We start from the raw sequence: 60,948 nt of genomic DNA on the forward strand, positions 1-60,948 counted from the left end.
AACCTTAAATCTTAGTTTTACTATATATTATTTGGTACTCCTGGATTCAGTAGTTGGAGTAAAAAATGTTTCTGTATTCAAACATATCTACAGAATGTCAATATAAAATGTGTGGATATATACATTCAATATACACACACATACACGCACACACACAAACACATACTCACATGTCTAGGAAACAGCACCTAACCACATCCCTGTTTCTCACTAATGACCCAATGAATCATTTATGGCTTTAAGACCAGCTTAGATTCTATAAGGCTGTACAATATATGGCTAAAGAGGTCAAACACAGGCACCCACTTTCAGGCTGGATTCAACTGTTCCTCCTCGTGATTTTTGACAAACAGTAATACCACTTACATAACAACTATATCTCAATAACTTAGAATTCAGAGTATAAAACCATAAACACTGAGCTCCCTCATGGTTTAAACAGCACTCTTTCCATTCTATTTCCACTGACTGATAAGAGGACACACCAAACTAGATCTCTGAACTGTACAAATGATCTTTACTCTTAATCTAAACAAACATGTGTTAAAACATTCTGAAATGCTGCATCCTTTGATTTCTTCATCTTTTCAATTGCCCGATGCAGGTCCTGCTGTTGAACAGGCCGAATTTCATCTTCATCATGGCTTTCTTCTGATGTAGAATTAACATATTCTCTAACACAGAGGAGGGCAGCATCTCGACACATCTCTTTTAGGTCACTTCCTGAAAAGCCATCAGTTTCCTGGGCCACTTCTAGCAGGTCTACATGCCTATCCACATTTTCATTTTTCAAGATGAGTTTCAGGTTGCTTCTCTCTGTTTTAAAGCAGGCTTGTTGATGTGAAATCTTGTAGGCGTTCTTCTCATTATAGCAGAGTCAAGGTCCTGAGGACGATTGGTAGCTCCCATTACTATGACCTGGCAGCTGTGATCAGTATCCAATCCATCCCAGAGACTCATAAACTGAGCTTTCATCATGGCTGTAGCTTCATGGTCAGAACTTGAACAGTTTCGTAGAAAGGAGTCTATTTCATCTGTAAAGATGATGGATGGTTGTAGTTTTATGGCAAGGGAGAAGACAGCAGCAGCCAATTTTTGAGATTCTCCATACCACTTGTCGGTCAGTGTCGAAGGCTGAAGGTTAATAAATCGACAGCCTGCTTCTTTGGCAGTGGCCTTGGCAATCAACAGCCAACAACCAGTTTTACCACAGCCTGGAGGCCCATAGAGAAGAACACCTTTTGGAGGCTGCAGAAGCCTGGAATTCTCAAGCAAATGTTTCTTTTTGATAGGTAAGATGACTGTGTCTTTCAGATCCGTAATGACATCATCTAAACCTGCTATATCACTCCAAGTGACCTGTTTCTGAGCTTCTAATTTTTGCTTCCTGTTTGGATCAATTGCATCTACCATCCATTTGATAGTAAAGTATGTCACTGCACCAAATACTGTCAAACGGAAAATTAAACCAACAACTTCATTCCGACTCAAAGGACGAGAAAAGGCTTCAGCATGTACCATCTTGATTGTTAACCCAGGAGCAGAAACAGCGGGAGCAAATGCCTGCTGCATTTCTTAAGCACTTACCCTCTGGGTGCTGAGATAAAGACCTTGTATGTATCATCTGCACAAATCTTCATGATAACACAAGGAGGTAGATGTAGATCATCACGATTGCCATAATTAACATCATCCCATTTTGTAGAAGAAGCTCACAAGAATCCTTCAAGTGCATTATTTTGTGCTTTATAGCCAAAGTGGGAGCAGTTCACGGAGGCCCTCTGAGGCCTTGACCAATCTCTATCAGCTGTAGTTTTCTCCCCTCTTCCACATCTTCCTGCCTTCCTGGTTGCTGCTGTCTCATTGCTTCTCTCTTCTCAGTCTTTCTCTCTCTCACTTCCCTGTCCTGCTCTCTCCTTTGTCCACATCATGGACCACTCAGCAGCTTCCCAGACATTGTTTGCCCTAACGGTGATATCTAAGATCTCATTTCCAAGGGAACAGTTCCTACTAGGAGTACCCCAAACATTCCTCAACACTAGTGACAGGTACAAGAAATGTTTCCTTTTGGGAAATGTCCATCCTGAACATTTGATAAATTCAGACATAGGGACATGGAGAAGGTATAATACTTACTTCAAACCATTGACAGAATCAGGAATCACATTTAAGTTATCTTTAATTATCTAAGCTGACAGAGGCAACAATCAGCATGTACAATCCAAATACATAGGCAAAAGGAGAGAGATTGTGGCTGGGCATGATATTCAAATGTTGTGTTGTGGCCATTCTGACAAGCACATTTTTTCATATTTCACCAACCTGAAATTGGCTATTATAAATGGCATCTTCATAATTGCTGTTGGATGGGCAGCAACAATGCTACAGTTGTCTTTGCCATGATCTCAGTCATGGTTCATTATGTCATCACTTCAGTTGTACGTTGCAGGTTCTGTGGTTGTTGGGTTTAATTTCCATTTAAAATACAAACCAAGGCATATAAAAGGGCAATTTAGCCTTGTCTCTTTACTCCGTCAGGGTCTTTCCAGACTAATCTGATTTAGAGGGTAAGGCCTGTGGTGCATGGTTCATGAATGTTCTTAATCATGGAACACCTACTGGAAACTTCCTTGGACTGTGGCAATGATTGTTTCCAAAGACAAGGCCAAACTTTGACTTTGTGTGTGCTTTCACAAATTTGTTAAAGGGAAGTCAGAAAGAGGAATATAAGAAAGGGCTACTCCACAGTTGTGTAACACCAGGAGGCTCCCAGTCTACAAATTGTTGCTGTTGAAGTTCACATTCTTTGCAAGCCTACTTGGCCCTGGAGTTACAGAGTGAATAAATCCAAGTGCTGGCCTAGTATCTTTTCTAGAGATGACTAGGGCACCTCTGATCCGACCTCCCTCCCTCACAGGATCAAACCTCAGAGCACCACTCCATAAACAAGCCTATGACATGGCTTTTAACATTTTGTTCAAAAAAGAATATTAGAAAACTTTTTGGCAGTAACTACTGAAGTGGACCACAGATGGACTCTAAGGCACAGCAATTCCAATTCTAGGTACATGCCCAATAGAAACATGTACTGACATTTACCAGAAGACATGTACTAGAATCTTTGGCCTTTATTAATAGCCCCAACTAGAAACATATGATGTCTGTCAGTAGCACAATGAACATATAAGCTGTATTTTATTCATATAATCACATACTATAAAGCAAAAAGAATAAACAGTCTATGACTACATGCAACAACATGGAGACTCTCACAGACATAATGTGGAATGTCAGGAAAGTACACCTACTGGATGACACCATTTGTATAAAGTACATTCTAGCTATCTCTTGCTGTGCAACAAATGACCTGAAAAGTTAGTGGCTTTAAACCACAGCAACTTTTTTTTATAAGTCTGCATTTGAGCAAGGCTTGGTAGAGGACAACTCATCTCTGTTCCATTCTGAGGTACGTGGGAAGACGGGAATTCAGGGGGCTGGAATCATCTAAAAGCTTCTCCTCCTATGGGTGGTAGCCAATGCTGGCTGTCAGCTGAGACCTCAACTGGAGCTGTGGTTGGAACACATCAACTTGGCCTTGCATGTGGCTGGATTCCAAGGGTGATCACCCCAAAAGGATCAGGGAGTCACTGTCTTTTATAACTAAGCCCCAGAAGTCGCATGCTATTACTTCTGCTACAGTCCCAGGTCCACACACACTCAAAGGGAGGAAACAGAGATGGAGGAATATCAGCAGCACATTCTCAGGAAAGGAAGGATGGGATATATTAGTGCAGCAGTCTTTGGAAAATACACCTGCCATAAGGTACACAGCAGCCAACACTAATCTGTGGTTTTAAAAGGAAAAGTAATGGTTACCCTTAGGAAGAAGGTAGTGACTAGAAGGGAATGTGAGAGGGGCTTGGGGTTGTTCATAATATTCTGGTTTTTGACCCAGTGCTAGTTCACTTTGTGAAAATTCATCAAGATGCACATTATGACTTGTGCACTCTGCTTATGTATGCTATAACCCAATAAAGACTTTTTAAAGAATAGTAGCAATGATATTTGACAAAGCTTGGTGGATTCAGTAGGCCCAATAGAAAATTTTCTCAACAATAGCCACAAGTCACATCCTTTGGGATGTGATTTGAGTTGGATGCTAGCTCTCTCCTTGGTAACTTAAAACTTGCTAATATGGAGAAAATGGGTTTCTTTTTGTAGAGCTAGAGAAAGATTAAAGCCAACTGTGATGGTTAATTTCATGTGTCAAATTGGCTGGGCCACATTGCCCAGATATGTGCTCAAACATTATTTTGATGTTTCTGTGAGGGTGGTTTGGAATGAGATAAACATTTAAATTGGTGAAGTAAAGCATCATCCTGCATAATGTGAGCCTCGTCCAGTCAGTTGAAGACTTGAAATAGAACAAAATACTTACCTCCCTTGAGCAAGAAGCAATCAACCATGAGAAGGCCTTCAGACTTGTTCTATGGCATTGGCTCTTCCTGGCTCCATGGCAGACTACCTTCAGGCTCAAATTACCACAGTGACTCTTCCCTGGGTCTCCAGCTTGCCAGCCCACCCTGCAGAATTTGGACTTGTCAGCCTCTATAATCATTTGAGCCAATTCTTGTAAAACATAAATTTTTTTTTCCAAAAAAAAAAAAAAAAAAAAAAATATATATATATATATATATGCATAAATACACACACACACACAAGTCCTATTGGTTTTGTTTCTCTGGAAAACTTTGACTAATGGACCTGTATTCTTGGTGTCTGTCTTGTATCCTTTCTTATTTAAGCAACTATCCACTGAGTGATCTATGTCTCTCAGAGAGCCAGTAAAACTTAGCCCAGCCCCAATTTCCATGGCCTTATGAGGCTCTAAAGCTGTCCCTACAGACTCTCTCCATCTGGAACTTTCTTCCAAATGCTTCCTTCTCCTTCAAAACGGCCTTACAATTCACACACAATCCCTCATTGGTTCCCATTTTTAAAACATCATTTATCCCAAGCATTTCATGAATTTATTGACTTTATTAATGATTTGAGAGAGTAAAGAAAGAGTTCTGTATTAGTCAGCTATTGCCACAATGTGCTGCATAGCAAATAATCCCAAAGCACAGTAGTACACAACAATGAGAATTTATTCTCTGATCACATATCTGTGGGTTGGCTGGGGTTTGGCTAATAGTCTGGACTTGGGTGGCCTTGGCACAAGCTGTGGGTTGGGCCTAGGTCTGTTCCATGTGTTTCTTCTTGTTCCTGGTCCTACAAATACCCAAGGCATGTTCTTGCTATGATAAAAGTCAGGAGTGCAACAGAGCAAAATCCCCACCCAAGAGCCTTTCAAGCCTCTACCCATGTGATATCTGCTGACATCCACTGACCAAAACAAGTCACACAGCCAAAGGTAAAGTCAGAGGAAAACACCTCCTCCCCTTCCCCCACGTCTGGGGCCATGGCAGGGGTGTGGGAGAATTAACATTAATGATCTGAGCTCCCACAGTGAGGCCTCCTGCCAGTCCCCAGCCCCCCTCTCCTTTCTCTCTTCCACTTTGCCTCTCTCTAGAACGTCAAGAAAAGGCTTCCCTGGCCTCTGCAGAACGGTGTCTCTTTCATCCGGCCTGAAGCATTGTTTTATTCTACAAAACTCAGGACATCTTCTCAATGAAAGTGAGTCTCTCCCCAGGAAGCTGGCTGAGAAAAGTAATCTGTTCAAAACCTCATGTAGAACAGACAGAGTCCCCTCACAGAGTCTGTGGCCGTTATCATGCTGAACCAAAAGAAAAGTAAGCCATCCGCTTTCAAGCCCCCAAACCCTTTCTCAGCAAGCTCTGAAGTGGAAAAAGATTAATATCTCCAGGCTCCTGAGCCACTAAAATAAAGAATAAAGTTCCTCTGGGAAGTTGCCTGGGCCTTTTTCTGAATGCACCTCTGGCCAAAAAACAAATAAAACAAACTCTTTCTAGGGATCTCAGGGACAGCACTTTAACGGAGGAGCAATGAAGAACAAAGCCTCCCATCTGCCATCGCTAAAGATGATCCCCGGGCAAACTGGGGAAAACAGAGCAGAAAATTAAGCCTTTGCTTGGTCTCCTCTCCTAGGCTCAGTTCTCACCAGTCCAGACCCGCAGCACACCCTGCAAAGAGGTAGGTGTGATGGAGATCAGGAGCAGAAGCAGAAGACGGCCTGGATATTGACCTTCCCCAGGGATGCTTTGATGCCGAGCTGTTTTATGCCTAGATAATGAACATACCCACAGCACTCCTGGGTCTGAACGCTGATATCACTCTCTGTCCTCTTGCTCCAGAAAAGCCACTGAATAGTGTTACTTGGTTTAGTTTGGAGGGAAGTGGGGAGTAGAGCAATGTGATCAGTTTTCATACAGTCTTTCAAGAAAGATGAAGATAAATCGAGTGTTCAGACACAGGTTATAACTCACTATGAGGCTGCAGGCTTCTGGGAGGCCGTGATTCTGGGGGATGGCAGAGCTGAGCAGCAGGCAGGGATGGGACTGCGATTTTTGCAGATTCTAACTTATACTTTTTTCTGTATCTTAGCAGTTCTGAAGTTGGGATGCATCTCAGTATATATCAAAGCTTCCTTACAACCACTTCCTCTAAGAAGTAGTCATGCCACATAGTTGCCCTTGACTATTACATGCATGAATATCAGAAGCACCAGCATCAAACCCTGGAGAGTGGTATCCGCCATGTGCATGGAAATCCTGGAGCCTCTCCTAATTGGTCTGGGAGTGAGAAGGGAAAATATCCCTTCAGGAGCCCTCCCCAAAGCAGGAATCAGAAGCAGGCTGCAAAACCAGCTTCAGAACCCAGAGCCAACACTTTCAGTTCATGCTTGGATGATAAAAGGCAAACTCATAGAAGGAGAGAGTAGGATGGTGTTTATCAAAGGCTCAGGGATGGGGGTGGATGGAGAAAAGAGAGATGTTGATTAAAACGTACAACGTTCAGCCAGGCAGAGGGTCAAAGCTTTAGTGATCTATTGTACAGCATGATGAGTATAATTAATCATAGCATTGTGTATTTCAAAATTGCTTAAAGATTGGGTTTTAAATATTCTTATCACAAAAATTCGTAAGTACATAAGGTGATAGATATGTTAATTTACTTGATTTTATCATTCTACTATGTAAACACATACCAAAACATCACATTATACCTCATTAATATATGCAATCATTATTTGTTAGTTAAAGATAAAATTAAAGAACAGAATTACTGTATTACCAAGACTCTTCATGGCACTCAGGATGGCATTGCCAGAGGAGTGAGGAGACCACAGGCAACAACAATTTGGGAGTCAAAAGTGAATCAGAAAAACCAGGTCAATGTTAAGAAATTTAGACTATATTAACCAATTTTATTTTGCTCATATTTTTCTTTTTATATTCACCCAAGTACTATATTATAAAAATTTTTACCTAATTAAATGTAAAGCCCCTTCAAATAAGTTAAAAATAAAATTCTAAAGAAAGCAGGATGCCGTAGTTTTCCATTGCAATGTTAGTTCTTCCTTAGTGAGACATAAAATAAAGGTGCATTTGGGATTAGGTTGAGTTAAAGGCCCCCAGTCTAATCTCCTGCTTCAGTCGCAGTGCCCAGGAAAATGAGCCAGAGACAGGCAGAATGCTGAGCCCCACTGAGTTTGTAGTCAAAGTCCCCACCTTGCTTTGGGGCACGTTCCTCTTCCTTCCCTCTTGAATGAAAAACCGCTTCCCTCAGACATCAAGCGCTGCTGCATTCCTGGCCCAGATCAGTTCTCAGGAAGTCTTGTTCTTTTCTTCTTTTTGGGGACAAGTGACCTAGAAGGCTCACTTTGGAGATCATGCCTTCCGGGTGGAGGGGGTGTTGTATTTTAACAGTGGGAAAGGAAGGGCCCTCCCAAAGTGGGATTTCGGGCACTGGTCATTGGAACAGACAAGGGAGAGGGTTCTCACCCTCCACTCCTTGAAGTCTAGCCATGTGGGTGGGAGGCTGGAGCAGCCAGTGAGGACACTCAGCACAATGTGGGCAACCGGACAAGATGGATTTGATTTTATAAAGAATCTGCCTTCCTTCCTTCATGTTCCAAGCAAATGTTCCAGGTATTTAAGCCACATGCTGGGGAGGTAAGAGATAAGCCTCATGCTGGGGAGATAGGAAGATGGGACACAAATCTGGAAACTAACCATCAACAGAAGAACAGATAAATAAATTATGGCATAGTCATAAAATAAAATATGATACAACTAAGAAGATGAATGAGCCAAAATATGTGCAACAAATGCATGAGTGTTACAGAGACAGTGTGGAGCCGAAGAATCCCGACACAAAATCAGAGTGCATGATTTTGTTTACAGGAAGAGCAAAAACTGGGGAAACTAAAGGATGTTATTTTTAAGTTGAATTGTGGTTTCTCTGGGTTCGGGGACTAAGTATTGATGAGAAAGGGGAGAAGGGACATCTGGGGTGCTGGAAGGGATTCTGTTTCTGGATCTGGAAGTTGGTTTATGAAAATACGGGTGCCTGTAGTTTACGAAACTTCATCAAAATGAACACAGGATGCATGCACCTTCTGCAGTATGGGTGCTGTCAAGAAGTTTGTTAAAAGGAAGATCTTTCCTGTGGATCATATGAGGCAAAAAAAGGAAGATCCTTCCGTTTGGGTTGCAGAGATGGGGAAGAAACCCGAACAGGCTGGCTACAGGATCTGAAGTAGGAGACTACATTAATTTTTTAGCTTCCACTTTTATCAGCCTGCTCAAAGCAATGCCCCAAACAAATTATATATTCTATGTCCCTGCAACTTCATGAAATAGGGATCCGCACATAAAAACGTGTTCCCCTGAGAGCTCCAGGAAATGGGTTTCACACACATCCATCAAGACTGCAAAAGGGGCTAGGCGTGGTGGCTCATACCTATAATTCCAGCACTTTGGGAGGCCAAGGCAGGTGGATCACCTGAGGCCAGGAGCTAGAGACCAGCCTGGCCATCTCCACTCAAAATACAAAAATTACCCAGGCTTGTAATTTTTGCCTATAATCCCAACTCGGGAGGCTGAGGCAGGAGAAATGCTTGAACCTGGGAGGCGGAAGTGGCAGTGAGCCAAGATGGCGCCACTGCACTCCAGCCTGGGCAACAGAGAGAGACTCCATCTCAAAAAAAAAAAAAAGCAAAAGGTCTCCACTTCCTTATTAAAGGAAGATTTGAAAGCGTGCACACACACATACTCACACACACTCAATAGCCTCTAACGGTCATAATTTGTAGCCTGGGCTGAACCACAGCACTATTTCAGTCATTCCATCTGCCCATTTTGTGGCCTGCAAGCTCTACCCAGCCAGAATTCACCCTATGAGCCCCACTGAGCAGTAAGCAGTTATTTACTCCATCAATACTGACTGAACACCTGCCTCCATCCAGGGCCTGTGCTAGGTGTTTAATCTGGCAGTAATCATAGGAGGCAGGGAACACGATCCCCATTTTTACAGATGAAAAAGCTGAGATTCAGGGACATCAGAGCACTTATCCAAGGTTACAACCGGGTGGCAAACAGGGGAGCTGGAGTTCACCCCTATGCACAATTCCTTGCTAGAAATTGTAGCCTTGATTTTCCAGTTATCTAATATTGCATAATGAGGCACCCCAAAACAGTGGCATAAAACCGGAGCAATGATTTGCTCATGGATCTGGGGGTTAACTGGGTTCCACTGGGCAGTTCTTGCTCAGGGACTCACATGTGTTTCCAGAGACATGCAGTGTCTGTGGCCCTCTCCAGAGATTCCTCGCTGGGAGTCCAGGCATCCCCGAGCATCTCTGTCTGGTCTCCCCACATGGGGACCTCGGGGTGTCAGAACTTCTCACAAGGGGCAGAAGTCTGCAAGAAACCAGCAGAAGCCTAGAAAGTCATGCAGTGTCACTTCTGCCACATTGTGTTCATCGAGGCGGCCAAAATGGCCCACCCCAGCTCAGAAGGAGGGGACCTGGATCCCACCTCTTGATGGGAGGAGTAACAAAGAATTTGCAAATGTTTAAAACCACCACAACTGATAAGTTTGTCACAGAGGATATTGACCACGATGACTTTCTTCACATTTCCACTGTCTTCCTTCACTTCTGACGTGCACTTTAATGCCATATTTCCTACTTCTGAGTTTGGCCATGTCACTTGCTCTGGCCTGTGGGATGTTAGCCCAATGATGTGTTTCCCCTCTGCCATCACCATGGGGAAAATGTGCCTGGACCATGCCACTGGTCTGAAGGGGAGTGTCTCAGTTCATTTTCTGTTGCTTATAACAGAATATCTGAAACAGGGTAATTTATAAGAAGTGAAATTTATGTCTTACAGTTCTGGAGGCTGGGAAGTCAGGGGTCACGTCTGGTGAAATCCTTCTTGCCAGTGGGGACTCTCTGAAGAGTCTCGAGACCGTACAGGACATTACGTGGTGAGGGAGCTGAGCATGCTGGCTCAGGCCTCTCTTCCTCTGCTTTTAAAGCCACCAGTTCCACTTCTACAATAACCCATCAATTCATTAATTCATCAACCCATGAATGAGCTCATCTATTTGTAAAGAGAAGAGCCCCAATCACCTCTTAAAGGCCCCACCTCTCAATACTGCCACATTGGGGATTGAGTATCCAACACATGAAATTTGGGGGATACATTCAAACCATAGCAGGGAGGGAAAGGAGATAGGAGACTGGAGGGGCAGGGCCCAGACAGCCTGAATTAGCAGATTCTCAGTCACACCGCAGGTCCATGAGCATAAATCAGTTAAGTTGCCGAGTTTTGAGATAGCTTGTGACTCAGTGTTTTTGTGGCTGTAAGTAATTTGGACACTGCCACTCAAAAAAGACATTGGAATCCAACTTCAGAGAAAATATTGGGAGATATGAGAAACCTTATAACTAATCATATGTCACAGAGTTATTCAAGATGAAGAAAATATAAACAGGAGACAATTTTAGATACCGGCCAAACTGGTCAGTGACATCTCAGAAAGTTTTTCAAGGTTCTGTGCCTATGCACCCCACCAAATGGACTTCTCCAAAGAGACTCCCACCAAAGCTATAACCAAGTCCTGCCCAGGGCTGTCTGCCTTGAACAACTCATTCATTCAGCTCATTGTGATGCTTCATTCCCAGGGCATGTTTGATGTGCATGTGTGTGCAAGTGTGTATTGAGCTTTATGTGTTGTGTGGGTATGAAAATGGGAGAGCATCTCTGAATGATTCTTTGTAATAAAGAAAAATGGAAATTCATCGTACACTGGTCAGTCATCTTGAACTCTGATACCGGCTCTTTAAAATAAAAAGGAAATAAATTTTATTTTCTTTTTACTAAATTTTCTTTGGAAAAATTATTGCCTCTACATTCTTGGTTCATTTATTCCACCCCATTTCTTATGGGGCCTCCCCTTACCACCACCCCAATTTTATCCCCAAGAGACAATGGGAAGTAATCAATGAGAAGAGGCTGGAATCAGACATAGAGAGCTTTCAAGCTTGAAGGAATGTGAGAGGACACCTCATCCAACCCACCTGCTTCCCTGAGAGGCAGGGCTTGAACCAAGAGAGGGCAAGTCGTCTCCTGGTGACCACACAGTGAGGCTAAGAACCAGCTTGAAGTAGAGCTCAGGCCTCTTTCAAGAGCTTCCCTGGAAAACTGGTGAAGCCAAACAAAGCACAGCAACCATGGCTTTGCGTCATTCAGTTTTTCTTCTCTGGATTTCAGTTCATTCATCTCTAAAATGCATGCCCTGGATTAAATGAGTTTCAAAGCCCTGTCTAGCTCTTTGATTTTTTTTTTCTTTTTTTTTTTTTTTAAAGTAATTTAAAGAGGAGGGCAGGAACACTAAATCTCTCTCAACAAGACACCTGGAACCAAGCAGACCCATTTCCAAACCTCAGCTCCACCATGACCTTGTGCTGTTATGCAAGTCACTTAACTTTTCTTCCCCTAAGTGACCCAGGAGGCAGAGAAAGTACCTACTGTGTCCACACATAATTCAAAGGCACCAAGGGATTTTTTTCCAACATAATTTGCTATATGGCAGTTATATTTATTAGAGACATACCTTCCTGAATACCTCATGTAAATCCCAGCTCAATTAAGTCCAGGCCAAACTTTCCATAGTAACAACACAAAGCATGGTGGGTTTCCCTTTTACCAGCTGAGAACAGCCCCATCTTGGACAAGTTTCAGCAAAGCTCACAGACCAGTCTATCTTAATGCCTTTGAAATTATGAGATTCCCAACTCTCTTTAATCTCTTGGTATTCTATTTCATATTTGGGTTGTAAAGTGAGACTTTATTTTTATTTTATATTAAACTATTTCAGAATCACATAATTCGAATTTACATAAAAATAACCACAGTTGTGTATAATAATGTTGAAAAATACACATCAAACTAGTCATTGTGGAGAAACACCCAGAACTTGATTCATCTATCTTGCACTTGATTTATGGTTTAGCATAGTTTTACTTTTTAAGTTTTTAATTACATGGGTTGGAAGTAGGGGGAAGCACCACCACCTTTCTAAGGCCAAAACCTCAGCAGGTTTTCACCCTCCCCATGGAAATAGAGCTAATTTCAGAAGTAGTAGTGACAAGAAATAAGATAATACATGTTAAGCCCTGAACGCCTTTTATTGTTTTCACTGAGCTAACTTTCCTTTTCTTCGTTAACTTTTAAATACTGATCTGTTTTTAGGATTATAAATATCCAAGGGAAACAGAGACCATCTGGACTCATCCCTACATTGTGGAGGGGTACCCCAAGAACCTTTGGAGAGGCAAGGATGGCATTGCGGATCTGGGCACCACATTCTCTTATCCTCCAAACCACTTCCCATGGCACAACACCACAAGCCCACCCAAGCACACCATCCCCTATCCACATATGTGTGGCCTTGGGATAACTTTAGACTTGGAATACAAAGTGGCACCACTGGGAAATGCAAATGGTGGCTTTCCTTCTTCCCTGGGCCGTTTCTCCCTTTGAGTCTGTTTAAGGACCTATTAGGCTGTGGCTTGGACAGACACTGAGATGAAGCCCTCAATTCCATGGAACAGGGTTTGTTTCTAGGTCCTTGTTCACTGTCCCTTCATTGATGTCATAGAGCCACCTCCATCTTGATGTTCACCATCAGGGTTTGGAGGAGTCTGGGGTTACACATTTCAAGATGGGGAGAAACCCTAAATCTTTCTGGCAACTCCAGCCATTTTCCACCCAACCTTCTTTTCCAGAATAAAATAGGGCCAGCATGGAGTCCACCCCATAGCAGGTGGTTCCAGGTCTCAGAACATGTAAGGATGACCACCAGAGTTCTGGCTTCAGTCTACAAAGCCTGGCCCCAGTCTCCAGCCTTCTGCCACTGACCCCCTTTCTCCATCTTCACTGGTCTTGTTCTGTTCCTGGAATTCATCATGCTCTGTGAGCCACAGGGCATTTGCACATGCTGTTTCCTCTGCCTGGAATGGTCTCATCTCTGCCCTATCTCAGGGACCTCTCACTCATTCCTCTGATCTTGTTCCTCAGGAAGTCTGTCCTAAGCCCCTACAAGTCTATGAAGAGTCCCTCAGCTTTCCCTCCTGAGCCCTCACTGTGTGTGTAGCTAGGCACTACACTGGGAGTTCCCTGAGGATGGGAGGTGTATTAATCCATTCTCACGCTGCTAGAAAGAACTACCTGGGACTCAGTAGTTTAAAAAGGAAAGAGGTTGAATTGACTCACAGTTCCGCAGGGCTAGCAAGCCCTCAGGAAACAAAACAATGGCAGAAGGGACAGCAAACATGTCTTTCTTCACATGGCAGCATGAAGGAGAAGAATGAGAGCCAAGTGAAGGGGGAAGTCCCTTATAAAACCATCAGATCTCACGAGAACTTACTCACTATCATGAAGATAGCATGGGGAACCCATCCCCATGATTCGGTTACCTCTCACAAGGTCCCTCCCACCACATGTGGGGATTATGGGAACTACAATTCAAGATGATATTTGGGTGGGGACACAGCCAAACCATGTCAGGAGGTGTCCATTTTGCTCAGTCTTTCATCCCTTACTCTCAGCACAGGGCCAAGAAGGTACATTAGGTAGTAGTTGCTTGGTAATTACCACAGAATGAACGAATAAAGGAATGCTTATGGGCTCAAAACATCAATGTGTTTTCCCTTTTCCTCATGCAAAGAGCAGAATTCCAAAAAAAGGGGATGGCCAAAGCAGGAGGTACTGTCCCTGGACTGCCTTCCCAACTCCAGACTTCTCAAGCTCCCCGAAGACCCTTCTGAATCCCACCCATAACTGCACTCTGGAGGCACCCCTGTAAAGGCCTGATGTTTTTCTGTCATCTCAAGACTTCAGAGGAGACCCCACACCAGGTCCTGCCCACAGTAGGCTCCAGTCCTGCTTTGCAGGCCTCGGGGGCTCCAGTGAGAAACTTGCCCAGCTGAAAAGCTATGGAGTCCCTTTGCCTAAAAACTATGCTTAGTACCTGGGGACGGGATCAGTCATCCACAGCCTCAGCATCACGCAATATGCCCAGGTAACAAACCTGCACATCTGAATCTAAAATAAAAGTTGAATTTTTTTTTTCCAAAAAAGAAAAAACTTGCTTCAGCTTTGCTCCTTTCTTTATTGATGAGGAGAAAAAGAAAGCACGGGCTCTACTCCCTGCCAGCTGAGATCCCCACCAATACGAGCAGTTCTCCAGGAACAAGCATGAAATCCTGCAGAAAAACTCACCTTTGTCCCACTTCATCTCCTCAGGCTACAAAACAACAGCAAAGGCGCTTTGAGACAGGGCACTTTCTGATTAGTCCTTTAAGGGAAAACCTTTCCTCAGCAGGAAATGATGTTCCAGAGGCTGCTGGACAGAAACATAGAAACAACTATAATCCAACTGCCCCTGAGTAAGCCACGCAGTCCCTCAACACAGCATGTTCCTCAGTTTCTCATGCCCCCCCATCTCTGTGGCCACTCCAGGATACCCCACCAAGAGCCTGCGGAAACACCTCCCAGGGCCCCTTTCCAGCCCGTTCCAGATCTCATCCTGGGCTTTGGGAGCCTTCAGCTGTTTCCAAGAGTTAACTAAACATCAGTTTAATTACACTGCTGGGCTGTATAAATATTATGCTCTACAAAATGGTACCAAGCAGATATTTTTAGGAGGTCACAGATGTTTCTTGTGATTAGCCTAGCTACAGGTCTGGAAGAATTTTTTTTTTTTTTCCTTCAAAGAAAAATCAGTGAGGATTCTCAGCTGTCATTTGGGGATAGTTCCCGACATGGTTAAGCGCTGTGCTTGTTAACGGCACACCTGGGAGACTTCGTTTTTGTCTCCTCTGCCCTGTGGCTGTCAGCTTCCCTCTGAAACCCAGCAAGTGGGGCCCAAAGTCCAGGATCATGGAGCAGGTGAACCAGTGACCCAGACGCCAAATCCCAGCAAGGGTTGTTTATCTACCTCTGGACTTGCCCTGTCTCTTGATTCAGCCACAAACATTTATAAAGCACCAGCTGTGTGCAAGACACCACACTGTAGCTGCCACTGTAAACTTGGATAAGACACTAACTAATATTAAGTGACAAAATGAGACTTCCGTTCCCACAGGTATACAAGAGGGCTCACAGCAACACTATTTAAAATCACCCTAAACTGGAAACAATCAAATACAATGGAACACTGCTCAGCAATAAAACAAATGAACAGTAACTGTGCACAACAGTGTGGATGAATCTCAGACACTGAATTCTGAGTGGAAGGCTCCAGACACAGCGGAGTGTGCACTGCACGGTCCCATTTATATAAAGCACAAAAGTAGGCAAAACTAAAGTCTATGGCGTTAGAGTCAAAATAGTGGTTATCCTGGAGGCAATAGTAACTAGAACGGCGTGTGAGTGAGGATTCCTGGGGCGGCAGTCACACCCTATTTCAAGAACCAGATGTTGTGTTGGTTACACGGGTGTGTTCCATCTGGGAAAGTTTGTGAGCTGCACACTTAGAATGTGTAGACTTATTCCTATGTATGTTATTCTTCAATTTAAAAAATGCATTTAAAAATAAGTAAATTGGCCAGGTGCGGTGTCTCACACCTGTAATCCCAGCACTTTGGGAGGCGAGGTGGGTGGCTCACCTGAGGTCAGGAGTTCGGGACCACCCTGGCCAACATGGCAAAACCCAGTGTCTACTAAAAATACAAAAATTAGCTGGGTGTGGTGGTGCACACCTGTAGTTCTTTAGAAGGCTGAGGCAAGAGAATCGCTTGAACCCGGGAGGTGGAGGTGGCAGTGAGTCAAGATCGTGCCACTGCATTCCAGCCTGGGTGACAGAACAAGACTCCATCTCAAAATAAAATGAAAATTAATAAAATAATAAAGTAAATAAAAGCAACTTGCCCAATGGGGCAAGATCCAGCCCCAAGCAGTCTACTTCCAGAGTTCGAGTTCTAACTGCCATGTCCTGGTGCCCCTTCAAATGCAAGCGCTGCTGGAGATCGCCAGTACTCAGCACGTGCTCTGATCCTTCTCTGGACCTCATCAACAGAGTCTGCGGCACCTGACTTCCAACTGCTGGAGAGCTTTCTCTCAAATGCCCAGACCCCACTCTGCTTGCATGAGAGGCAGACCAAAGAAGCCAGGGAACCAAAAACCCCTGTCCCAGGAGCAGCCCTGTATTTGTGAGAGTTCTCTTAGAGGGACAAAACTATATATATTTTTAGGAGTTTACTAAGTATTAACTTACATGATTACAAGGTCCCACAAGCTGCAAAGCAAGGAGAGCCAGTCCGAGTCCCAAAACTGAAGAACTTGGAGTAAGATGTTTGAGGGCAGGAAGCATCCAACACGGGAGAAAGATGTAGGCTGGGAGGCTAGGCCCATCTTGCCTTTTCATGTTTTTCTGTCTCCTTTATATTTGCTGGAAGCTGATTAGATTTTGCTCACCAGATTAAGAGTGGATCTGCCTTCCCCAGCCCACTGACTCAAATGTTAATCTCTTTTAGCAACACCCTCACAGATACACCCAGGATTAATTTTTTTGTATATATACTTTAAGTTCTAGGGTGCATGTGCACAACGTGCAGGTTTGTTACATATGTATACATGTGCCATGTTGGTGTGCTGCACCCATTAACTTGTCATTTACATTAGGTATATCTCCTCATGCTATCCCTCCCCTCTCCCCCCACCCTACAACAGGCCCCGGTGTGTGATGTTCCCCTTCCTGTGTCCAAGTGTTCTCATTGTTCAGTTCCCACCTATGAGTGAGAACATTCGGTGTTTGGTTTTCTGTTCTTACGATAGTTTGCTGAGAATGATGGTTTCCAGCTGCATCCATGTCCCTACAAATGACATGAACTCATCCTTTTACATGGTTGCATAGTATTCCATGGTGTATATGTGCCACATTTTCTTAATCCATTCTGTCATTGATGGACATTTGGGTTGGTTCCAAGTCTTTGCTATTGTGAATAGTGTCACAATAAACATACATGTGCATGTGTCTTTATAGCAGCATGATTTATAATCCTTTGGGTATATACCCAGTAATGGGATGGCTGGGTCAAGTGGTATTTCTAGTTCTAGGTCCTCAAGGAATTGCCACACTGTCTTCCATGATGGTTGAACTAGCTTACAGTCTCACCATCAGTGTAAAAGTGTTCCTATTTCCCCACATCCTCTCCAGCACCTGTTGTTTCCTGACTTTTTAATGATCGCCATTCTAACTGGTGTTAGATGGTATCTCATTGTGGTTTTGATTTGCATTACTCTGATGGCCAGTGATGCTGAGCATTTTTTCACGTGTCTGTTGGCTGCATAAATGTCTTCTTTTGAGAAGTGTCTGTTCATATCCTTCGACCACTTTTGGATGGGGTTGTTTTTTTCTTGTAAATTTGTTTGAGTTCTTTGTAGGTTCTGAATATTAGCCCTTTGTCAGATGAGTAGATTGCAAAAATTTTCTCCCATTCTGTAGGTTGCCTGTTCACTCTGATGGTAGTTTCTTTTGGTGTGCAGAAGCTCTTTAGTTTAATTAGATCCCATTTGTCAATTTTGGCTTTTGGTGCCATTGCTTTTGTGTTTTAGACATGAAGTCTTTGCCCATGCCTATGTCCTGAGTGGTATTGCTTAGGTTTCCTTCTACGGTTTTTATGGTTTTAGATCTAACATTTGAGTCTCTAATCCACCTTGAATTAATTTTTGTATAAGGTATAAGGAAGGGATCCAGTTTCAGCTTTCTACTTGTGGCTAGCCAGTTTCCCCAGCACCATTTATTAAATAGGGAATCCTTTCCCCATTTCTTGTTTTTGTCAGGTTTGTCAAAGATCAGATGGTTGTAGATCTGTGATATTATTTCTGAGGGCTCTGTTCTGTTCCATTGGTCTATATCTCTGTTTTGGTACCAGTATCATGCTGTTTTGGCTACTGTAGCCTTGTAGTATAGTTTGAAGTCAGGTAGTGTGATGCCTCCAGCTTTGTTCTTTTTGCTTAGGATTGTCTTGGCAATGCAGGTTCTTTTTTGGTTCCATATGAACTTTAAAGTAGTTTTTTCCAGTTCTGTGAAGAAAGTCATTGGTAGTTTAATGGGGATAGTGTTGAATCTATAAATTACCTTGGGCAGTATGGCCATTTTCACGTTATTGATTCTTCCTATCCATGAGCATGGAATGTTCTTCCATTTGTTTGTGTCCTCTTTTATTTCATTGAGCAGTGGTTTGTAGTTCTCACAAAGGTCCTTTGAAGAGGTCCTTCACATCTCTTGTAAATTGGATTCCTAGGTATTTTATTCTCTTTGAAGCAATTATGAATGGGAGTTCACTCATTGTTTGTCTCTCTGTCTGTTATTGGTGTATAGGAATGCTTGTGATTTTTGCACATTGATTTTATATCCTGAGACTTTGCTGAAGCTGCTTATCAGCTTCAGGAGATTTTGGGCTGAGATGATGGGGTTTTCTGAATATACAATCATGTCATCTGCAAACAGGGACAATTTGACTTCCTCTTTTCCTAACTGAATACCTTTTATTTCTTTCTTCTGCCTGATTGCCCTAGCCAGAACTTCCAACACTATGTTAAATAGGAGTGGTGAGAGAGGGCATCCCTGTCTTGTGCCTTTTCATGTGTCTGTTGGCTGCATAAGTTTTCAAAGGGAATGCTTCCAGTTTCTGCCCATTCAGTATGATATTGGCTGTGGGTTTGTCATAAATAGCTCTTATTATTTTGAGATATGTTCCATCAATACCAAATTTATTGAGAGTTTTTAGCATGAAGGGCTGTTGAATTTTGTCAAAGGCCTTTTCTGCATCTATTGAGATAATCATGTGCATTTTGTCTTTGGTTCTGTTTATATGCTGGATTATGTTTATTGATTTGCGTATGTTGAACCAGCCTTGCATCCCAGGGATGAAGCCAACTTTATCATGGTGGATAAGCTTTTTGATTTGCTGCTGGATTCAGTTTGCCAGTATTTTATTGAGGATTTTTGCATTGATGTTCATCAGGAATATTGATCTAAAATTCTCTTTTTTGTTGTTGTGTCTCTGCCAGGTTTTGGTATCAGGATGATGTTGGCCTCATAAAATGAGTTAGGGAGGATTCCCTCTTTTTCTATTGATTGGAATAGTTTCAGAAGGAATGGTACCAGCTCCTTCTTGTACCTCTGGTAGAATTCAGCTGTGAATCCGTCTGGTCCTGGACTTTTTTTGCGGTAGGCTATTAATGATTGCCTCAATTTCAGAGCCTATTATTAGTCTATTCAGGGATTCAACTTCTTCCTGGTTTAGTCTTGGGAGAGTGTATGTGTCCAGGAATTTACAGGATTAATACTTTGTATCCCTCAATCCAATCAAGTTGACACTCAGTATTTACCATCACAAGCACTCAACCAAACACTGATGGGATTTAGTTTAAAAACTCTGCAACTCCCTCTTTCCTTGGGCTGGATAACACTGAGTGGTGTTCTGCCCTGTCTCCCTGAACTGCTCTGTGGGGTTGAGCCCCTCAAAAATGACGTGCTCAATAATATGCCCTGTATCACCTTCCTTTCCCTCCCTGTCCCACTGCCCCACTCTCCAAGGGGTATTTCCTGGAATCACCTCACAAATCCACAGCTGGCAGTTGCATATTTGCCCCAGGGCCTGCCACTGGAGCGTGAGGTTCAGGAAGCCCCTTCTCAGAGAGGCCTTCCCTGGCCACCCAGGTCCCTTTAGCCACATTCTTTTCCTTTCTCAAGTGTCTTCTCTGGTTATTTGTTTGCTGTCTATGGCTTGTTTCCCCACAACCCACCCACAACCCTCATCTGGAAAGACAAGCTGCAGGAGAAGAGAAACCTCAGCTTGCTTGCCACCAGCTCCTCAAACCAGGAGTGATTTCCAAAATGTTTCATAACCATATGGCAAAGGAAAAAAATCCATCAGAATGGGTCACTGAAAAACTGGAATGGTGTTTGACCAATCAGAACCAATCCTGGCTTCATATATCCCAGCTTACTATCAGCCCTGCCAAAAGTAATTCACTCCTAAAACATCATCAGTGCTCAAAAAATATTTTTTAGACAAATAGGTTAATTGCTCAGTCAGTCAGTGAACAGATGAAACTAGCAATTCATGACTAAAAATCCAAGATCTTCCCTAACTTAAAACCTAAATAAAAACCTTGCCATCTTTGGTGGTGCTGTCCTGGTTCTTGTGCCAAAACACACGTGAACAGATCCACCCATGGGAGCTGAGACAGTCCTACTTCCCTGTTTCTTGTTTGGAGAATGGAAAAAATCACCTGCAAAATCGTGAGGTCCCTAAGAGTTGCCCTAGGATCCAGAATCTCAGTCTGGTCTCCATGCAGCCAGGCTCACCTCACTGAGACTCCCACAGGGGCCGTGAGCCATTTGCTCCATCCTTCCTAGGGCACAGTGTGCATCAAACCCTGTTCAGAGACAAAAGAGGTGGGATCTCTGGGAGAGCTCTTTTAGCCCAACCTCTGCCAGTAACCCCTTCTAGTAGCCTTGCCTAGACGTGCCTTTAATCTCTGAACCTCAGATTCCCGCTGTCAGGATTATCTTCCAGTGGTCATCTTCTTGGGTGGAGGGAAAGGGCTCCATTCACCATTGCATCCCAATGCTTAGCACAGAGCCTGGCACATAGAAGATGCACAATCAACAGCTAAATGAATGAACTGTTCAACCAATGAAATGATAACATTTCAATTCTAGATGGCATTAGGTTCTTACAGTGCCTAGGTCTTGTGCTCAGTGAGAGCTTCCCATGTACCACCCACTGACTGAGCGATGCAGGTCCCTTGGAAGGTGTGAAGCAGGTTGCAAACAGAGAATGAAGGGCTACTTTCCAGGGATGTCCAGCATATAAGCTGACACACTCTCACCTCCGAGCTGTCCCTGGAAGGAGCCCTTCACTTCAGCACCAGGTGTCCATGGTCATCACCTGGGCCTGATTTCCCTCCTCCCACCCTTTGGCAGAGAAACAGAAAGACAGGTAAGTATCGGTTTTATGGGTTTTATTAACACCTACATAAAACCGGCGGGGGGTCGGGGGGTGACAGTTTCCCAGAAAAGAGTTTCCTTAACCTCTAACAGAAAAGTGATACAAATCCTTCATCAGAGTAGGTTTTCTGTCTCCTTCAAGCAATGAATGGAATATTCCTGGTTGTAGATAAACTCAAGATTCTTGTTAGGAGACCTAGGACCCCACTGTGAGCCTTCCACTCTCCTATCCCAATTTCTGATGGTGGCAGAAAGAACTAATTTTGTAGTTCTCTCTGTTGAGTCCCAATTTAGAGCTAGGACTCTGTCCCAGATCAGGCAACTCTTAGTGTCCCAGAGGGAAAGAACCTCATGCCTGTCACGGTCTGGGGCCCCTCACATCATAACACTCTCTGCCGGGCCATGGGCAGATAGAAGCCTGCAAGGACAGGAGAGTCAGAAGAAGCGATGGGCTCAGGCACTCCAACCCGCACCTTCTCCTGTCCCGTCAGTATCCCAGCTTAGCTCCTGGCTCCTGGAATACTGAAGACTGGCAGGACTGCTTGCTCACACAATGAGGAAGAATAAATCCTGCCTCCAAGGAAGAGGGGTTCATGTTGCATCCTTCAATTGTAAAGTTGCCCCTTGTGAGATTTTTCCTACAGAGCATGGCCAAATGTGAGAAAAGTTTCAGTTGGGCAAGTCAAGTCAACCTCTTACTCTTCAGGAGGGCATTACTTGAAGGAGAGATCTATGTTCAAATCACAAGGTGGAGAATCACATCTGGGGTTGGCTTCCATCCCTGTGAAAAGATAAAAAACCACAAAGGGAGGTAGGGCATGTACAACATGTACAGTGATGCTTGTGTGCACATATCTGCAAGAAAACACAAGAAGCTGGTAGCTGTATGTGTCTTTGGGGAAGAAAATTGGGGAAAGCAGTCAGGAGAAGTATAAAGAACTGATTTTTCTCTGTATACCCTTTTCTATTATTTTGATTTTTTTTCCACGTGCATTTTTTCTAATTTCAGGCTTTTGTCTATTCATTCAACAAATATTTTGAGAATCTAGTGTAGGTGCCAGGGATTGAGAGAACGAAGCAAAGTGAAAGCAGGCAACAGGCAAGGGTCCTGACTGATCTCTGCCCTCAAGACTCACAGGTCTTGAGAGGTCAGAGGGAGCCATGTCACCTGTCATCCAAACTGCGCCTCTTCTGAAGAAGGAGATTCCACTAACTGAGCATCAAGACTGCAGGGCAAACTGGGAATGTCTTAGACAAGCCAGGGCATTTGTGTGGCCCAAATAGAACCACACCCATACAAAGGCGGAACACAGAGCTGGGAAAAAACCACACCCATACAAAGGCAGAACACAAATTGTGGGAGAGAAAGACAACAGCTCAATCAAGGCAGTTTCCTGGAGGATGACCTTGAGGACACGCATGGAATGTAGATGGTGGAGGCGGGGGAGTTGGTAGGATTGTGGCCTCCAAGAAAATCCTACACCTCAGTCTTCAGGACTGTGGCTAGGATGAGATGTCACACCCATGAATACATTATTTGTCTTAGTGTGGGCTCTATCACAAAGTATCATAGACAGGCGGCTTAAACAACAGACTTATTTCTCATCATAGGAAGCTGGCAAGTCCAAGATCAGGGTGCCAGTCTGGTGAAGGCCCTCTTCCTGGCGTACAGATGGCCACCTACTTGCTACATCCTCATATGGCAGAGAGAGTAAGAAAGCGGACAGGGGATGGAGAGAGAGAGGAGAGAGAGAGAACGAGCGCTCTGGTCTCTTCCTCTTATAAAAACACTGATATGGTTTGGTTCTGTGTCCTCACCAAATCTCATGTCAAACTGGAATCCCCAGTGTTGGAGGTGGGGACAGGTGGGAGGTGATTGGGTCATGGGAGTGGCTCCTTCATGAATGGCTTAGCGCCATCCCCTTGGTGCTGTTCTTTTGATGGGGATCTCACAAGATCTGGTTGTTTTAAGTGTGTAAAACCTCCCCTGCCCAAGTCTTGCTCCTTCTTTGGCCATGTGAAGTGCTACTCCCCCTTTACCTTCTGCCATGATTGTAAGTTTCCTGAGACCTCCTCAGAAGCGGAGCAGATGCCAGCATCATGCTTCCTAGACAGCCTGCAGAACCATGAGCCAATTAAACCTCTTTCTTTATAAATTACCCAGTCTCAGGTGTTTCATATAGCAATGTGACAACAGACTAATACAGACGCTAATCTTGTCATGGGGGAATCACTTTTGTGACTTCATCTAACCCAAATTACTTCCCAAAGGCGCCACCTCCAAATACCATCACATTGGGGTTCAAGGCTTTGGCATATGAATCTGGGGTGACACATTCACTCCACAGCATTACCTTACATGGCAGAAGGAATTTTGCAGACATAATTAAGGTTATTAATTCATTCACATTAAAATAGGGAGCTTACCATGAATTATCTGAGTGGCCCAGTATAATCACATGAGTCCTTTCATGAAGAGGCAGAAGATGAAGACAGAAGAATTCAAAGAGATTCAAAGCCTGAGAAAGGCTCAACACACCGTTGCTGGCTTTGCGGATGGAGGAGCCATGTGGCCAGTCTCAAGTTGCTGAGAGCATTCTGGGCTGATAGCAAACAGTCCTATCACCACAGGAAGGTGAATTCTGCTACAACCTGAATGAGCTTGGAGAAGATTCTCCCCTCAAGCCCCCAGAGAAGAGCCCAGAGTGGCCAACACCTTGAGGTCAGCCATGGGAGCTGAGACTACAGCCCAGACTACCTGGAATTCTGGCTTCCAGAAGCTGCGAGTTAATGAATGGGTGTTGTTTCAAGCCGCTTAATGTGTGGTAATCTGTTACACAGCCATAGAACACTGACAGGCGAAGAGTAAGACCATGTATGGTAGGAAGCCATGGTCATGAGCCCAAATACCCACAGGGGCCCTGCAAGACTGGCCCAGCCCAAGGAAATTGCAGCCACCAACTCTCAGCCTCAGAGCCAGGGAGGCCAAGCGGGAAGGAGTGGGGCCTGGGTCTATCTGGAGAACCCACTCGCTCCACACCCGCAGCTGTTGCCTGGCAGGAATACAGTTTCAGTGTATCCAGATGACCCAATTTTTAAAGAGAATACAGAAATCCAGTTTTTTATATACATTGTCCTAATTCAAACTTTACTAACACTGTGTTGGTCCACCTTGTATAGACCAAACAAAACACAGATGTGTGTTTTGAGACACATGTGACCTTCCAGGGCACCGGTCGAGTAGAGGAGAAAAAGCAGGAAAGTCCCCAGAGGCGGTGGGGAGCCAGTCTAAGTGCCTGCCCCTTCCTCTCAGCCAGTGGAGAAGAGACTCACATGCATGGGAAGCCGACTTCCAGCCAGGAGCTCTGTCGGGCTGCCCGAGTGAGGGCTCCCCAGCAATCCACTGTCAAGAGGGCTCCTGGTCCCATTTAAAGATGAAGAAGCTTGGGCAAGAGGCGGTTCAGTACCCACCTGTGGTTAGACAGGTGTAAAATGGTGATGCTGGGCTCAAACTTCCGCTTCTGATTCCAGAATCAGAGTCCTTCCAGCAGCTTCCCGTGGCATCCAGCATCGAGCGTTTTCTTGAGATTGAAAGGGGTTTGCGGTCACGTTTCTGAGGCCTGGGCTTCCCACTCCTTACTTGTTGACCACCTTTCTCTCCCTACTCCAGGCTCCTGCACCCCCATCTCTCCAGCCCCTGCCCCATGGCTGCCCTTCCCCACAGCCCTTCCTCACCCCCTGCATCCCAGCCTCTCCGATTCCATTCTCACTGCTTGCTTGTAGCTCAGGCTCTCACTTTCCCAGTTCCAAATTCTTGAGGAAGGAATTGAGTTAGTTCAGGTCACTTTTTTTGTCCCAAGTCAGAATAGGTCCTAGGTCAGATGCCAGCCCAGGCATGAGCCTGCATGACCCCTCTGCCCACTCTCCTGCCTCTAAGCGACCTCTATCTCAGGACCAAACAGCAGAGGCTACGATTAACACATGGTATGAGCAAGTATCCCAGGTAGTAGGGGCTTAGGTGAGCCATTTCTCTTAAAAAGTAATGTGGCACGGCCGGGCATGACGGCTCAAGCCTGTAATCCCAGTACCTTGGGAAGCTGAGGCGGGCGGATCACCTGAGGTCAGGAGTTCAAGACCAGCTTGGCCAACATGGTGAAATCGCGTCTCTACTAAAAATACAAAAATGAGCTGGGTTTGGTGGCAGGCGCCTGTAATCCCAGTTACTAGGGAGGCTGAGGCAGGAGAATTGCTTGAACCTGGGAGGTGGAGGTTGCAGTTAGCAGAGGTCACGCCATTGCACTCCAGCCTGGGGCACAACAGCGAGACTTTGTCACAAAAAAACTAAAGAAGAAGAGAAAAGGAATGTGGCACAATGGCACCCCAAACACCTGCCGGCCCCATGTCTGACACTCAAACATGGTTGAATGGGAGTGGCCTGGGCCAGTGGAGCTGAGTGCTCACAACAGAGCTCAGAATCCACTGGAAGCCTCTGAGACATTCACAGGCTGGGGGCACTGACAGGAACAAGATGCAGATCACCCCTTTAATGACGCACGTGAGAGAAGAAGCCAGGATGTGCACTAGGTCCATGCCCATCCCCTTAGCAATGTCTAACCCTGGAGTAAAGCACTCTCAGGACAAATGGTCTCTTCCTTTCCCACAGAGAGGATGATATTTGGTAAGCAACAAGTTCTCACTCTGCCTTTGTCTAATATGAAATGGAGGAAGGCCTCTGCAGAACTATCCAAATCAGTCAGGAGCTGAACACTAAACCAAGACGAGGTGAGAGGGCTCATCTTGCTGAGAGAAGGGGAGAGTTGAGGATCCTTCCTCTTCAGGAACACAGCCACACAAAAGCCTTATTTCTAAGGGAGGGTGGCAGGTTCTTAAAAACAACGCAATTAGCTTATATGACACATAATAAACTGCATGTGTTTATATGCAGTGCACAAGATGATGCTTTGACCTGGGAAAACATCACCACAATTAAGATAATGAATATACCCACCACCCCCAAGTTTCCTCATGACATTTGTCATAATCCTTCCCCATTTCCCCATGCTCTTGTTTCTTGGCAACCACTAATCTTTTTTTGTGTGTGTGTGTGTCACTACAGTTTACATTTTCCAGTATTTAATATAAATCGAATCGTATGGTATGTGTTCAGTCTTCTCTGGCTTCTTTCACTCAGCATAATTATTTTGTCATTTATCGACATTGTTGTTTGTGTGTACGCCAATCATTTCTTCCTTTTCGTGGTTAAGTAATATTCCATGGTATGACACCGCACCATTTGTCCACCCATTCACCTGTTGATGAACATGTGGCTTGTTTCCAGTTTAGGACTACTCCCAACACAGCTGCCATGAACAGTCACATGCATGCGAGTGTTTATTTTATACATTTACATATGCTTTCTTATCTCTTGACAAGATACCCAAGAACAGAATGGCGGGATCATTTGGTAGGCATGTATTTGAGCACGGCAGTTGTGATGAAACTGCCACCCAGGTTTCAGAGCGTCCACACTGTGCAGGTGTTTGAGCATGGCAGTTGTGATGAAACATTCCTCTAGGTTTCGGCGTGTCCGCGCTGTGTATATTTAGCCCACAAGCTAAAAGTACACACAAACCACATGTGAGCCAAGAACACACACACGCTCACCCACAAGGAGTTGCATCAGCTGCATCGGACTTCATTCTGTTCTCCCAGACAACATGTGAAGGGAGCTTCCGGAGGGGAAATCTCCCAGGCTGCCCTCTGATTTTGTAAAATGTTCAACACACAAGCTCCTGACAGCATGGATACTTTAGAGATGGCTCACACAGGGCTGTGGAATCTGGCTCTGGGAGATCCTTTAACTAATGGCACCATCTCATTGGCCTAGAATAGAATAGTTAGAGTCAATACTGAGGGCTTTGGCATGAAGTGAAGCAGAGCTGGAATTCTCTAAGGGTGGTGCCATCAGCGTCACCTGGGAACTTGTTAGAAATGTGCATTCTTTCCAGCCCAGATCTCCTGAGTAGAAGCTCTGAGATGGAGCCCATCAATCCAGACTTTAACCAACCTTCCAGGCGATTCTGATGCATGCTCCAGTTAAGAACCACTGGCCTAGAACACCTCCCAAGCCCTTCAAGTATCCTGGAACTGAAACCATCAGAAGTTATAATACACCAAGAGCACCATCCCCTCTGTTGCCTGGGTTCCACCCACAGACCTGGGGTGCCCAATTTGCTTAGCTCCCCGCAATCTCATAGTAAACTTTCCTCATGGAATCAAGTTACCATGCGGAATGCACACCTGCGCAATGATGGTTATCACTTCTTTCTCCAAAACATTAAACTTTTTTTAAAAAAGGGGAAAATGTCTCAAGAACACCATCATTGGAGTATTTAATTCCAATGATCATAATCACCCATCTCTCTACATGTGGCTCTCACCCTGGCATAAATGGAGCATAAAGAGCATAAATGAAGCTAAAAAAAAAAAAAAAGAAAGAAAGAAAGAAAAAGACAAAGATTCTAATTGATGCACTGCAACACTTTTTACTGCTTCAGAACCCTCCCTGAAAATTTACCCATCTGCAGGAAAATCAATTAAACTTGAATAGGAAGAATTTGAGTAAAAATATTGGATACTTTTTACTTTAATCTTCAGATTAAGCATGATTTCCACTCGACATTATCATCGAAGAGAAGTTCTTCCTTGGTATTTTTGCATGCTTAAAATTTAGCCCAGTCTTTGAAAACCCTTTCCAGCTTCTGGCTAAGCAGAACCTTGCCACTCACTTTGAACTTGCCAGCAAGGAAAGCCTTCTGTGGGTTCATTTTGCCCAAAACCAGCTCCATAAAGACGGGCTCCGGGATTGTAAAGACAGTGTCTGCTGGGAGCCTGGCAGGTCCCGGATACATGTCCCCAGAACCATTCTTCAGATCAATGGTCCACTGCAGAATGATCTTCCCATCTTTGGTGATGTCCAGCTGAAAGATGGCATTGACTTTCTTGACCAATTGAGCTCCTACTTCCCTGATGTGAAGCCTAATGTCCTCAAACACCGAGAAGCTCTCGAGTTCTGACAGCTCTAGAGGATGTGGCATGGCAGGTTCTGGAACTGAACCCAGAACCTCGAATTGGCCAGCCAGAGGTCCATCCTCTGCTTTGATCTTGGGTTGATGGCCACTTCTCTTCCACATCTTCCTGTGCTAGTCCCCGGACCTTGCCATCTGGTCCATGAGCAGCTGTGACCAGATTAATACCCACAGGTCAGATTGTGACGTCAAAGGTAAGGCCAAGTGGAGACTGAAGCTGGTGTGTGTGCTAGCATCTTATTGGCCAAACAAATGCTAACGTGTGACATCAGATAAGGGCTCAGACAGGCCATTGTGAGGCAGATCCACACACACACCCCCCTCCCAAACCAATCAGGGATGTTGGTCCTGCAAGCCCAAAAGGTCTGCCCGCTGCAATGGGGATAAGGGAAACTGGCCCCAGAAGCTTCTTTGGTGACATGAACTCTGTCTTTCCAATGCAGACATCTCCTCGGTGAAACCCTAAGTGAGACAGAAGTTATTCTTATTCCTCTAAAAGTGGGTAATACTTAAGTCCCATTAAGTGGGTAATACTTAAGTTAAGGTAATACTACAGATCCTGACACTGAATTTGGCTTTATCTGGCTGCTGGTAGAAAGGGAAATGCTTTTAGGCCAGAGTAATCAATTGGAGAAGGAATCAGCCCAGGGACCTGCATCAGAAACTTTCCAGAAGCACAGTGAGACACACACAGAGAGAGTAAATGTCCCTAAGATCAGAAGATGCTGCCAGTCTCCTCTGATAATTACACATAATAGTATAGCCCTTACGCTGGGCCAAGGTGCAGAGTTCTAAGTACTGCACATTTAACTCTCATTACAACCCCCTATGATAGGTAACTTTTTTTTTTTTTTTGAGACAAGGTCTCGCTCGGTCACCCAGGCTGCATGACAGTGGTGCGATCTCTGCTCACTGCAGCCTCCGCCTCCTGGGTTCATTTGATCCTCCCACCTCAGTCTCCCAAGTAGCTGGGAATACAGGCAAGCGCCACCACACCTTGCTAATTTTTGTACTTTTTGTAGAAATGGGGTTTCACCATGTTGCCCAGGTTGGTCTCAAACTCCTGGGCTGAAGTGATCCACCTGCCTCGGCCTCCCAGATAGGTATTCTTTTTATCCCCATTTTACAAATAAGGAAACTGAGGAGAGAAATGAAGTAACTTGCCCAATGTCATACAGTTAGCAAGTAGTGTAGCCAGATTTGAAGAGAGGCAGAATGACTCCAAAGTCCACCTGTTTATTTCTTTACCTTTTATTCTGAAATAATTTCAGCCTTATAAAAAGTTTGCAAAAATAGTACCTGTTTAACCTGCTCCCAGCTTTCCCAAAAACTAACATCTTCTATAACCACAATACAGTGATCTAATCTGAGAAATTCACATTGGTTCATGACTACTAAGTAATCTACAGACCATATGAGGCCATATCCATCTGGTTTCAGGTCTCCCTAGTGCCTCGCAGTCTGGGACGGCTCTTCGGTCTTTGTCCATCGTTACCTTGACACTTGAATACTGGCCAGTTATTCTCCAAAATGTCCCTTCTTTGAAGACTGCCTGATGCTTTCTCCTGGTTAGGTGGAGGTTATGCCTTTGGGACAAGAATACCACAAAGGTGACCTGTGCTTTTCCCACCGTGCCATAGCAGAGGTTCATGATGTTACGTCCCATTTCTGCCGATGTCGTCCTTGATCACTTGGCTAAAGCGACTCCTTCAGGCTTCTGTACTGCGGAGTTGCTGTTTTTCCCTTTGTGATTAACATCTTTGGGGGAGGAGCCTCGAGACCTTGCAAATGGCCTGTTTTGCATCATCCTCTGGCCCACTTCTGTCGCATCCATCCATGGCCCACCCCTGCAGCAATCAGTGTGATGTAGGCCTAGCAGTCGTTTTCTATGTTTCTTACTCCCTTGAGGTTTAATAACTGGAATTCTGCTCTAAGGGAAAGCACCCTCTTCTCTCCCGTTTCTTTATTTGTTCAATCATTTATTTATCTCAGCATGAATTTGTGGGTATTTGTTTATTCTGCGGGTCATCATCTATTATTATCATTGTTTATTTTCTTGCTAAATTGTCTCAGATTTGGCCATAGGGAGCTTCATCAAGTTGGAGCCTGTATCTTTCCTACACCAAACTGCTCTTACGTGTAAGCAAAGTTCCATTATATGGAGTTGCTGGAAACTTTGTCCTTTCTGGGAATGATGCAGAAGAATGAAAAAGGCTTCAAAGTACATTTGCAAAGATGGATGAGCTGGTGTTATCAATGTCGAGCAGTTAAACAAAGCCCTGTCTTCCAAAACCATGTTCTTGCCATGAGGTCACCAGGTATGGACAACATCAGCACAGCGATTTTAAAATGAGGAGGGCAAGAGTTCCCTAGCAAGTTCACTATAAGCAGCCAACAGAGAACTGAGCCCCACCACTGCCCATATCTCATTTTCCTCAAGGACAGCGTTGTCCCCTCTAAATTACTCAGGCAGGTCCCCAATGGGGCTTTCATTCTCCTGCCACAGTGTGTCAGAGGGGAACGCAGTTCCACAGCTCATACATAAGAATCCAAAACACACCAGGACTCGAGGGAGCACTTCCCCAATGACATTGTTTAGAATTGTCTGCCAATAGAAATCATAAAAGTAGACACAATGTCTAGTCAGTTTTATTATTTAAATTCTCAACCGGTACCGCTGCCTTGTTATCTGCACCGTGGCAGGCTGCTTCTCCTACCTTGACTGCCACGCCATGGGTATCTTGAAAACACGCCGCCTCTAAGTGGACACAATCTTCCTCTGCCTTGTTGAGATTCTTTCCCCTTTGGTTGCCATTCAGACCCAAGAATCTGGTCCTGGCAGATTTGTAGCTTTTCGTTTCTGAATTCTTCAAATGCTTTAAAGGAATGTGAGAGGCATAGAGATCTGTTCCCTAAAAAATACAAATAAATTAAAATTTAAAAATAAAAAATTGCAAAGCCATTTTATTAAGTAGGCTGCTTTTAGCTTCAAGTAACAACCACTACCATAAAAATTAATGATGGTTCAATTCAGTGGTCCCAGAGTGGGGTCCCCAAGCCTGTGGCATCAACTCCACCTAGGGATTCTTTGGAAATGCACATTCTCAGGCCCCACACCAGATGTGCTGAATCAAAAACTCTGGGGATGGGACCCTGCTGTATTCATCAGGATTCTCCAAAGAAAAAAGAACCAATATGACATAGAGAGAGAGAGAGATAAAAGGAGTTATTATAGGAACTGGGTCACATGGTTCTGGAGGTCAAGAAGTCCCACATGCAAACGAGGGACACAGCCAGGGGGTGTAATTCATTCCAGGTCCGAAGGCCTGGACTGGAGGATGATGGGGGTTGGCATAAGTCCTGAAGACCAGGAGCCCAGATGTCCAAAGGCAGGAGAAAATCCACATATCAGGCCTGTAGAGAGGGTGAGTTCCACCTTCCCTGACTTTTTATCCTATGAAGACCCTCAGTAGATGGGATGATGCCTCCCACATTGGGGAGGGCCATCTGCCTTACTCGTTCACCAATTCAAATGTGGTCCCCTCTTTCTAGAAATACTTCCATGGACACTCTCTGAAATAATGTTTTACCCCTGGTCTGGGGATCCCATGGCCCAGTCAAGTTGACACATAAAGTGAACCATCATGCCAGCAATCAGAGTTATAACAAGCCCTCCAAGGTCTGAATATTGGGTTTTTCAGTGTCTTGGAGAGGTCAGCCAAGATCTCTGTGCTGTGTCCACTCTTGCATTCTACCGTCCTCAGTGTGTTGCCTTTGGTCCCCAGCTTGTCACTTCACATCTGCTGGGCTGCCATGGCTCCTTCCATCACATCCTCACAAGACAGCATCCTAAGCCAAAGGGACAAAAAAAGGCCTCTCCTTGGACCTATCGCTTACCAGAAAGAAAAGGTACCAAGGCCTCCACTGGTCTCATTGGCAAGGACTGAATCACATGCCCATCAAGATTCACACCCCTGGGCAGGGCTCCCCATCCCTTGGACAGAATTGGAGTTGGGGTAACAGGAAAGAAAAGGGTGTTACACAGCGACAAATGCCCACCACAGGTACCCACAGCCTCTTCCCTTGCTCCTTGGAAGGCCACAAGGAGAAACCCCATCATTTTAGAGAGCTTTGGTGTCATTACATTTCAATAATCAAAGGTCATTTCCCCTTTTGCCAACCTCCTCATTGGCAACAAAATGTGCCTGGGGGCTTTCTTTCTGAAAGTTTACAGATCCATCTCCCACCTGCCAACCCAGCACCTGGGCAGTTGTATTCACTCACAGGTGTCGGGCTGGCAGATGGGTCTAACAGAATGGGGGAAGGGGATTAAGAAGTGTCACCCAGCCCCATCCCCTGAATGGGAACAAATCTATGTTACCAAGTTTACCCTTGCCCTGGGGCCTCAGACAAGGTGCCTGCACCTGGCTGTCAGATTCAGTGAGGGGAGAAGGAAAGGACTTTCACCTTTTACTTTATGTATTCTGCTTTTGTTTGTAATGAGCATGCACTCACTCTGTGGTTTTTTAATTGAATACAATTTTTCCAAAAGTTTTAGGCACATTTTGCAAAGTTGAAAGATTTCTACAGTGAACACTCAAATATTCACCAATATCTTATCGTTGCATTATATTGCACTTGTTTGAAGCTCTCCATCTTATTTTTATCTTATTTTTCTGTTTCAAAGTAAATTAAAGGTATCAGTAGACCCCAAACACTTGAGCATGCAAAGCATTTACTACAGTTCAATATTTGTTTAGTTTTTAATATAAAATTTACACACAAAGCAATGCACAAATCTTAAGTGTACATTTGCTGAGAGTGGACCAATGCACACACCTGAATATAGCACATTTTAGTACTAAGTATCTGAACGCCATGTGGCCCACAGCCCCCAGTTGCCTTGAGCATGGAGTCATCTGCAGTGTGTGGAGAAGCATGAACAAGCAGGAGGTGGGGTTTCTTCTTCACTCATCAGGTGGAAGGCTGCTTCCTGGCAGCATGGGGCTGTCACCATGAGTCCCTGGAGAAAGGCTTGAAAGTGTCTCTGTCAAAGACCCAAAGACCAGAGGCATAAACCAGGATCTCCACATGGAGAAGACATCACACCTTCTGCGCATCGACAAAGATGGGAAATCAACTTTTATGAACACTTCTGAAGGCTAAAATCTTTGTTCTGTGGGCCATCTGGTTTCCAGTAGGACCATCACCCACTTCCCTGGCCCCTGCTGAGTCCAGCCACATTTTTAACAATGCTGGGGTCTGGCCTGGGTCCCAGAAATACTCACAGGATTGATGGTTCAATTGTGGGTTGGTAAGTACCAATCATGCCCAACATAATGAGCTGGAGCCTGCATGGGATACAGAGAAGGGCAGACACATGATCCCTGCTCCCAGAAACTCAGAACATGGGCAAGAGAAGATGCACACAAGTTTAAAAATCCAACTATGAGAAGAGATGATAATAACTGCTTAGGGAAGAAGACAGTGAGGTAGCATGTCAGGATCCCCATTCTGCACACTCAACAGCCAGCAGCCTCCTGTCTGAAACTTACATCATTTCCTGGAATCTTTTTTGTACGCCCCAGACAGAGAACCTGAGATATGAATTCAAAGTAGTTTATTTGTGAGATGAAGTTGGGGGAATGCAGAAATGAGATGGAGAAGGGAAACCAGCCAATAGAGGGTGTGTACTCAAGAAGTTACCCTGGGCCACTGGAGTTTAATCTTGCAGGAAAACTCTAGGAAACTCATGTAAGACAAGTTAACCCCACTCCCATGAGGGACAGAGGAGCTGGGACTTATCCACCCACTCCATCAGCCACTGCTCCCAGGACATTAATTCCAGCATACAGAGATGGGAACAAGGCAGGTGTCAATGGCCAGAGAAAGCCCTGGGGCAAGTGCAGCCAGCTGGGAGCCAGGCTGTGGGCACCACTGTGTTGGGGGCAGGGTATGGGTGGTGTATCAGTAATGCCTGCCATACCCAAGGATCACCAAAATCTGCTTTAGGATGGCATGTCTCTGGCCCCATTACATCAGAAAATAAATGGACTCAAATAGCATATAGCAGGAAGACACAAAAGACTACATACCATTTGCTTCCGTTTCTATGAAGTTCTAGAAGCAGCAAACTAATCTATAATGATAGAAGGCAGAAGGCAGATTCAAGGTTGCCTGGGACGGAGGGTTGGGGGATTTTCAGGGACTTTCTAGTATAATGGGAATGTCCTATAGCTTGACTGCGGTGACAGCAGCAACAGGAAACCTGTTCAGAGGCAGTGGTGAACAATTTTTTTGTATTTCATATGGCTTCAGGGAATGGCATGTATTACTGTGGGTGAGGCTCTTATCGAAGTAGAATTTCACCTCTTACTCTGTTGATGCAAAGACTGTGATAGGTCAAATTACAGGTCTTAATCCATTACACCTGTAGTAGGATTATTCATCCATAACCTTTCCATGGCTTCACTGTAAGTGGAGCAAAATTCGCCACCCTTATGAAGGTGGCTGTGTCCATGGGGTTTGCTTTGGCCGGCGGGATGTTATCGGACGTGATGTAAGCAGAGGCTTGAAATGTCCTTGTGCAGTGGGGCTTTCATGTTTGTGCTTCTGCCATGGCCATGACAAGATCATGCCCTAGGGAGCTGCTGGTCCAGGGAGGATGAGACACGCATGGAGCTGACCTAAATCAGCCAAGCAGGAAATTACCATGTAGACCCATGAGAATAAATTCTGCTCATTTTAATCCTCTGAGTTTTTAAGTGGTTTGTTACTCAGCATTACTGTGGCCCTAACTGACTGTGGTAAGGTCCAAAAAAAGTAATAGCTGGGCTTGCAAACCAGTTCTTATGGGCAAAGTCTTCGGTACTTAGACAAATCTTACTGAAGTTACAGCCTGCAGTCTTTCCACACAGCAGACAAACAGACACATTCAGTGCTAGGGCTTGGCTGAGATGATGACATAACGTTCCCTACCTGAGTCAGGCTCCACACACTCAGTTGCTTTTGTCTACACACTTGCTACTTAAAATGTTTGTGGACCAGCATCAGTGGCATCCCTGAGAGCTTGTTAGAAATGTGGAATCTCAGATCCCACCCAGACCTGCTTAATTGGTGTCCACATTTTAACAGGATGCCCAATGACTCCTCTGCTCATTAAAATGTGGGCTATACTGAACTACAACACAAAGATAGAGAGATTAGATAGAGATAGATGATAGATATAGATATAGATAGTTATAGATGATATAGATATAAATATGATCACCCACATACCTGTTGCATTCTCGCTGGTTTGAAAATAAAAACTATCTCATAATTTGTCTTTAGGTTAAAGTTTACGACACACACGCACACACACACACACACACACGGGAAAAACGTGATTCAAACTAAGAAGAAACATTTAATTTAAACATTTTCAAGTAAAAATGTTTTTTTTTTCTTCACTTGCTTTTTTATTAATAGACTATTCTTTAGAGCAGTTTTAGGTTTATAGAACATTTGAGAAGTACAGAAAGCTCTGAAACACTTCATCTCCTTGCTCCCCTGCTTAGTTTCCCCTATTTTTAATATCTTGCCTCAGTGTGGTACATTTGTTACAACTGATGAGCCCATATTGATACATTATTTTTAATTAAGGTCCACAGTTCACATTAAGGTTCACATTTAGTGAGGTGCATTACATGGGCTTTGCCAAATGCATAATGTCATGTATCCACCACTCCAGTATCATACAGAGCTGCTTTACTGCCCTAAAAATCCTCCGAGTTCTGTCTATTCATCCTTCCCTCCTCCCTAACCTCTGGCAATCACTTATCTTTTCACCGTCTAAAGATTTGTCCTTTCCAGAATGTCATATAGTGGAATCATACAGGATGTGACCTTTTCAGATTGGCTTCTTTCACTTAGCAATATGCATTTAAGGTTTCTCCATGTCTTCTCATATCTTGATAGCTCATTTCTTTTCATTGCTAAATAATATCATATGGCTACAACACAGTTTATCTATTCACCTACCGAAGAACATCTTGGTAATTTCCAGCTTTTGTCAGCTATTTAAAAAGCTGCTATAAACACTTGTGTGCAAAATTTTGTGTGGACAGAAGCTTATGCTATTTTATAGGTTTTTTTAAATATTGAAGTACGTAACAACTGAGCCAATTATTGATATTATTATTATTGTTGTTAACATTTACTGAGCAATAACAATCCTCCAAGCACTGTAGTAAAGTCCTTTAAATCTCATAACATTCTGGGGTAGTTACTAACGTTGTTCTCACCTTAGAAATGAGGAAATTGAGAGGCTGGGTAGCTTGTCCAAAGACACATAGCTAATTACTTTGAACCCAAGAGTTTATGGGTTTTGACATTTCAAAACCATAATTTTTGTTTCACCTGATCCTTCTGGAATAATGTTTGTTGTTGAATTGTTATTACGTATTATGAAATAAAATGTATCTTTAAAGAAAGAGGTTTCCACCCCCTTCGTGAGTATCTCTCTTACAGGTAGGTATTTCTACAATTAGAGGAATCCAATGCAACTGGCCAAGAAGCACATGCAAAGGTGCTCAACATCATTAGTCATTAGGGAAATTTGAATTAAAACTATAATAAAATTCCTCTTCACACCCACTAAAACGGCTAAAATTGGAAAAACTGGCAATGTCAGATGTTGGTGAGGAGATGGAGCAACTGGAACTCTGTGCTCTTTTAATAAGAGTGCAAAATGATGCTGCTTCTGAAGCCAACGGCTTGGTATTGTTACATAATTAAATATGGACTTACCATACAATCTGTTGTTTCCACTCTTAGTTATTTATGCAAGAGAAATATGTATGTCTACGGAAAGACATACAATGAGTGTTCTCAGCAGCATTACTCATTAAAGCAAAACACTGGAGATGATCCAAATCTTTTTTTTTTTTTTTTTGAGACAGGGTCTCACTCTGTCACTCAGGCTGGAGTGCAGTGGCACAATCTGGGCTCACTGCAACCTCTGCCTCCTGGGTTCAAGCAATTCTCCTGCCTCAGACTCCCCGGTTGCCGGGATTACAGATGCGTGCCACCACACCTGGCTAGATTTTTGTATTTTTAGTAAAGACAGGGTTTTACCATGTTGGCCAGGCTGGTCTCGAACTCCTGACCTCAGGCGATCCACCCACCTCAGCCTCCCAAAGTGCTGGGATTACAGGTGTGAGCTGCCACACCCAGCCCCAAATCTTCGGTTCTTCATCTTCTGTTCTTCAACAGGAAATTGTATCAACAAATTGTGGTGTAATCATGGATTAGGATACTACATGGCAATAAACAGGAATGAGCAATTGATTCACTCAACATCAGGGGTGAATCTCAGATATATTATGCTGAGTGAGAAAAGTCAGATTCTCTAACACACTATATGATTCCATTTAAGACAGTCTAAACATGACAAATTACAGAAACAAAAATAAGTGACCAGTAGTTTTCAGGCATTGGGGGTAGACAGTGATTTTATTTGCAAAGGGGCACAGAGTTTTGTTGGGGTTTTTTTAAGCGGAGGTGGTGATGGGACTTTACTCTGTCCTGATTGTGGCAGTGGTTACACAACAGTTTTACATTTGTCAAAACTCAGAACTGCACTTGGAAAGATTTAATTAAATATGTAAAGTATACCTCAATAAACCTGACTTGAAAAGCAAAAAGATGTGTGAGCAGATTTGCATTGCTACTGGTCTGAGCTCTTTCTAAAGCAGAGGTCACAGCCAAATCTAGAATACTGGATTTTTATTTTTTAAATTAGTTTCCATATTAGTACCAATTGCTATTATTGCATTATGATGCATAAATGTTAGCTTTTTAGTTCCTTCTTACATCAGTTAACTCTTGCTACATTATGAAGCAAAATAAACCACCACAAAATTTCAGCAGCATGTAACATTCACTGTTTATTTCTCACAGGTCTGTCGGAAATACAGACCTGGGCTGAGACTGACTAGGCGGCTCTTCTAGGACACACGTGTCACTCATCTATTCTCTGGGACAGCCAGGTGTGTTCTTCCCATGATGATGACAGCAGCATAAGAGCAGCAGCGGAAACACACATGACCTCTTAAGGCCCAGCACTGGCTCACAGCCATTTTGCCCATGCACCAATGGCAAAAGCAAAACTCAAGAGCCAGGCTTAAAGTCAAAGATTTGGGACACACTCTGTGTCCATGATGAAGCCATAACTAGGTGACAGGCAGCAAGGGGAACAAAACTGGGACTGAAAATGCAATCTGCCATAGCTACTGGCGTGTAAAAAGGGAGAGATGTCAAATTTTAAGATCCAGATTTCTGGCTTTTCTTACACTGGAAGGATCTGCACCTTTATCTGGTGACAATTAGCCAGCTTTGAAAATAAAGTTGCTGCTTGCTTCAGGCAGGCAGGGGCTCCCACTCCAACAGCTCCTGGTCATAACTGCCTGACCCCTGGTGACCCCTTTCCAAAAGTCAAGTATACAGAGGAGATGTGCCAGAATTCCCGATATCTTTTCTTCACTACATTCCACCAGAAATCCCACAAGAATTTGGACAATATGCAGTATGCCTTCATATGCATTCATCTAACAAATCTTTACTAAGCACCTATTGTGTGGAAAGCACTGGGCTGGGAATACACACAAAAACAAAAGGCGGCTGGGCACTGTGGCTCACGTGATCCCAACACTTTGGGAGGCTGAGACGGAAGGACCACTTGAACCCAGGAGTTCAAGACCAGTTTGGGCAACATAATGAGGCCCTGTCTATACAGAAAAAATGTGTTTTAATTAGTTGAGTATGGTGTCTCACTCCTGTAGTCCCCACTACTGGAGAGGCTGAAGTGGGAGGATTGCTTGAGCCTGGGCGGTCAAGGTTACAGTGAGCAGTGATGGCCACACTGCACTCCAGCTTGGGCAACAGACCAAGACTCTGTCTTAAAAAAAAAAAAAAGAAGAAGAAGAAGGCAACAACTATTGGCAAAGATGCAGAGAAATTGCACTATTTGTGGGAATGTAAAATGGTGCAGCTGTTATGGGAAACAGTGTAGTACCTCCTTTAAAAATTAAACATAGAATTGCTACGTGATCCGGCAATTCTACTTCTGGGCATATACCCAAAGAACTGAAAGCAGACTCCAATACTTGTACACTCATGTTCATAGCAGCGTTTCTCACAATAGCCAAAAGGTGGAAACAACCCAAGAGTTTATCAACATATGACTTGATAAACAAAATGTGGTCTGTACATACAATGGAATTTTTTAATATATACTTTATGTTCTGGGATACATGTACAGAATGTGCAAGTTTATTACATAGGTATACATGTGCATGGTGGTTTGCTGCACCCATCAACCCGTCAACTACATTAGGTACAATGGATTTTTTCAGCCTTAAAACAGAACGAAATTTTGATACACACTACAACATGAACAAACCTTGAAGACATTACACTAGATGAAATAAGCCATTCACAAAGGACACAACCTCTAAGACTCTACTTATGTGAGGTACCCGGAGTAGTCAAATTCATAGAGATAGAAAGTAGAATGGTGCTTGCCAGGGGACGCAGGGAATAGAGAATGTCGAGTTGTTGTTTAATGGGTACAGAGTTTTAGTCTGGGTAGATGAAAACATTCTGGAGATGGACTGTGGTGGTGGCAGTAGAACAATGTGAATGTACTTAATGCCAATGAATTGTACACTTAAAAATTGTTTCAATGGCATATATATACATATATTTATCACAATAAAAAAGAATATACAAAGAAAAGTAAATATGTTTAAGAAGCAGCTTATAGCTAGCAGAATTGAGAAAAACATATACATAAACGTCTAAGACAGAAGGCAACCAATTATAAGTGCCATGAGAGGAATACATATGGTGGCTCTAAAATATGTTCACAAATTCTTCCAAACTTCTACCTTCAAAAGGTGGAGCCTAATTCCTCTTCCTTAAAGGTAGGCTGTACTTAGTGATTTATTTCTAACAAATAGAGTATGGCAGAAGTGAGGGTATATAACCCCTAAGATTAGGACATAAAAAGTACTGTGGTTTCCTATTTGCTTTTTCTTGAATCACTCACTCTAGGTGAAACCAAAAGCCATGTTTAAGGATGCCCAAGCAGCACCTCCTTGGAGACTTCCATGTGGTGAGGAACTGAGGCCTCCTGCCAACAGTCATGGAGGGAGCCATCTTGGAACACAATCCTCCAGCCCCAGTCAAACCTTCAGATGACTGCGGCCAACATCTCAATTGCTACCTCAATTAAGACCCTAATACAGAGCCACCAAGCTAAGCTTCTCCAAAATGTATGATTCATGGAAACTGTGAGATAATAAGTGTTTGATGTTTAAGCTGATGAGTGTGGGGGTAACTTGTTAGAAGCAATAGATAACAGATACAAAATACACACATTGCCAGAGAGTTCAGGAAGAGGGAGGTGAATCAAAGGATGTTTCTTGGAGGACATTTGTGCTCAGCCTTTAAGGACCTATCAGGACTTGGCTCTCTGATGCATTAAAAGCCCTAGGTGAGACATTGATAGGGAAGTAGGAGGAGCAAGGGAGGCTTTCAGAACAGGTAGAATGATCAGGCAGAGAGAAAGACCTGAAAGTTTGAGTTTAAAGAAAGCCAAGAGGAAAGAAGGATAGAAAGAAGACAAATGGTCAAAACAGTCAAATCTACAGGACAACTGCAAAAGTGAGAATAAAGAGAAAGCCATCACTGAATGCCACACCTTCCAGCAGCAAAATGGAGATGATGGTGAGGAAGAAGTGTCTCTATGCAGACTCCTCAAGGAATTTGGCAGGAATAGGAAGGAAAGAGGCAGAGGAAAGCTTGAGGAGATGGGACAACTAAAAGAAGTTGTTGTTTCTTAGGAGAAAGGACATGTGAACATCTTTATATGCAGAAGGGGAGCGTAAAACAAGAAAGAAATTACAAAAGAAATAGGAAGAAGCTGTAGTGTAGTTAAGAGCTTCACCCTGGCCTTGGTTTAAACCCCAGCAGTGTGACTTTGGACAGGCTGCCTATCCACTTGGTGCCTCTGACGCTGCACCTACAAAGAGAGGACCATATTACCTGTGTCACAGGTTGTTGCTCTAAAGATAAAATAGAATAATCCATAGAAAGTCTCCAACACAGATAAATGCTCAGTAAGGTTAACCCTTCTCATAAAATGGTGCACTAAGGGGAACAAGATGCTGGAGGAGGTGGCAGGGAATAGGAAGGTAGACCTTGAAGGAGTGTGGAGGACTCCTATTCCTGTCTAGAAAGGACAATGAGCAAAGATGTTGAATGATTTTGAGGTGAAGAGAAATATCACCAGCTGATGATCCTGATCTCTCCAGACCTTTCTCTTATCATGTGCCTGCAGGAGTCTTTCAGTCCAACCCAGACGGCTTCACACTCCCCTTTTGAACACTCCTTGAGCTTCCTGACTCTAGGTTTTTTGCATCCTGTCCTCTATCTTTACCCAAACTGTGTCCTTCCTTCAAACCTCAGTTAAATGCCATCAGTCTTTATCAAGCCCTTCCACCACCATGCAGCAGAATCCATAAGAACATAGACCTGGATACACTTCAGACTACGAGGGTCAGACACAAGCTAAACTGGGAACAAATGCAGTCCAAGGCAAGTATACAGCAGCCTCAGAAAACGTTTTAGCAAGACTTTGAGGTCTGCAGGAACATCCAACAAACAGCATCTTTCTTCCCTACTTGAATTTCAAAGAAATCAAGGCAATAAGACCAAAAAAAAAAAAAATGGCAGATGGAAACCAAAATTTTGCCTTTATCCCTGACAGAAGCACTGTTGAAAGAAAAGACTCAACATGAGGGCCCAATGGGCCTGCAACTAAACCCCACAATACAAGGCAGAGTGCCCACCCACCCATCAGTCACCCTCTTTGGGAGGCCTCTGAACATAAGGCTGGTAGTGAAGAGTCCAATCAGGGAAAGTTCCAGACATTGAGGAGTTTAGTTTATACTCCCTAGATTCATCATCCAAAAAGGTCACCCCGTCTGAGTAAGCTTGGAGAGAAACTGGAGGAAAATCCTTTGAGGAAACCAAAAAGCAGAGACAGGTCATCCCCTCTAGTAAATCATAGCTAAAGTGGGGTGGACGTGGGAGGATAAATACAAGGGAACCTTGCCCAGTGATACCTGGGCATTTCCTGATTTTGCCCAAAATTCCTTTTCTGTGCCTTGGTTTCTTCTCCTTTTCTCCCCTCAGCTTTTGCTGGGGCTTTCACAACTCAAGCTGGGGGTTTCCTCAGGGGCCATCACTCCCTCCCACAGCCTCACTCTGCCCTGGCAGAATGGAAACTCCCTCTGTAAAATAAAAACTCCACTTTAATGGCTAGCTCTGTGACCTGTAAACTAAGAGAACATTCAGTGGTGTAGGTGTCAAAACAAGTTAGCTTGAGTTTTATATAATAAACTAGGGAACAATAATATTTTTCCTGGGAGGTCCAGAGTGAGGATCTGTCATAAGCAACTGGTCAGCAGAAACTAGAAGTTTAGGCAGAAAAGAGTCTGTAAATAAAAAACGTGAACACAAGCATTGACACCAACACTGCTGGATAGAATTTCCTGAGGTAACAAAAGTGTTCTGCATCTGTGCTGGCTAAAGCAGTGGCCACTAGCTGTATGTGGCTACTGAGCACTTCACACACGGCTGGTGCAAATGATAAATGGAATTCTTAATTTTATTTAATTATAATTAACTTAAATTTAGTCATATATGATTTCCCATCAGAACTGTAGGAAACAACCCCAACATGGTCATAAATTACTGTAAGGAAGTTACACAGGAATCTGGTGGATGTAGTCTTTAGTCTTTAATCACTTATTACACCAAACACAGAAAAACCCTTTCCTAAAACCCCCAACAACTATTACACATGTGAAACAGAAACCAGCTCCCATTAGTGGGATGTGATCCATCTGAGGGCACTCCCATTTTGGGGCAAGGCAAAAGGCCTAAAGACACACATATATACTTAAAATGGTACTGTTGCACTCATCTTTGAATAGGACACACACATGCATAAGTGGGTGATTACTGAGTAACTTCTGAGTTAAACTGTATAAGGTACAACTGCCTATAAAGCCAACATATTTAACTCTTCCAGCCCTTCCCAAAATGTCCCTAATGCTTAAAAATGTCTTGGTTATGAAATAACTCAAAAATGCTACACAGCAAGCCTCCCTGGAACTTAGTGGCTTAAAACAGTAAGCATTTATTTAGCTCATGAGTTAATGTGTCAGCAATTTAGGCTGGGTTCAGCTGGGTGATTCTTCTTGTCTCCTCTGGGCCCACTTAAATATGGCAGTTATCTGACTTATCATCAGCTGTGGCAATAGTGGTGCTTGGACCATGCGACACTCATTCTCCCCAGGCTAACTGAGGCACACTGTCATCATGAAAGCAGAGATATGAGCAAACAATCTCAACTCCCCAGTGCTCTTCAAGCCTTTGCTTGCACCTATTGGCCAAAGAACATCACATGGGAAATCCTAGTGTCATAGTGAGAGGCCACTAGCAGGCTACACGGCAAAGGGTAGGTGTAAAGAGTTGGGACCAATAATGCAATTAATCGACCACACCCACAGGACAGTGTCAAGCCCTGGAAACCTTTATTTCTTTCAAAAAAAAAAAATCACTGAACTGTACCAAACTCAAGTGCGAATATATTTTTTAAATCCCAGTAACTCATTTGAGACTTTTAAACATGTAGAACAAAGATCATGCCCTCCCTTTCTTCCCAGATGGCATCGCTGCAGGAATCTGGCCCATATAAAAGCAATCCTATTTTAGGACAAAACTAAACAAAGGCCCAAAGACATATGAATAGCTAAAATTGAAAAAGGTTGTTTATCTTGGAATATATCACGGGTATCCTCAACTGGCAAGATTTTTTTTTAATTAAAATGTACGAGGTGTATCTTCCCATAAATTAATGAAACTGATTTTGAACAAACAAAATTGACACACAGATATATTTTCTTTTTTTTCTTCTTGTATTTTTATTTATTTTTAGCTTTTTCTTTTATTATTATTATTATACTTTTAAGTTCTAGGGTACATGTGCACAATGTGCAGGTTTGTTACATATGTATACATGTGCCATCTTGGTGTGCTGCACCTGTGAACTGTCATTTACATTAGGTACATCTCCTAATGCTATCCCTTCCCCCTCCTCCCACCCCACAACAGGTCCCGGGACACAGATACATTTTCTAAGTGATGCACTTTTCCAATGATTACTCAAAACATTTTTTAGAATATAACCATATAATTGATTTTATAATTGCTGTCAGAAATAAAGGCACATTCTTTTACTGTCCCAGAACATTCAGGATGCTTTCAATTACAAGTGCCAAAAGCAGCCACAACTCAAATGGTTCAAGCAGTTAAGGGAATTATTCTTTCCCATAAAAGAGGTCCTGAGGTAGGGCTAGAGTGGCTGACCTTCTGGTATGACAAGTATTGAGGGGTTTCCCAGGACACAGGATCAACGCTAAAACTGGCAAAATCCCAATGGACTGATCCCTTCAATGGATGACAGGACCCTGTATGGCTGAAAGACTCTAAAGTTCCTAGCTCTCAGCTGTGACAGGACAGAGAACAGACATGTCCCACCTGCAGCCATCCCCATCCCCTTATTGTTACCAGATCTTATCAAAGCTGACTTCAAGAGGACAAAAGGCCAAAAGACTTCTCTTCATCTGACCGCTGATGCCCTCCTTTTGGTTTTATAGTTCCAACCTGACAGCTACTCTGGGCTACAAAGAGCCCCTTCTTGACAGATGACTGCCGGCTGCGGGCTAGATCAGACTGGTCTCCGGAGATCACACAGATCATGAACTTGTGCCCTGTGTTTCACCTTTTTGCATTTATGGCCTAATTATAATACATCTAAATGTTAAATCTTCACCCCAAAGTGAACATAGGTCGTCCACTTTCAGATATTCCTCATACGTAAGCCCAGTAGCATGTGTCTAACAAGTTTCCTCCACTAATTTTCATAGCCTTCTCCTGTATGCTACAGAATACGTATATCCTACCTCTCCACCTAGCATAAATACCTACCTTTTCTCCTTAAAAGTATGCTTTATGGCCTCAGGTAGAGGCCTGCTTCCTGCCTGCAAGTTGTAACCTCTTAGAAGTAAAGTTATATTTTGTTTATTTTGATTCTTTTCAGTCAACACATGCAAACAGGAATGAGTTGGCTACTTCAGGGTTGGTTCCTTGCGCATCTCAGAGAGTCTTCAAAAACCCCAGATCCGTCCTTCCTTCTTGCGGCATGTCATCCAAAGCCAGTGTCTGTCAGAAAGGCAAGGCAGCAGCAGTACTTTTGGGAAACATCCAGAATAACATTAAAAAAATCCTTTTTCCCCACACATTTCTCTTTATCCAGAGGGCCTGTTTTCCACAAGTTCTTCAGTGATTTCTCCTCGGTCTCATTGGTTAGGATTGACTTTCATGACTCTTAGCAGGATTGGCCATGGTTCGTCAAGGGTCAACTTGAAAGCTGAACCCTGCCAGCTTTTCCTGAATCTCCTGACTATGGTGGAGGAGTGTAGATCCTGGAACCAAACTGAGATGAAAGGGAGGAAAAGAGATAAATCAACAGTAAATGCCGCACATCCTCTGTCTGGTAAATGTGCATTACTGATTGTATCCATTCTAGATTCAACCAGAGAGATGGAAGCATTAAGAATGACATAGAGGCCGGGCACGGTGGCTCAAGCCTGTAATCCCAGCACTTTGGGAGGCCAAGACGGGGGGATCACGAGGTCAGGAAATCGAGATCATCCTGGCTAACCCAGTGAAACCCCGTCTCTACTAAAAAAACACAAAAAACTAGCTGGGCGAGGTGGCGGGCGCCTGTAGTCCCAGCTACTCGGGAGGCTGAGGCAGGAGAATAGCGTAAACCCGGGAGGCGGAGCTTGCAGTGAGCTGAGATCCGGCCACTGCACTCCAGTCTGGGCGATAGAGCGAGACTCCGTCTCAAAAAAAAAAATGACATAGAATATAGAATTTGCTATAGGGATTTGAGCTTCTACATTTGCGGGGAGGAGCGAGTTGAACACTTAGGGACAGCTGTTGCTTCCGTGTCTGGTGGGGGGCCTGACAGTGGTAGCACAGCCTGGCCCTGAAGTGGAAGACAGCCGAAGGTGGAGTACTGGGAGCTGAATCTGCCACAGGCACGCGGGCCGCCAGGGAGTTCGGAAAGTTAGAGGGGCTCCACGCCCACAAGGTGAGACAGCAGACTGGGACAATTCCCTGCGCTGCGACAGTACCTAACCTCGGGCACCCACCTTTCAAGCCTACGAGACGACAACGCTGCATCACTTCCGCCTCACAAAGCACGCATCAGGTCACGTGGCCTGTGCTAACCCCGGAAACCTACAGGCAAGGGAATTCTGGGAAACGTAGTTCCGGCTTAGCTAGGTGGCCTTAGTACAAAGCCACATTACCACGCTAAGTGTGGCGTTGATTTTTAGAAACAACCGCGTCATGCTAAGTCTAGGGAATACAGTGGCTGAATGGGGTGAGCACTGACCTTTAGCTATTCTGGAGGAATACGTCACTTTCACTTATTTTCTTTCATGTTTTCCCACCCAGTGCTATGGACTCTGATCGCCCCACCAGAGCAAATCCAGGACAACTCGTCAAGCCTTTCAATCACTCCCACTAACCTGTAGTGTGGACACATTACTGTGAGGCCTACTAAGGATGTACTGCTGATGACCTTTTGAAGGACAGTCAGATGCAGTTAATCCTAAGAGCTTGGTTAGCCCCCTACATCTTACTGAACACAGTAAATCAAAAGCTCTGTGCCCATGAGACAAATACGATAAATTTCCTCTGCAGTTTTGAAATATTTATCAATGCTAAACAAGGTAGGGGGATGTGGGGAGCATGAAAACAAAAAGACAAGGTCTGACAGACACATGAAAGAGATGTCTGTTTCAGAGGCTTAGTTCAAGTGGCTACTGTATTTAGGCTATTTAATTTAAAAGTGGTTACTATATTTATGTACACATCAGAGAAGTCCAACTTTTTAAGGTAAAGATCAGTTTGCAAAGATCTTGTCAAATTATTAGTTTTAAAATGAGGACCCTTACAACAACACAGGTGCTCGAAAATATTTTGCTAATGAAAGAAGCTGAACACAAAAGATTACACCGTGTACAATTTCATTTATATGAAGTTCTAAAACAGGCAAAACTAATCTATGGTGGGAAAAAATCAGAATAGTGTTCACCTTGGGGTTTGGGGGTAGACTTAACTGGGAAGGGGCCTAAGGACACCTTCAGGGATAATGATTGTACGCATTTGTCAAAATTCACCATAGAGGTGAAGAGTACTGATGCCTGCCACTTATTTGAAAAGCATCAAAAAATAAGATGGATCGATGGATGTATACAAGCGTAGATAGACATATACAAAAAACAAATACAGCAGAATATTAATTGCAGAATCTATGTGGTGAGTATATAGTTCAGCCCAGGATTGAGTCATAGATAGATGGATGTTACAGACAGATAGTTATAGATAGATAATGAAATACTGATTGGGGAAGAGACAGTAAAGAAGTCATGGGAAAAGGATACAAAAAAAGAGAGAAAAGTGGCTGGGTGCAGTGGCTCATGCTTGTAATCCCAGCACTTTGGGAGCCCAAGGCAGGCAGATCACAAGCTCAGGAGATCGATGCCATCCTGGCTAACATGGTGAAATCCCGTCTCTACTTAAAAAAAAAAAAAAAAAAAAACACACACACAAAAAAAATTAGCCGGGCGTGGTGGCAGGTGCCGGTGGTCCCAGCTACTCGGGAGGCTGAGGCAGGAGAATGGTGTGAACCCGGGAGGCAGAGCTTGCAGTGAGCTGAGATCATGCCACTGCACTCCAGCCTGGGCAACAGAGTGAGACTCTGTCTCAAAAGAAAAAAAAAGAGAGAAAAGTTACTGGCAATTAATAGGAAGATATCGACAGACGGTCCAGACATTCAGAATATTTAATGTGATTCACTCTAATCTTTAAATTATATGATATACAATCAACCTGTTGAGCTCCGTTTCTCTCATAGTTACCAGGTGCTTGCTATGTGACTACCCTAAGCCAAACACTTTTGCAAGCATTGTCCACAGCAGACTAAGAATCCTCCTCTACTTATTCTACTCTTAATAGCCCTATATTTGTCCATTATAACATAATGTGCTGCATAACAGACCACCACTCAGTGGCTCACAATAATAAACAATTATTTCTTGCTTACATGTTTTCAGAGTGGCTAGTAGTTGGCCCATGTAGGCTGGGCTCAGCTGGTCCATCCTCCTTGGACCCACAGACTCCCTGGGGCATGTTCTTCTCATGGTGATGACTGCGACACAAGAGGGCAAGACATCCTACACAAGCACATTTCAAGACTTTGCTCACATCTTCTCTGCTAAAATTCCATTATCCAAAGCAAGGAACACAACTGATCCAAATAAGCACATGCCTCCATATATCCAGATCTAAAAATGGAGGGTTCGCCTCAAGCTCCTTATTTATCTCTGCAAGATATTCTGGGGCTGTCAGCTAGTGACATGAGCTGGAATTCTCTTCCTGAAACTACTGTCTTCTTGGATGGGCTCTCCACATCTTCCACCGTGAAGTAGAAACAATTCTTGTGTGTGTACGTAGACCAATTCAAGTGGACTATTTTGTTTTCCCTCTGAAAGAGGCTGAAAGCTTCCCCCAAGGTAGAATCCCAAGGGAACAATTACAAACATCTGGCCAAGAGAAGGAATACAGACCACTTATTTTTCTGCTTTAGGAGAAATCAATTAGAGTTTCCATTTCCTCCGTTAAATGTCACCTTTTTACAACATCCTGGAGGGAGAGTTGGCAGCCCTGTCATTAGGGGGGAAAATTCTTTCAGGGAAAGGCTCATTGTCTGAAAAGATACAGAAGTGTCCAGAGATGAGAGAACGCTCTCAGGCTGTCTGAGTTTCCCAGAGCTCTCAGTTTCTATTTTGAGCTGAACATTTGGCTTCCCTGGTATCTTCGAGTGAGCTTTTTCAGCTCAGCCTCCCTGCATCACTTTTCTACCATTTGCAAAAAAAAGGATAATAAGACTTGCTGCTGGGTAATGCATATAAAATGCTCTAAGAAGCTCGGAGGAAAGGTAGGCTTCTCAAGGGGAAAGCTGTCAGCATGTTTTATCCTGATCTCCAGATAGTTTCAGTGTCTGGTACCGCTCATTAGAGCATCTGGTCCTTTCTCAGAGAAGTTAGACGAAAGCCAAAATAAATGGAGCAGAGAGGATCCCTTCTCCTGCCTCTGCTGCAAAGGAGATATGTCAAGTTGAGTGATGAACAATTACTCTTCTTTACTTGCTAACACTTTGTACCATATTTTCAAATTAAGGAGCACATTGTTGGTGCACCCAAAAGGTTAAACACTCCCACTTCTTTGCTGTAGTCACTAACTGGTGCTTTATCACAATTTCTGTGGAGGGAACATCTTGTCTGCAGAATCCTTCCTCCACAGAGCTGGATGAGACTTTGAGAGCATCTCAAGCTTCTAAAGTTAGATCATAAATCACCTTTCTGCTTGTAAGGAGGTATTGCACCTAAAAAGACCCTGTCTGTTATTAATAATTGTCTGCAACTTATTTTGAACTGCATCAGAAAATAAGATGGATTGATGCATTTTTAAAATTTCTTTTTAAAAATTATTTGGAAAATCTTTCCCTTTTCAATTATAATGGGACTTATTTTCTCTTTCTCTCGGTATTTTACTTATCTATAGAACAAGAACTTCTGCCCTTTTCAAAATATTGGGAGGCAAGGAGGTGGGCATGTGGAATTTTCATAATGCTGCCAGTGGGAGTGCCACACGGTTCCACTTTGGAAAACAGTTTTTAGTGTCTAAAATTTCTAAGCATCTTTTATGAATATATCTGTGTAAGTGGAGCCTCTGGGTTCTAAAGGATAGTTCTAGGAATATGCCTAACAGAAATACCTGCATATTTTCACAAAAGACACATAGCAGAATGTTTTAATCAGTCAAATCTAGAAATTAGACCCGGTTTCTAGATGTATTCACAGAGCACTCCACTCTACTGTTGATGCAGTTTACCCATCAACAGTAGAATGGCAATTGTATTCACAGAGTGAAATACTATACAGGAATGAGAATTAACAGTTCACATCTACACACAACATGGGTGAACCTCACCATCATCATTTTGAGCAAAAGAAGTCAGACACAAAAAGAACCCATACAGCTTGTAGGGGCTGGTAATGCCCCGTTGTTGACCCGGGTTCTGGTTACACAAGTGTCCTCCATTTGTGAAAATGTGCTGAGTTGTCTGCTCTTGTTGAGCGCTCTCCTCTGTGTACATCTTTTGCTTCAACAAGAAGTTAACACAATATGCCTATGGAAAAATTGCCCCAAAAGCCAAAATAGAAAGTATTTGGGAAAAACTTCCATCTAATTTTTCATCCTTTCACTCCTCACTCCTCCCCTGGAAAGGGCAGGGCTGTAGCTGACTGGTGATGAGGTGGGAGAAGGAGCCATACTCACACACAGCCTAGTGGCCCCTTTTCTCCCTGTTCCTGAGCCCTTCCCTGATCCCTCTGTCTTGACTGCCATAATCTGGAAGGTGAGAAGCAACAGCTTTCCTTTTGTCTGGCCAGGCCAGTGGACCTGCTCTGGAGACCCAGGCTCTTCTCCCAAGGAGCACCCCAAGTCTGTCCTTATGGGAAGAAGCAGGAGCCCCGTCTGGCTGTACCCCAAGCTGCATTCTCTGGACCAATGCTGTCAGCAATAGAGGTATGATTTTGATGTTAAACTCCCATCGCTTGTATCTATTTCTCAACTGATTCTAAAGATGGAAGGCAAAGAAGTACAATTAATTGTCACCCCTTAAACCTCAAAAACTTCTTGTTTAGCAGTTAAGGAATGCAGGCAAGAGTAAATGTATTGCTTTTATTTTATGGAACATTAAGACCAAAGGTTGTGAGCTCCTACAGCTGGGGATTTAGGGGGATGATGACTGTCTCCTTGGAACAAGACCAACTGAATAAATAGAAAAGCAAAATTAATTAATCTCCTTTCTATAATATTTCCCTGTACTAACTAATGAAGCTGTTTTTATTTATCTGTTTTAATTTGTATTTGTATAAATTTATGGGATACAAGTGTAATTTTGTTACATGCATGGACTGCATAGTGGTGAAGTCAGGGTTGTCAGTGTACCCATCACTTAAGTATCATACGTTGTACCCACCAAGTAATCTCTAATGTTATGGGTGCCCCCTTAGATGGGGATTTAGAGTGATTTGATGTAATGTCAGAGGTTATCTCTGTGCTGAATTAGACATCACAGTCAACAATTGCTATCGAAGGGGAAAATAGAGCAAATCCTTCTATGAAGAAATAAAATCCAGCTCTTCTCCCTCTCTTCAATTTGGGCCTAGACATGTGACTTGCATTTTTTTTTCATGTAGCAAACAAGCCAAATAGCAGCTTGAAAAATGCTTTCTACTTGGACATACCCTTTTGCTATAGGGAACCCTTCCACCGTCATGTGAAGAAGCCTGGTCTAGCCTGCTGGAGGATGAGAGATCGCATGGAGTGAGGCCACAACCATTCCAGCCAAATCCCCAGTAATAGAATTAAGATCATCCAAGACCATGGCATCCCACCTGAGAAGTTCAGATGAGGAGGGCCACTTGAACAGCCCACAGAATCTTAAAAAGTAAAAAATGAGTGTTACCACTACACATCTATTAGAATGGCAGAAATCTAAGACACTGACAACAACAAATGCTGGTGAGGATGTGGAGCAACAGGAACTCTCACTTACTGAAGACGGAAATGCAAAATAGTGCAGCTACTTTGGAAAACAGTTTGGCTGTTTCTTACAACACTAAATATACTATTATTATAAGATCTAGAAATTTTTCTCCTGAGCACTTACCCAAAAGAGTTGAAAACTTATGTACACACAAAAACCTGCATGTGGATATTTATAGCAGCTTTTGATATGGTTTAGTTCTGTGTCCCCACAGAAATCTCATCTTGTAGCTCCCATAATTCCCACATGGAGGGACCTGGTGGGAGACGATTGAATCATGGGGGTGGGTCTTTCCCGTGCTGTTCTTGTGATAGTGAGTGGGTCTCACGAGATCTGATGGTTTTAAAGGACAGGAATTTCTCTGCACAAGCTCTTTTATTTTGCCTGCTGCCATCCACATAAGATGTGACTTGCTCCTCCTTGCCTTCTACCACGATTGTGAGGCCTCCCCAACCATGTGGAACTGTAAATCCAATTAAATCTCTTTATTTTGTAAATTGCCCAGTCTTGGATATGTCTTTATCAGCAGCATAAATATGGACTAACACAGTAAATTGGTACCAGTAGAGCGGGGTGTTGCTGAAAATATCCTCAAAAATGTGGAAGTAACTTTGGAACTGGGTAACAGGCAGAGGTTGGAACAGTTTGGAGGGCTCAGAAGAAGACAGGAAAATGTGGGAAAGTTTGGAACTTCCTAGTGACCTGTTGAATGGCTTTGCCCAAACTGCTGATAGTGATATGAACAATAAGGACCAGGCTGAGGTGGTCCCAGATGGAGATGAGGAACTTCTTGGGAACTGGAGTAAAGGTGATTCTTGTTATGTTTTAGAAAAAGAGACTGGCAGCATTTTGCCCCTGCCCTAGAGATTTGTGGAACTTTGAACTTGAGAGAGATGATTTAGGGTATCTGGCAGAGGAAATTTCAAAGCATTCACGAGGTGACTTGTGTGCTGTTAAAGGCACTCAGTTTCAAAAGGGAAACAGCATAAAAGTTTGAGAAATTTGCAGTCTGGCAATGCAATAGAAAATAAAATTCCATTTTCTAAGGAAAAATTCAAGCCAGCTCCAGAAATTTGCCTAATAACGAGGAGCCAAATGTTAATCCCCAAGACAATGGGGAAAATGTCTCCAGGGCATGTCAGAGGTCTTCACAGCAGCTTCTTCCAGCAAAGGCCCAGAGGCCTAGGAGGAAAAAATGGTTTCCTGGGCTAGGCCCAGGGTTCCCATTCTGTGTGCAGCCTAAGGACTTGGTGCCCTGCCTCTCAGCCACTCCAGCCATGGCTTCAGAGGGTGCAAGCCCCAAGCCTTGGCAGCTTCCACATGGTGTTGAACCTGTGAGTGTAGAGAAGTCAAGAATTGAGGTTTGGGAACCTCCACCTAGGTTTCAGAAGATGTATGGAAATGCCTGGATGTCCAGTCAGGAGTCTGCTACAGGGTGGGGCACCCATGGAAAACCTCTGCTAGGGCAGTGCGGAAGGGAAATGTAGGGTGGCGGCTCCCACACAGAGTCTCCACTGGGGAACTGCCTAGTGGAACTGTGAGAAGAGGGCCACCGTCCTCCAGATTCCGGAATGGTAGATCCACCAACAGCTTGCACCATGCACCTGGAAAAGATGCAGACACTCAGCACCAGCCCATAAAAGCAACCAGAAGGGAGGCTGTACCCTGCAAAGCCACAGGGGCAAAGCTACCCAAAACCATGGAAATTCACCTCTTACCTCAGCATGACCTGGATGTGAGACATGGAGTCAAAGGAGATCATTTTGGAACTTTAAGATTTGACTGCCCTGTTGGATTTTGGACTTGCATGGGGCCTGTAGCCCCTTTGTTTTGGCCAATTTCTCCCATTTGGAATGGCTGTATTTACCTAATGCCTGTACCCCCATTGTATCTAGGAAGTAACTAACTTGGTTTTGATTTTACGGGTTCATAGGCAGAAGGGACTTGCCTTGTCTCAGGTGAGACGTTGAACTGTGGACTTTTGAGTTAATGATGAAATGAGTTGAGACTTTGGGGGACTGTTGGGAAGGCATGATTGGTTTTGAAATGTGAAGATATGAGATTTGGGAGGGGTCGGGGTGGAATGATATGGTTTGACTCTGTTTCCCCACCCAAATCTCATCTAGTTCACATGTGGGAGGTACCCAGTAGGAGATTATTGAGTCATGGGGATGGGTCTTTCCCATGCTGTTCTCGTGATAGTGAATGAGTCTCATGAGATCTGATGGTTTTAAAAACCATCAGTTTGTGCAGTTTCTCTGCACAAACTCTTTTATTTTGCCTGCCACCATTCATGTAACATGTGACTTGCTCCTCCTGCCTTCCGCCATGATTGTGAGGCCTCTCCAGCCATGTGGAACTGTAAGTCCGGTTAAACCTCTTTCTTTTGTAAATTGCCCAGTCTTGGGTATGTCTTTCTTTATCAGCAACATGAAATATGGACTAATACAGCTTTATTCATAATTGCCAAACCTGGAAGCAACCAAGATGTCCTTCAGTAGGTGGATAAATCATGGTACATTCAGATAATGGAATATTCAATGCTTAAAAAAAAATGAGCTGTCAAGCTATGGAAGAACCTTAACTGCATATTACTAAGTGAAAGAAACCAGTCTGAAAAGGCTACATACTGTAGGATTCCAAATATATGATATTCTGTAAGAGACAAAATTGGGGGACAAATAAAATCATCAGTGGTTATCAGGGGTTAGATAGAGGGAAGGATGAACAGGCAGAGCAGAGGAATTTTAGGGCAGTGAACCAATCTACATGATACTATAATGGTGAATACAAGTCATTGTACATTTGCCCCAACCACATAGAATATAGGACACCAAGAGTGAGCCCTATGGTAAACTGTAGATTTTGGTTGATCTTGGTGTATCAACGTAGGTTTATCAATCGTAACAAATGTATGACTTTGGTGTTGGATGTTAGTCAGGGAGGCTGCATATGTGTTGGGGTAGAGGACGTGTAAGAGCTCTTTTTACTTTCTGCACTATTTTTCCATGAACTTAAAACTTCTCTAAAAATAAAGTCTATTTTTAAAAATGTATGTCATTCTAAGCTACTGACTTTTGGAGTGGCTCATTACATAGCAGAAGCTAACTGATACACTGGGTCAAACCTTGGGTGGGGAGGAGAATCAAAGGGAAATTGAGTCTCTGTCACTTCAGAATTCAGATACACAAATGAGAAAACATGCAATAAAATGACCATGATGGAATTCAGGAATAAGTTATATCCACACCTATAGTTTGGCTTATTAGTTAAAACCAGACAACAAGCCGAGTCTAATAATTTTACAAGGACACACTTCACCAGCCCCATTGCATGCTGTTTTAATTCCTTCCTGATTGTTAGGGAAATGAATTACTTCCACTGAGGCTTGGCAACAAAATTCATATTTCTAGAAGCTTCAAAAATGGATTACAATAGAGTAAATGCAATTCCTAGGTTTACTTTTAAAGAGGCAGAGGGGATGAGATGTTTCAGCCTGAGCAGCTCAGCAGGTCCTTGTCCTGCTCCCACCACCTGATCAGTACAGTCCCATGCCATCTGCACCAAAGAGGGGAGAAAAGGTAATACTGAAAGGGTGGATTATCCAGAATCATTTATTTGGTTCTTTGGAATGAGTGAGCTCACCACCGCTCTACTGCCTCCCCTCCACCCACCTTGCTCTCTGTCTTCTTCTCACACACCAGTGAGCACAAATTGGGCCCAGTCTCTTATTAAAAGACCCTGACACTGATAACAAGGATTTCTCTGGATGTCAGGGATCATGTGCTGAGATAATTGCCGTGGAAGGTAAGACAAGAAAAATTTCCTGTAGATGAAAAACTGAAGTTGGGGATTCTGAGATCAGATCCAGCCCCAGCAAGTTGGGTCCTGATGGGCGTGCAGGCTAAAATCCTTATCGAACTCTGCAGCAGACTCTGGGAGTCAGAGATGAGGGGGCACAGAGCACATCTTATCAGCACAATGTCCTGAATTGTTAAGAATTCCATCAAGGCCATTAATTAGCTACTAACCATATGCCTCTTGTCTTTGAATGTGCTTCCTAATCCAACATGAAAATGACAACTAAATTCCAGACTGATCCTGAAGCTGAACTGCTATACCTGATTCACTTTATTCGTAGTCTCCTTCCTATTCATAGGACAACCCAGGGAGATGAAGCGATTTACCCTGGACCAGTGGTGGGACAGCTCTGCCCACCATGCGCTCACACCCTGCAGAGAGGACAGGAACAATTGGAGAAGCTGTGTCTATACATTTTCAGACATTTCTCTGGTTTCAATGAAACAATATTTCAAGGGGTAGACTTCCCCAAATTCTCCACTTGTGACTATATGGGTCAACAAATGGGAGGCATTAGGCTGAAATTAAGTGTGCTTTTTTAATAGTAAAAATAGTGATAGAGGAATAGAAAGGTGTGTTACTATTTTGCCCCACACCCAAAGTCACACCATGATATTGAAACATTTTTTTAATTGCATTGTTTCTCTTACCAACATCAATAACATGCTGACAAAGTAGCTGCTGGCAAGAACACAAAGCAGCTTGAACTACAGTGCTGGTGGGAGTGCAAAATGGCTCAGGTCATTTTTCAGCACCTATATTAGAAGTCAGCACCTACATTAAGAAATTGGCTACAGCTCAGACACAGAAGTGTTTGTGCCAATTATCAGTGGGAATGGTGACAGAAGGCTGCACCCAGGTGCTCACGTGCCTTGGCTCAAGGGATGAAAAGTCACCTGTAAAGATGGCCATGCCTGTGGAACCTTACTGCTGGAAGCTCTGGATTGCATTCTACCACCAACTTGTCCAACTAACAAACCCTTGAGTCTGCCCCTCAAGAATGTCCACAGTATTGGTGGTATCGATACTGCCCCTGTGGGCCAAATGGAGACTGGTGCTCTCAAGCCTAGAATGGGTACCGCACCTTTGCTCAAGTCAACATCACAACTGAAGTCTGCTGAAATGCACCATTAAGCTTTGAGTGGAGCTCTTCCTGGGGACAACGTGGGCTTCAATGTCAACAACATGTCTGTCAAAGATGCTTATTGTGGCAACCTGGTTGGTGACAGCAAAAAGGACCCATCAATGGAAGCAGCTGGCTTTACCGCTCAGGTGATTATCCTGAACCATCAAGGCCAAATCAATACTGGTTGTGCCTCTGTGCTGGATTGTCACATGGCTCATATTGCTTGCAAGTTTGCTGAGCTGATGGAGAAGGTTGGTCACCATTCTGGTGGGAAGGTGGAAGATGAACCCAGATTCTTCAAATCGGGTGATACTGCCATCGTTGATATGGTTCTGTGTGTAGAAAGCTTCTCTGACCATCTTCCGGGTCCCTTTGCTGTTGATAATGTGATACAGACAGTTGCTGTGGACGTCATTAAAGCAGTGGACAAGAAGCCTGCAGGAGCTGGCTAGGCCACCAAGTCTGCCCAGAAATCTCAGAAGGCCAAATGAATATTAGCCCTAATACATGCCACCCAAGTCTTAATCAGTGGTGGAAACAGTCTTAGAACTGTTTGTTTCAATTCGACATTTAAGTTAACAGTACAAGACTGGTGAACAATAAATGCATCATAAAACCTCCAGAAGGAAAGGAGAATGTTTTGTGGACCATTTGTTTTTGTGTGTGTGACAGTTTTTTGAAGTTATTAGTTTTTAACATCAGTTCTTATTAATCAGAATCAATTTGACCAAACGTCTGTCACAGGATTTTGAGACCCGTGAAAACAGTGTGGAATGAGGACAAAAAAGTCCAGGGTGACAAAATTAACCTAAAATTACATTTTGCATGTAGGAGGGAACAACGTTTTTTAATGATTGTTTTCATTCATTGGGTGAAAGCAGAAGCATTGAGTTAGATTTAAGTGATCACTCCTAAATCACTGTCAGACCCCAGAGAGCCAAGTGAGCTCCCCCAGGAACCAGTTGGACATCAGGGGACAGTGGGCATTGTTGCCTGCCTGGCACCTCCTCCACTTTTTGCCACAGTGTCTATCTTCTCCTTTGGGGTGCTCCCTTGTCGCCACCCCATGTGGTCCTATCAATCAAGTTTCTGCCCACTTACCCACCGAAGCCCTGGGAACATGTCCCAAGTCAGGCCAGTGCTCCCCAAGAAATCTGAATCTTGAGCCAAATGACACAAAGAACAACAATAACAAAGTCAGCAAAAATAAAATGGTTCCCATGGTAGTCCCCTCAAATGACTGTCCATCAATCCCTGCTTCAGAGACTGCCCCCCACCCCTAGAGCTGCCCTGTTCCTGATGCTTTTGAGGTCTCATTGCAAAGCTCCTCCACCAAGCCTGTGAACTTTCTGACGCCCTTCTCATGGGTGGCTGTTCTGTTTAAGTTGGCTACAGTCTGTTTCTGTTGTTTGCCACCAAAGATCACTCGCTGGCATGCCAGTGCTGTAGTTGAGAGAGCCTTGCTTTTTTCCTATTGGGGTATGTTTTGGTTAATTCTTGCTAACCAGATCATGGGGTATGGTAGATCATTATCATAATGGCCCCTTATGAGTCCATGCCCCTTTACGATGTGGCATTGCTCTCCCTCCCATCAAGACTTCACCCTTGGAGTTTATTTCTGTACCTCCCTGCATATGAGCTGGCTTTGTCTATTATTTTAACCAATAAAATATCGTGGAAGTGATGTGTGTGGTTTCATGAGTCTAGGCCTTAAGAGACCTTGTTGCAGCTTCCATCTTCAACTTCTTGGAACCCTGAGACCGCCATGCTGTGAGGAAGCCCATGCTGGCCTCCCGGACGATTAGAGGCCATTTAGAGAACTGAGGTGTCCTGCAAACAGCCAGATGTGTGAGTGAGGGCATCTTGGACTCTTCAGCCCAGCTTAATCATAAGATGGTAACAGTCATGTGTGTGTACCCAGATGAGACCAGCAGAGAAACTACCAAGATTGCCAACCCACAGAAATGTGAGAAATAATTAATGGTGTATTTTAAGCCACTAAATTAGCCAATCAATTGATGAGGAAAGAAATGGAGCACAGGACACAGCAGCTATGAAACACTAGTAGCAGTGGCAGCAGTGGCGGCAGCATCATGTGCAGGGCTAGGGTGTGTATATGCATGTGTGCAGGGCAAACTGGAGTGGAAATGGACTCCAGCTGCAAGAAACAGTCAATATGTTAATGGTGGAGGATGTCCAGGTTCTTGGCATCTTCAACAAAGAATTGGACACAACGCACAAACAAAGAAAGGAAGGAATGAAGGGTTTTATTAAAAATGAAAGTACACTCCACAGTGTGGGAGCAGGCCTGAGCGCAGGGGCTCAAAGGCCCTGTTACAGATCTTTTGTGAGTTTAAATACCCTCTACTTGGGGCACACCCTATGTAAATGAAGAGGATGAAGTAAAGTTACAAAGTCATATACGGCGTACGCCCTTTGGTTATTTCTGTGGTTTACAATAACTAACGTAACTATAATTGTGATTGGTAACATATACTTAGACATTAGAATTTTAGAAATCCTATAAAATTTCAGAATATATATTAGTATTATTCACAAAAATGTAACCTAAAGAAGATTGAGCATCATTTTGGCAGTCCCAGGTACCTAAACATGTCAAATAATCCTGTTTACCTCTCTTTTCTGGACATTTCAGGGGCCTTCTGAAGTATTTGAAAAGTCAGGTGCCGGGGAAGACAATTTTGAAACTGAAGTTTGATTTTGAGAATTCCAGATGACCACAAGTTATTTTTTTTTTGCCAAAATCATGACTCAGAAATTTTAAAGAAGCAAAAACCTTATGACCCTTTTGAATTTAGTCAACATATTCTCACAGAGAACCTCTTCTGCAAATTTAATTTTCACTATTTTTCCACAACTTTTTTGAACCTTAAGCTTTATCTAACTTAAAACAATCCTTTAAGCCTCAGCAAAAATTTACATTCCCATGCCTTCATATAACCTTTTACTAAAAAAAAAAAAAAAAAAAACAAAAAACACACACACACACACACATACACACACACACTTTACTGTTCTTACACACCTTATAGACAATAAATTACAGAACAGAACTTCCTGAAGTTGACAATCATGCAGTAGTTAAGTAAAAAGAGGTCCCTAATCTTAGGAAATACACATTAAGGTATTTAGAGGTGAGTAACCATTAGATATGTAAATTACTCTCAAGTATGAAGGTAATTTATCATTGAATGGGTTCAGGAAAAAATGTATATATGCAAAGGGGGTGGAAAGAAATAACAAATGGAGGAAAATGTTAGCAACAGGTAAATCTGAATAAAGTACATGGGATATATTTTGTACTATTCTTGAAACTTTTCTGCAAGTTCGAAATTGTTTTCAAATGAAAAGCTTTAAAGTAAACTTTTAAGTCATTTATCATAGTAGTTTGTAATCCTACATTCCTAGATATCCAGAGATTTTTCTCCTTATTTTTAATTTCTTCCATATTGTTGACCCCAAAATGCCAAAATCCAGTCTGT

General features: G+C 43.5%; 1 protein-coding gene, 2 long non-coding RNA genes and 2 pseudogenes across 4 annotated transcripts; 2 read left to right on the forward strand and 3 right to left on the reverse strand.

Moving 5' to 3' along the window:
• Positions 1 to 496: 496 nt before the first annotated feature.
• Positions 497 to 1,586, reverse strand: LOC102117570 (outer mitochondrial transmembrane helix translocase pseudogene; annotated as a pseudogene).
• Positions 1,587 to 7,955: 6,369 nt separating this feature from the next.
• SCP2D1-AS1 (SCP2D1 antisense RNA 1) lies at positions 7,956 to 33,138 on the forward strand. Of its 2 annotated transcripts, none has more exons than XR_006689785.2 (3): positions 7,956 to 8,138; positions 12,726 to 12,807; positions 32,375 to 33,138. It is a non-coding gene; the product is annotated as an SCP2D1 antisense RNA 1 (long non-coding RNA). The 2 variants fall into 2 exon arrangements; XR_012419102.1 differs by having other exon boundaries at positions 7,956 to 8,114.
• Positions 28,132 to 28,726, reverse strand: SCP2D1 (SCP2 sterol binding domain containing 1). The gene has a single exon (XM_005568244.4). The coding sequence runs from the start codon at positions 28,692 to 28,694 to the stop codon at positions 28,224 to 28,226; it is 471 nt and encodes a 156-aa protein (XP_005568301.1). The 5' UTR covers positions 28,695 to 28,726; the 3' UTR covers positions 28,132 to 28,223.
• Positions 33,139 to 44,601: 11,463 nt separating the features above from the next.
• LOC135965596 (uncharacterized) lies at positions 44,602 to 46,976 on the reverse strand. The gene is made up of 2 exons (XR_010578553.2): positions 46,925 to 46,976; positions 44,602 to 46,200 (listed from the first exon to the last, which is right to left on the reverse strand). It is a non-coding gene; the product is annotated as an uncharacterized lncRNA (long non-coding RNA).
• Positions 46,977 to 49,132: 2,156 nt separating this feature from the next.
• On the forward strand, positions 49,133 to 57,936 carry LOC123567288 (putative elongation factor 1-alpha-like 3; annotated as a pseudogene).
• Positions 57,937 to 60,948: the final 3,012 nt, after the last annotated feature.

The sequence above is a fragment of the Macaca fascicularis genome, chromosome 10 (assembly GCF_037993035.2).
Source record: "Macaca fascicularis isolate 582-1 chromosome 10, T2T-MFA8v1.1".
NCBI lineage: Eukaryota > Metazoa > Chordata > Mammalia > Primates > Cercopithecidae > Macaca > Macaca fascicularis.

Bases quoted from the DNA above. Each gene is read 5' to 3' on its own strand.
- SCP2D1 (XM_005568244.4), bottom strand. From the start codon at position 28,694: ATGTGGAAGAGAAGTGGCCATCAACCCAAGATCAAAGCAGAGGATGGA.